The sequence below is a fragment of the Glycine soja genome, chromosome 17 (assembly GCF_004193775.1).
Source record: "Glycine soja cultivar W05 chromosome 17, ASM419377v2, whole genome shotgun sequence".
NCBI classification, from domain to species: Eukaryota; Viridiplantae; Streptophyta; class Magnoliopsida; order Fabales; family Fabaceae; genus Glycine; species Glycine soja.
This window is the reverse complement of record NC_041018.1, coordinates 41,625,534-41,688,186: the sequence shown is the minus strand read 5'-3', so window position 1 is coordinate 41,688,186 and position 62,653 is coordinate 41,625,534. Positions and strand designations below refer to the sequence as shown.

General features: G+C 34.3%; 6 protein-coding genes across 9 annotated transcripts; 3 read left to right on the top strand and 3 right to left on the bottom strand.

The window, feature by feature from the left end:
- Positions 1–2,228: 2,228 nt before the first annotated feature.
- On the bottom strand, positions 2,229–7,758 carry LOC114392225 (ABC transporter B family member 13-like). Its single transcript, XM_028353277.1, has 10 exons — positions 7,354–7,758; positions 7,127–7,181; positions 6,760–6,935; positions 6,454–6,654; positions 6,073–6,332; positions 5,668–5,981; positions 5,221–5,444; positions 4,244–5,030; positions 3,847–4,088; positions 2,229–3,721 (listed from the first exon to the last, which is right to left on the bottom strand). Exons 1-10 carry the CDS (start codon positions 7,621–7,623, stop codon positions 2,498–2,500), a joined length of 3,753 nt encoding a protein of 1,250 aa, XP_028209078.1. The 5' UTR covers positions 7,624–7,758; the 3' UTR covers positions 2,229–2,497.
- A 10,297-nt stretch (positions 7,759–18,055) lies between these two features.
- On the top strand, positions 18,056–24,078 carry LOC114393411 (synaptotagmin-2-like). 2 transcript variants are annotated; one of them, XM_028354754.1, is made up of 13 exons: positions 18,058–18,559; positions 19,508–19,605; positions 19,699–19,797; positions 19,905–19,955; positions 20,065–20,188; positions 20,917–21,035; positions 21,189–21,290; positions 21,446–21,520; positions 21,638–21,714; positions 21,801–22,047; positions 22,207–22,557; positions 23,331–23,462; positions 23,682–24,078. In XM_028354754.1, exons 4-13 carry the CDS (start codon positions 19,935–19,937, stop codon positions 23,808–23,810), a joined length of 1,377 nt encoding a protein of 458 aa, XP_028210555.1. In that variant the 5' UTR covers positions 18,058–18,559; positions 19,508–19,605; positions 19,699–19,797; positions 19,905–19,934; the 3' UTR covers positions 23,811–24,078. The 2 variants fall into 2 exon arrangements, with proteins under 2 accessions (XP_028210554.1, XP_028210555.1); XM_028354753.1 differs by lacking the exon at positions 19,508–19,605 and having other exon boundaries at positions 18,056–18,559.
- Positions 24,079–25,396: 1,318 nt separating this feature from the next.
- On the top strand, positions 25,397–31,601 carry LOC114393187 (dentin sialophosphoprotein-like). The gene is made up of 2 exons (XM_028354451.1): positions 25,397–25,633; positions 27,762–31,601. Exon 2 carries the CDS (start codon positions 27,884–27,886, stop codon positions 31,097–31,099), a length of 3,216 nt encoding a protein of 1,071 aa, XP_028210252.1. The 5' UTR covers positions 25,397–25,633; positions 27,762–27,883; the 3' UTR covers positions 31,100–31,601.
- A 6,792-nt stretch (positions 31,602–38,393) lies between these two features.
- LOC114392979 lies at positions 38,394–39,638 on the bottom strand. Its single transcript, XM_028354239.1, has 2 exons — positions 39,120–39,638; positions 38,394–38,602 (listed from the first exon to the last, which is right to left on the bottom strand). Exons 1-2 carry the CDS (start codon positions 39,426–39,428, stop codon positions 38,582–38,584), a joined length of 330 nt encoding a protein of 109 aa, XP_028210040.1. The 5' UTR covers positions 39,429–39,638; the 3' UTR covers positions 38,394–38,581.
- Positions 39,639–48,402: 8,764 nt separating this feature from the next.
- Positions 48,403–53,151, top strand: LOC114391895 (endoplasmin homolog). 2 transcript variants are annotated; one of them, XM_028352897.1, is made up of 15 exons: positions 48,403–48,564; positions 48,655–48,775; positions 48,858–49,011; positions 49,162–49,242; positions 49,342–49,453; positions 49,538–49,664; positions 49,747–49,885; positions 50,400–50,517; positions 50,659–50,858; positions 50,975–51,190; positions 51,288–51,453; positions 51,657–51,792; positions 51,891–52,041; positions 52,174–52,578; positions 52,664–53,151. In XM_028352897.1, the coding sequence occupies exons 1-15, from the start codon at positions 48,498–48,500 to the stop codon at positions 52,910–52,912; spliced, it is 2,442 nt and encodes an 813-aa protein (XP_028208698.1). In that variant the 5' UTR covers positions 48,403–48,497; the 3' UTR covers positions 52,913–53,151. The 2 variants fall into 2 exon arrangements, with proteins under 2 accessions (XP_028208698.1, XP_028208697.1); XM_028352896.1 differs by having other exon boundaries at positions 51,654–51,792.
- A 2,384-nt stretch (positions 53,152–55,535) lies between these two features.
- LOC114392898 (thaumatin-like protein 1) lies at positions 55,536–57,876 on the bottom strand. Of its 2 annotated transcripts, XM_028354149.1 has the most exons (3): positions 57,660–57,869; positions 56,880–57,552; positions 55,536–56,268 (listed from the first exon to the last, which is right to left on the bottom strand). In XM_028354149.1, exons 1-3 carry the CDS (start codon positions 57,724–57,726, stop codon positions 56,064–56,066), a joined length of 945 nt encoding a protein of 314 aa, XP_028209950.1. In that variant the 5' UTR covers positions 57,727–57,869; the 3' UTR covers positions 55,536–56,063. The 2 variants fall into 2 exon arrangements, with proteins under 2 accessions (XP_028209950.1, XP_028209951.1); XM_028354150.1 differs by lacking the exon at positions 55,536–56,268 and having other exon boundaries at positions 56,876–57,552; positions 57,660–57,876.
- Positions 57,877–62,653: the final 4,777 nt, after the last annotated feature.

Genomic DNA, 62,653 nt, shown 5'->3' with positions numbered 1-62,653 from the left:
CAAATTTTATAGTCTCGTTTTCCTAAAAATGAAAACTCCCCTAATTTAATTTTAGAGAAGCTCGTTTTTTAAGGCTTTTATTCATTAAGCAAAGATACTTTCGTTTTCAAGGAAAACAAAATGGTCTAAATAATGCTGCCTCAAATGTTTCCTTGTCATTGAAGAAAATAGTTAATTATAGTTGATTATTAATATCCTAGTAAGAATAAGCTAGTCATGCACCATCAAAGTACAACCTAGATACTAGTTTGAACTCTGTCATGCACAATCGAGTTTCTGTATGAAAATGAGGAAGACCAATTACTCAGACACCGGTCAAACCATTTCATGCTGAGTTGGCGTATGAATAAAAGAAATTTAAGAATCAAATGTCCTCGGCTTAACGCAAATACCGAGAAGTAAATTGCATTTGATAAAATAATTAAGTAAAGTGAACTTTAAAGCAAAGAAAATCCTTAGGACCTTTAATAGAAGCTAACCAGGAAGTTAAGTAAGATAATCTGTTAGGAACCCAGAATTGAGATGAGGAAAAAATAAAAGATTTTATTGATTAATAAGAAAATAACAGAAAATAAGAGAGAGAAATCTTTTTCAATGATTTTTCCTTTACAAAGAAATTTTTCTTTCATAAAGAGCTAATGCTCAATCTACAAATGATAAGATCTCCCTCTTTCTTATCTTTCTTCCTCTTTTTATATCTAATAAATCCCTCTAACAAACTAACTAACTCATTAGTAGTCTAATTATATTAACTAGCTCTTCCTTCTCCTTATATCCTAACAATATACCCCTCCTAAAAATCAACCTTGTCCTCAAGGTTAAAATTTGAAAGCTGGAATTGCACACTGAAACTTCCTAAAGTTTTGTCTGATTGTTGGAAGACAACTGCACCCCTTGTAGCTTAATTGGGAATGACCCACTGCCCCTGCATGCAAACTGAGGTCCAGTGGCTTCGATGGTGGGAGGGACAAGGGTGGACTCCATATCACTTTAATAAGCTTGACTGGCTCAGTACATTCCTTTTGCCTTACAAAATATAATGTTAGAGGCTCACCCAAAAAGTTGACATTCCAAGATTTCAGCATTGTTGTTCCAACCACCTTCATGAATGATTTTTGTTTCACCATAACAATCTTTTAATGGAAATCTGAGTCTTGAAAACAATGTGGCTTGGTTGAATCACCAGCTTCGACTTCCTTCTTGATCAAATCTGTAATAGGGTTATCAAGAAAATCGTCTTTGCAGTCCACATTCGTCACTCCATTTTCCTTGTGCTTCTCCCTCTTTATTGATGGATCAACTTCTTCCTCCATAACCTTTTCAATCTTTTTTTCTCTTTCTAACTTTGCTTCATCATTTTTGGTTTCTTCTCCACCACAAAGGATGTGGTTCTTAATTACGGAACCTTCTCTACTTCTGTTTTCTGATTTCAAGAACTACAATGGGTCACTATCACACTCAAAACTACTACCCTTCAAATCAGTTCCCCCTTCTATGCTTCTATTAAAGCTAGGTAGTTCCACCTTTCTTGCCCAAGAACCAGCCTTTGCTTCACTGAATTCTGACCCACTTCCCTCCATGCTATTTTTGTCTTATTAAGAGGCATGAGAATCAACTTCTTCATTCAATATCTTGCGCAACATGTGTTTCTGCTTTGAAATGTTGGTCCTCCCTTTCAAGAACTCTATAGGTGCAAAAATGGGTAATGATCACCATCCTAATTAAATTCTTTATATTCAAGGCTTACACCTAAGTAGTAATATTTTCATGGTGGCCTTGCTTTATAAAAGGCAAGTATAAAGACACATGGTTCTGAATTGCTCAAGGGTCTTAATCTATTTTTGTCCTCTTGATTTTTTGTGAGTCAATAAGTCAAACTACCATATACAATGTGCTGAAAATGATAAGCAAATTCTATATGATATAGTTGACTTTAATGGTGGGTGGCAGTAGCAGTATCCCATACCCTCGGGTTAATGGTGCTTCCGAAATGGCAACATCAGCACTGAAATTGTCAAAACGGTTGGCACGTAGTCCTTTTATTGATGATGACAAGCATAAATGAAGAAGGTGAAACCCTGAAAAGCTACCACTTAGTGAAAAGGAGGGATCCATGATATCTTCTTGTACCCTCGAATTTATTTTGGTTAAAAGAACCTTGTTGATCGAAGTTTCATGATATTTGAAATTATTAGCGAGGAGGATGGAGTGAAAATGAGAAAAGAACAAATTTTAATGGTCCAAAGATCTTGTAAAATTCAGAAAGAAATTACAAAAGTTGTAACATTTTACAACAAACAAACAATCATAGGCTTTGAATTTTATCATAGGACTCGTGTATATAAACAGAAAACAACTGTCCTATGAAGAAGGAAAAAAAAACATCTTTCAGGCATGTTCTTGAGAATGAACTAGGCCTTGCCTCAATTCAAGTTGCGAATTGCAAGTACACTTCGAATTTCTACAATTACTTGGGAAATTGCGAATGAATAATTCATCAATGATCTTCTTGGTCGCGTGTTTCATGCTGTAGACTAACCAATTGCTTGTAGATGCTTCCGGATTTGGCCATCAGCCTCTCATGGCTCCCCATTTCAGCAACCCTGCCATTTTGAAGCACTGCAATGCTGTTGGCATCGCGAACAGTTGATAACCTGTGAGCTACCAAAATAGTTGTTCTACCTTCCATAAGTTTATCAAGAGCCTCTTGGACTAGCCTCTCTGATACTGTGTCAAGTGCACTTGTTGCTTCGTCCAACAAAAGAATGGATGGATCTTTCAGGATAGCTCTAGCAATTGCCACTCTTTGTTTTTGTCCTCCTGACAACTGCACCCCTCTCTCACCAACCTCGGTTTTGTACCCTTCTGGCATTCTGCTGATGAATTCATGAGCATTTGCTGCTTTGGCTGCCTTCATTACCTCTATTTCTGATGCCTCCTCTTTTCCATACTTGATGTTTTCATAAACTGTGGTAGAGAACAAAGCAGGTTCTTGCTGAACCAATCCTATTCTCAGCCTTAAGGATCTCAGGTTTAGGTTTTTGATATCACATTCATCTACCAGGACTAACCCCGAATCGGGGTCATAAAATCTCATTACCAAAGAAATCACTGTGCTTTTTCCTGAACCACTTTGCCCCACTACTGCCAGACTCTTGCCTGCTGGGACTCTGAGGTTTAAGTTCTGAAATATGGTGATGTCAGGTCTCATAGGGTACTTGAAGCTAACATTTCTAAACTCTATCTCTCCTTTGACATCAGTTACAATCTTTGAGTTGGTGTCATTTGGGGTGATGGCTGTTCTCCTTTGGATAATGCCAAAAACTGATCCTAGTGCTTGTGATCCCTTCACAATGTCTGGGGTAAGAGCTAGTGTTTCTGCTATTGCCAGAGAAGTGATGATTAAGACCATGAAGGACTTCATAATGTCTCCAAAATTTGACTCATTCTTCTTGATTAAAACTGATGCATACCAAAGGCCAAGTGCATAGGAACAGAAGGCCAATAGCTGTGTTATGCCATAGCCAAAACCTGATATGTGGCCACGTAGAAGTGCTTGTTTGTTGGGTTTGTTCAGTTCAGATGCAAACTGGGTTGAGACTCGATCTTCTGCGCCAAAAGCAGCAACGGTACGAATGTTGGCAATAGCTTCACGAGCCAAAGAAGTTGCTCTAGAGTAAGCATGGCCATAGTCTCCTCCAAACCCCTTGAGAAATAGTTGCTGCATAAATAATTTCAACTTAGCTATTCTGTTGGTTAAACGCTAAAGAATGATGCATGAATCATGCACTAAAGCATGCATCATAAAAGAGAAAATGGTATATGAAGTGGTTTTATGAGATTAACCTCAGTGATAGAAGCTCCTATGAGAAGGGGAAGGCAGGCTACGACCACTGCCGTTAGTTTCCAACTCAATGTGAAACCAATAACAAAAGCTGTTACAGTGAGAGCTACATTTTGAACAATGGTTGAGAGTCTGTCAGCTAGAGCACTTCTTACTAATGTTGCATCCGCAGCTAGCATGGCCGTTAGTGAGCCAGTGTTGTTCTCATCCTTATCAAACCATGCAACTTCATTGTTGAGAATAGCTGAAAGTTAAATTAATTACAATACTTTTAGTTACATGAAAAAAAACATAAAAAGAACATGTCCAAAGATGAAGTTAAAATGACTTGAGTTTCTCAGGCCAGAAAAAAATAATGCATGTGATTCTAATAGCAATGCTTTTGCGGCCATTGAGTACCTGAGAACATTAATAAACGCACACGGGCAGTGAGACGCTCTCCCATCAGTGTATAGAAGTAGTGTAGTAATAGATAAATAGGTATAGTAATAACAGCTACTCCAAGAAATATAAAAGCAACCCGATCAACTTCTTGCTTGATTTTAGAACCCTGAGGAGAATAAAATGCAGTCAAAATGTGAGTGATTCCAAGAGCAAAGAGAGGGGCTTCCATGCCAGCCAATATTGCACCTACTGACCCAAGTATTGCATAGGGCCACTCTGGAGCATTCAGTTTCAGTAAATCCAAAATTGATGGAGTGGAAGTAGTCTTTGATGGCAAGTGTTGATCTCTTGATTGCAGTTCTGCTGCTGCATCCAACTTCAACTGCTCCTCTAAGGTCAGGTTGTCTGAAGGTTCTCTAAAACTAGAATTTCTTGAACTTTCGGAGCGAGATATTGATCTAGAGTTTGTGAGGTTTTGTGATGCCTGCAAACTCACCAGATTCACATACTCCCCGTTGTTGGACATCAATTCCAAATGAGTCCCACTTTCAACCACCTGGCCGTTCTTCAACACAACAATTGTATCTACATCGCGTATGGTGGATAATCTATGAGCAACAACTATTGTTGTTCTGTTTGACATTATTTTTTCCAATGCCTGTTGGACAATGAGCTCCGATTCAGCATCTAGAGCACTTGTTGCCTCATCTAAAAGCAATACTTTTGGGTTTCTTAGCACTGCTCTTGCTATGGCAATTCTTTGCTTTTGGCCCCCTGAAAGTTGGGTGCCACCTTCTCCAACCTTAATGAAAAACAAAATGTCATTTTGCCAATATAACTTTTTTATGTTCAATAACCATTCATTTCTAGTAGAAGAAAGATATTATGAAGCTAATGAAGGTAATTTATTTACACGTTTCTACTGGTAAAAAGTTACGACATTGGAAGTAATTTGATTTGTATTTCCCATCTGTGGGTACTGCAAGACTCACCTGAGTTTGATAACCATCAGGTAATCCTTGAATGAAAGAATGAGCATTTGCAGCCATGGCAGCTTGTATGACTTTATCCATGTCTGCATCTTCTTTTCCAAATAAAATATTTCCAGCTATTGTTGTTGCAAATAGTGCTGGTTCTTGACTAACCAAGCCCATCTGTTCTCTCAACCATTTCAATTGAAGATTCTTTAGGTCATATCCATCCAACAGGATCTTACCTAGTGAAAATTAATGCATTAACCTCTCCTCCTAAACATTGAACTGTAAATTGACAAACAAAAATGGTTGTACTAACTAACTAAATCAAAATTGTGGGGTATGTTTGGCATAGGTGATTTTGGTCCCTACATTTGCATCTCTCTCCTATTTGTTCCCACTTCCCAAAAAGGGACATGGAAATTTCAAATGAATAACCTACTCTTAAATGGTAATATTAATTACCTGAAGTGGGGTCATAGAACCGTTGAATTAGCGAAACAATCGTGCTCTTTCCGGAACCACTTGGACCTACAATTGCTATGGTCTTCCCAGCACTCACTGAGAAGCTCAATTTTTCAAAGATCATATTGGATCTTGAGGGGTAAGCAAAGCAGACCTCACAAAATTCAATTTCCCCTGCTACTTGTGGGACAACATTACCATCATCAAACTTTTTAGAATTTCTTGAAGTGGACGCAATCATGTTCATGATATTGCCTGCAGCGGCACGCCCTTTGGCTATGGAACCAAGGTTTGGAGCAGCTTGACCAAGAGCACTTCAAAGGAGCAAAAGTCAAGTTTGTAATCCAGAACAATATTATTTGAGTTATATTATCACATGATCATAATCAGTTTTGATGGACTTACAATCCACTAAAGATGACATTGATAATTGTTGTGAACGCTTTGCCTCCATTTGTCTTATGATTCCTCACTAGTATGCTAGCATACCATAGAAGCAATGCCCAAGCACAAAATAACAACCCATATGTGAAGCCTACTCCAATTCCTTTTGCTAAACCACCCTTCTTGCCCAACTTCAGAGCATTATCAAGTGATTTTGAGTATGAACCAACTGCTTTCTCTTCTCCTACAAATGAGTAAACAGTACGCACTTGAGAAATTACCTGATCCACCCAAAAATTGAAAAAACAAAGAAGAAAAGGTTATGCAAAGTATGGTTAAGATACCAATTTAACATTTGAAAAATGACCTCTCAATAAAATCTTAATTCAAAAATGGATTTACCTCTTGTGCAACCTTTCCAGCTTCAGCATAAGCTGCTTCGCCCTTTTCTGATAAAGTAGACATAATTATTGTATAAGCTCCCCCAGCTACAGCTATTAATGGAACCACAGCCAAGGTGAGTAGTGTGAGCTGCCACACCGAGGTAAATCCAATGGCAAATCCAACAATGAATTGAGAAAGGTAACGAATGGCATGGCCCGTCTGCATTGAGTTCAATAAACAATATCATTTAATCAACTATAGAACCATCCCCCAAGCTTGCCTTAACAATCTTAAACAACACATCTTCTTTGACTATGTTACTACCTTGTCTCCAATTGCATCTTGTACCAATATTGCGTCACTAGAGATGTGGAAAATAATATTAGCATCCCTGGCTTCATTGTCAAAGAAATTAATATCCTTCTTTAGCACTGCCTGCAAATATTTCAAGCGCAAACGTGCCGTTTGCCTCTCCCCTGTTTGCATCCAGAATGCAACACCTGAAAAAATAGTAGTAATTAAATAGTGATCATGTACTGAGTGTGGTTATATTGGTCATAATATCTCTTGTATATCCTTCATTGAGCCCTTTTGTAGTCAATGTGAGACTAGCTAGTAACTACTCACACTTGATTTCCAACAAGAACATTACTTGGAAAGAAAGAAATGAGGTCCAAGTTATAAGATGTACCCATCCAAGCTGATACCAGAACAACTCCTCCAAGATAGACCAAATACAAAGCATGCTGCAATTAAGAAGAAATCAACATTTACTTCATTACATATACACATAAAAAAAACAAGTTTAACACAAACACGTTAGAGTAGAGTCTCATGGTTTATAATCAAGCACTTAACAAAGTACAATAACAAAATAAAATAGTAGTGATACACATAGGTAGAAGATGGTGATAGCACCTCAGAAACTCGTGAGGACAATTTGTGAGGATCATTAGAAAGATGTCCCAAAGAGTCGATCATGCGACCGAACAAAATGAAGAAAACAGGAAGAGCAGCGCCATGGACACACGAACCAAAGCATCCGAGGAACATCAAGACACAGTCAGTTGCATCAGCTGTAGCAAACAAGCCAAAAAACGAAACACTCTCGGTTTTGGTTTGTTGGTCTATTTTAGATGATACATTTTGTTCTAAACGTGAATCTGGGGCTAGTTCCACTTCTGCCATTGAGTTTGAATAATTTCCTTTGCTAGTGCAATTTGTTGGAGATAGATTAAGCTAAAAAAAAAACAAAAAGTGGTAAGTGTTATAGATAGGTAGCTAAGGACTCAAAATAGAGAGCCCGTGAGGTACGGTTGGTGTTACTGTTGTAGTAGTCTATTCCCGCCAATAAATATAAAGTAGTTAAGTTTAACTATGCCAACGAACTCTTCGGTTCCATAACTAAATTGTTGGAAAAATATTCATAGGGTGATAAATGGTTAATGAGTGGCAATTATGTTAGTTATTAAGCCAACAACTCTCTGTGCCGATTTTGTGGTTCTAAGAGCACCATCTTTGATCATGTGACCTGTCACTCCATGAGCCCATGCTTCTACACAAATGAGGTTCATAATTTCAGTTGATTTATTATTGTTTAGGTCATTGATTGATTATGAGATTGAGATTAAGATGTTGAGAAATGTTCCCATTATGCTCTTTTATACAAATTGAGTTTAAAATGGTTTTTTTTATTTTTATATATCAGTGTTCTCAATTGAATCAAGATACAATTATATTTGAGTCTTGTGAGATCATAGTATTTAATACAAATACAAGACTTGAACTCAAGACTTTTAATTACATTAAAACAACTCTAGGCGCTCAGTCAAATGAATTAATAAGTTAAAATTAATGAAACTTATTTTATACTGTAATTAAAATCAGCTTATCAACTTTATTACTTTTCTCTTTAACATGCTTTTCTAGTCCACGCGGGTTAGTTTCTATCGTGGAAAAACTAGCTGAAACTTCGTTGTGGTCATATAGGATTTGACTTCAAGAGCCCGTTTACTGCATTCATATCTAGTTACGAAACAGTAATGATCCATAACTAAGTGTAGCAATATGTTGAGTTTTTTTTTTCTTCTTTTTCGAACAGCTACCTGTTGAGTTAATCACTTAAATTTTGTGAGATTATTTTTTAATTTTCGACTAGAAGATATCTTGCATTTACATAACAAAAAAAATTATACCCTTATTGAAGATACACAAATACATCAAGTTTTATGGTGTGCTCCTTTACTCATTTTCTATTTTGTTGGTGTTGGCTAATTTATAAAAGACCTCAAACTTCAGAAAGAAGTATTGCCAAACTCTAATGTCACAACTCACAAGCTTCATTTACATTGAGCTAACATGTCATTATCTTGTTTTGATCAACCCGCGTTTAGCGGTTGTTTGGCATTAAACATGTTAATTAAATATTCAGGCGATTAACATGATAATAATTGGTATAATATTTTAGTTAAATGTCTACAATATGTGATGCACTTGTTTATAATAGTCTTGGACAGTTACTTTAAAGCTTTTAATAGTTATATAAAAATTAAGTTGTACTTTTTGTTTTTTTATGTACCTTTCTTTTGTGAGCGTTTTTTTATGTACCTAAAGAGTACAACTTCTTGATTTAATTTATATAACTTAAATAAAAATTATATTCGTTTCGCGTAATATAATTATTATGAATTTTAATAATTTAATGAAATAAACAGAGTACAGTAATTAATTTATAAACAATAATAAAAAATCATTTTATTAATCAAAATTTATTAGGCAGATTTATTTTGATTATATATTTTTTTTGTGAATTAATAAATTAATGGGACAAGAACTTGAATTTTTTTTAAAAAAAATTATTTAATCTTGATTTTCTAATTATCTAATATTTTGATGGATTCTAAAGGATATCACATCACATACATAACACTTCTGAGATTAAAGTCGTTTAAGAAAGTCGTTTAAGATGTGTCCGTAGTCATCTTAACTATACCCGTATTGTAGTTAATATGTACATTTTGCTTATAAATGTATATAAGAGTACTTATGGACACCAAACACATTCATAAAGGTGTGATTAGTAGTTCAATTTGTAAAACTATTTATAATGATGTGCCAGCATAGTTTTCTATCTAAAACAAACATTTTTCTTAAGCAATGTTTAGTAAATTAATGAAATATTTTATTTATTTAAACAAATGAAATATTATTATTTGGCCTTTAAAAAAATGTTTAGTAAATGAAATATTTAATTTATCTAAAAAATGAAAAATTATATTTTCAATTAAATCCCTTGTTGACTTTTTAGGAATAAGATTCGTGGTTGTTTTATAAAACAGACTTGATTATTATTTAACTTTCATACAAATGATATGTTTACAATTAAAAATTATGAAAAAGTATGATAACTGTCAATGTTAGAGGAAAGTTTTGTTCCCACTTGTAAAGATGATGAAAAAATTTATTCCCACTTATAAGGAGACATGTTTGTTTTACATGTAACTTTTTATTTTATTTCCGGTCGTGAGATTGGGAAAATTTATTCCCACTTATCAGGAGACATGTTTGTTTTACAGGTATTTTTTATATTTTATTTCCGGTAATATGAGATTGGGAAAATTTATTCCTCTGTTTGTTATTATGCAATAAAATAATTAGTGTCGAATATATAACATATTTATTTAAATATTTGAAAATAACATTTTCATGTTATATTTGAAAGAAAACTTATTCTTAGGATTACAGAAATAATCTATGAAATAAACGGCCCTAAGTTTATTTATTTTTTTCTAAGAAATTTTAAAAATCTCTAATATATTTTTAATTTTCTGTTATCTTTTGGGTCTGACCCTCTTTTCTTTATTTGGGCCTTCGTCATTTTTTAATCTTCAAATTCTTTTTTAAAGAATTTTAATATCATCTTAAAATTTATTAGGGCCCTTTAACTAAAAATGAAATATTTTTTATGCTTAAAATAATACCTAAAAATGAAATATTAAATTAGTAAATTTCCAGTTAAAGTGACTTTTATATCTAAATTCTAAAAGTGTACTATATGGACGGATAACTCCGGGACAAATAATATTTTGTCGGCGCACTTGAAATGTCCTAACAGCATGGATTAAGAAGAAGAGTTCACTTAGGTGTACTTTAAACATTATCAAAGTAGGATTTTGCTATATCCAATCCCCCCCCCCCCCCCCCCCCCTTTTTTTTACTAACTACGTTTTCATTTGTTTTTATTTTTATTTTTATCATCTTTATAGTTTATACCCATAACTTTCATACATAATCATTCTTCTGATATGGACTTTATGGAACAATGTATTCTATAAATGACTTTTTGGAACATAATTGTTTTTAAGAAATATTATTTTTGCATTTTAGGCAGAACATCAAGACTATTTAAATCCTATATAAAGAAAAAGAATTGTATAATAATGAAATAATTGAAGTGACGAAAATATAGTTAATATCGGTCTTTCAATTTGGATGATTTTAAGAGATACTCCACTACATAAACTTGAATAAATTTAAGATTTAGTCATATGTTATTACATATATAAAACGAGACATTAATGGTGTTATGTGAATGAACAAAAATAAGACAAGAAAAAAAGTAGTTTGGAGTCTAAACATACTAAATTGGAGACTGAAGGATGAAAAAATTTAATATTCAGTAAGAGATCGGGTAAGAGAGAAATAAAAGAAGACCACACCATGAGATTGAAAAGGGTTGAAAAAAGTGAAACAAATGAAAGACTTTGATGAAAGAAAAGATAGTGTACCAAAGAGAGAGAATAAAATTTGTAAGAAATTATTTCTTATTATTTTTTTTATTGGAATAAATTTATGTAGCTAAGAGAATTTCATAAAAATAAAATTTGTATCTTTAAAAAAAATATTTCTTAAAAATAAAAAAATAATATTTATCTAATGCATAACACAACATAATTAAATGATAATTAAGTAAAAATAAAAAATATAAAAATACGAGTTTTTTTAAATTTGTTTATCATTAAAATAAAATTATATATGAGTTTCTTAAAATTAAAAAAATACCGTAAAAATCATAAAAAATAATTTAAAAAAATCAATTAAGAAATTATCATCTCTCATATCGTAAACCTATTTTCCTGTGTTCTCTGGTTACGCCGTTTTGCAAATTCACAGGTCCTGATGACTTGATTCCAAACCTGCATATCATGTTAGCATATGCGCTCCATCTTAAATGGTACAATATTATCCCTTAAGACGATCGATCAATTTATTTTAGCATTGATGGAATATTTTTCTTTGCTTATTGGGACAATTTTTATTCCATCCATACCACTTTTTATTTGCAGACCCAAAAGTTATATATGATATCAAAGGAGCACAAAATTGTACCATCAAAACAGTAACGGATGCTTGTGATAGATATCATAAAGGAGATAGAGAGATTAGGGGTAAATTAGGTAAGCATGTTAAAATGTTTGAAAGGATCATAAGATGACGTGGTTTTTTTAATTGATGTGACTTAATATAAGTGGCTTTATTGGAGAGAGACGACAAGTTTCCAGTCCATACAAAGAGGAAATTACTTGAGTACCTCGTGCTGGTAAAAAAAGATTTTTTTTTTTTTTAATTCATAATCTTCTCATTTTTATATTGTTAAACCTTTTTTTTTACCACCAACACAGGAACTTGTGGAGAAGAAAAAGTGAGAACGATCAAAATGCGTGCACTCAGAGAGAACTGATCCTTTTAGACTAACAAAAATGAAATATTTCTTTTGTTCTTGTAATTGGATTTCACCATTGGAACATAATGAGTTGTCTTTCATGTGAAAGAACGGTTCTTGTATAAGAATTGGTTTTTAACATTTACTAGCATGTAACAATTTTTCTCCTCAACCAAAAAATACAGGTGCTGACATAATGTAATAGACACCTACATTTCCCCTGCCAAACTAACCAAAATACAACTTGTTTGTGGGTAGATTTTTATCAATGGATCTCAAACATATCATAATTTAACATAAAATCATAAAATTTAAGTTTATGATCCTTTCATTAATATTATATATGTCATTATTATTTAATGTGTGAGAATTTATCTCATATTTATATCCCAACACAATTGAATCTAACTTCAATTTATTGTATTATTTGTAGCATGTGTCAAGACCAGCATTGATTATTTTTCTCAATAAAATAGTTATACTGTTAAAAAATGAATTGATCAACATTTATCATATTTTATATATTTAGGGATTTAAATCATCAGTTTTATAAGCGTGTTTCAATTCATATCTCCAATAAAAACATGTCATGCTATTTAAAAGTTTTATAAGTGTGTTTCTCTGTTTTTTTTTTCGCATATTATCCCTTTTCTTCCATCCATCCTTATCTTCCATTACCAATTATTAAATTACATGTCATATTTTTATTGGTAGGATATTAATTGAGACACGTGATTTAAATCCTATATTTAGCAGCCGTCAATTAAAGCCATAGCTAGCCAAAATGGTCATGGACTACAATACATGCAAGACCAAATGCATCACAAGTTGAGATTTATTTTTATCATGTGAGTAGGACAATGATATCTCATGAGGAGAAAATTCACAGAAGGGTCATGGAACTTATCATAATGAATATAACATTACATAAAAGAAATTAATTAACTTCATTTTTGTGCACCCCAAATTCAAAAACATTGGCGGTAAACAAGTCATTGGCATTGGCCTTTCCTCTTGTAAAAAGAGAAGAAGATCGAAGAAAAAAAACAAGAGATGCGTAGATTGGTAGATAGATACTAATAAAGTGTTAATTAATAAAGTGTTAATTAGCTTCTGCATTTGCAACTGAGCTTTGATCTTCTCATACAAAACTTTGGCACCGGCAAACTGCTTGGTGGCGGTGACAGATTGAACACCCAACTTGCAAAATCTACCTTTTCATTACCTGCTATTGCCGTTGACGTGCAAACCACAGGAGTAGTAAGAAACTTCTTCGCTGTTTGTTGGTTGTGTGGGTTTCTTCTTTCCTTCCACCTCTTGCATTTGTTTTGATTTTTTGGTTCTATTTTTTCAATTTCAACCACTGGACCAAGTACCAGTATCTCATGAATCTCAATATTATCCTTATTCCCATTATTTATATACATCAAATGCAACTTATGACATTTTTGTTTTAACCCAACCATAACAAAATTTATTTGAATCCAACGCATATTCTTTTACTCAACTTATTTTCACATCATTTTCCACCAATTTGTTAGACTCACAAACTTTGGTGCTAGTGAAGATCAACCTCACCCATACTAGAGTACGCTTATAGTAGAACCTACCTCATCAATCCAACCAAATGAGCCTAAGTTTACAACAAAGTCTGACTTACCTAACAAAGAACTTAGTTCCTTTGGTGAGGTCAAAGATGAAGTTCTACGCAATTAACCCAAGAAGATCACGAGGAAGAAGCTGACCATGTTTCTCCAATAACAATCGTACCACCATACTACATACCACCACAGTTGTATAATTGTGAAGATTTTGAATACGGTTATACATTGGATCGCATAGAAGTCCAACAACTGGTGAGGACTCTCTTTGAAGGGATGCATCTTCTAACAAAACAAGAAGTATGATATGTTTCCCAATAGTATCATGTGAGCAAAGGAGCTAACTACAAGACACAACTACCAACTCAACAAAGCTAATTGTCATTTGTGATGACGATAGTTGTACTTGGAGGTGCAAGACAACATACATCCCTGCAAATAAGCATTGGGAAATAAGAAAGCTCTGTGAAACCTATACATGTTTAAATCTATCAATCTCACAAAATCATGTAAAGTTATCGTATCTGCTCATAAGTAAAAGCATCTATACGTTGATTGAAAATGATTCATCCACTTCAGTGCTAGCCTTGATAGCACTCGTCAAAGGCATTGAAGGATGCACTACCACGTACCAAAAAACATGGTTGACAAAGCAAAAGGTCATTGAAAACATTTACGACAATTGGGAAAGATCGTTCCACGGTTTACCGAGATTGTTGCAAGCTATGCAACAATTTCTTCTTGGTATGGTCATGGAGAAGGAAACATTGTTAATGTCACCACAAGGAGGTCAAACAGTAGAGGGTTTCGTGAAATTCCATTGTCTTTTTTGGAGTTTCAGACCATGTATCGATGAGTTTCAATATTGAAAGCCTGTGGTTCAGGTCAATGGAACATGGTTGTACGGTAAGTACAAAAGGATATTCCCTGTGGCAATTGCACAAGATGATAACAATTAAATCCTTCCAATAGTCTTTGCTGTTGTCGAGGATAAAGCAATGGAAACATGACTCTTCTTCTTCAAAAAATTAAAAAGACACGTCACCCCATAACATGGTCTATGTTTGATTTCAAACATGTATGAGTCAATAAAAAGTGTTTATTCAAGACGTGATAGTGGGTGGATGACACATAATTTTGTGCATGTATTTTGCGTTTGACACATTGCACAAAATTAAATGAGGAAGTTCAAGAGCAATGACACATTGCCAAACTTCTTTCTCCTCACATTAAATATTATTTAATTTTGCATTATTCACAACATTGTAATTATATGTTTATAACTACTTAGCATATGCAAGGACGGAGCCTACATTCAATCACTACTATAACAATCTAAGGGAGGAAGCAAATGATAAAATAAGTACGCTAGTAAAATCAACATATATAAGGTGTAATGCATTGTTCAACCAAAAAGGGAGAGACGTTGCAACAATGCTTATATTTGACTAAGTTTATTTGCAAGTACTAAACAAGGTCATGGAAGACGCACAGAGAAAGACAAACACTCACATTGTTCTTGAGTTCGATCGATGTGACACACAGTTCTTGGTCTAAGAGACAATTAACCTGAGAAAGGTTTGACCCACTGAAAATTTCACAATTAGGCTGGATGAAAGGTGGTGTGACTGTGACAAATTCCAAAAAAGTGAAAATTTCTTGTTCTCATGTTATTGTTGCTTGTAAGCATGCTCACCATGAGTACAAAAATTACATACATCTTATGTATACGTTGAAAAATGTCTCCAACGTATACAAATGATTTTGTTTGGGGAATTGCACAATGAAGTGTATTGACCACCGTATCATGAGCCAAGAATTTGCTCCGATCCAAAGAAGAAAAGAAATTCTAAGGGCCATCTTATCTTTTCTCACATACACACCAGAATGGATATCCGGGAACCGGATCAACTAAAATGATATTCCATGTGTTGCACCCTATACCATTTAAAGAAAAATTGCTCCGCATTGTATAGGCTCAAGCCAATAACATTAAATTTATGCCATGTTCTTTGCATTTTAAAATTTTTGTTGTATTGTTTCAAATTTATATATATATATATATATATATATATATATATATATATATTATATTGTAATTTAAATATTTTAGTTCAATTCTACTTCTTGGTTAAATATGTTTTTTAATATAAATTATGTATTTTAATAATCAAATAAAATAAAAATATAAAGGATTTCAACTCTATATGATTCCTTATTTATTGATTATGAATTATTTTTGGTTTATTTAGTCTTTTGACTCTACATTTCCTTTTTTTTAGTTTTGGCATCAAAATATTCTATAGTTTTTATATAAGTAATTTTTATGGGTTTTTAGTCATTATTGTTAATTACTTTTATGATTTTGATAAAACTACTACAAAATGAAGATATAAGGAATAAAAACATGTTTATTTTCGTATTCATATTTTTTTAAATCAATGATTTTTGTTTTTTTATTTTTTAATTAAGATATTTCATCAGTCATTATTAAAAATGATTTCAATAATGCAAAGGATTTCAACTCTTTAAAAAAATGATAAAACAAAAATTATGCAAAAAAATGAACAACATATAAAAAATAAAATTATTTTCAGTTTAAACAAAACATAAATATAGATAATTAAAAAATAAAAAAATAAATAAAAGGCATTAAAAATCCAATTTTTTTTTAAACAAATAACAAAATAAAATTAAAAAAATCTCAATTAAGAAAAAAATAATTTCTTAACTGAGTTTTTTTTTAAAACAAATAAACATGTTTAGAAATAGGTTTCCCCAAATAAAAATAAAAACATTAGGAAACCAATTTTTTAACTAACGCCAAAACAATAAAAAAAAAATACTGCAAGGTTGAAAAATTAGTTTACGAAGAATCAATTTCTCAATGTGCACAATATTTTGTATTATTTGTGTAAATAATTTTATATTATTTAGATAAATTTTTATTTCTTTTATATTTGATAGATAAAAGACTCTAATCTCAATCTATATTTAGAATTTCATATTTTTTTCAATGTGAAATTCTAAAATATAGGTTAAGATTATTATGATTAATATAATGTTAGTCTCATCTTTTATAAGCGACATTCTTATTTCTTATTTCTTTTTTTTTTTAGTTTTAGCTATGGATTATCATCTTTTTATTTAATCTTTATAATTATATTTGTTTTTAATTTGCATTTATTTTATTTTTTAAAATTCAGAATATGATAATATTTTAATTAACATAATTAAGATTGGACTAGTTGTATTTGAGTTTCTTAAAAAAAAAAACGTTCACCTAACTCAATCCAATTATATTTTATGAATTGTATCTTATAATAAACCAAACTTAATTCAATCTAATTATCCTCCTTTTTTTATCAAAATCTAATTACCCTCCTAATTCTTTTGTAGAATATTTTAGAAATTAGGCATGGATTTAGATTAGTCCATTTTTTATTATATCAAACAAACCGATCCTAAATAATGAATTAATGATAAAATATTAACATAAATATATATGTACAATATCAATATCAAAACATTGAAAACACCCGTGGACTTATTTTATTTTAAATTTTTTGGAAGAAATCAATGGTTATTTTTCTTATTTTTATAGATTTGTGAGGAAGACCCATTACTGATAAGTTTTGGGTGTACCATAAAATAATAATAATAAAAAGATAAGTTTTGGGTGGGAAAAATATCACGAGACGTTGAGACCCCACTCTTCTTAACATATTCCTCAATTCCAGGGACATAACTTTCAACTGGTACAAAGTTTCGCTATTTTTTTATCCGAATAATTTTTTTATTTGTTTCCTCAAATAGAGTTCTGTTGTTTTTTGTTACGTAAAGAAAAATAAAATAGAAATAATTTATTTGACTTATTTCTAGTAACTGTGCATGCAATACAGTAACGAAAATAAGAATGGTTAAGGTTAATGACGAAACAGAAGCACCAACAGAATCTGTAAATTAATCTATCAGTTTCCTCGAGAATGATTTATATCTTTTTACGACATTTTCTTATAATTTTTCATTATGCGAGGAAAGTAAAAAAAAAAAAAAACTTTTTATGTTTCTAAAATGTTAAATATATCTATTTTTTTTATTGAATAGTTACATTATGAAATATTTAGTGATCAGTAAGAAGATAACGTAAAAGCAGTACTCCTTTCTCCGTTTGTAAAAGCCAAAATAGAAAGCATAGTGGGACCTGACTTTTATTGCGCGACTTTAAGACACACTTTTCTGATGAACATGTTTCACTGTTGGATCATTATCCTCCAAGTTAACATCTAGGATGTTGAAAACTTTGATATTTGCAAAAAAAAATCTGAAAGAATAGACCTTACCGACACTCTCACGCGGTTACAAGTTTCCTTGTCAAGTGTTGTGTGGTTCAAGTGGGAGTTGAACAAGGTCTTTTTATTGGCAACTTGTTTTATTGCCCTCTTTATTGAACTTTTATCATAACATTAAGATATCCCCAGCTTCTTGTCTTTTCCCTGGCACTCAAACTCAATTCACTGATCCACCACATGAGGCACTCAGAGAGCATTTGTTGATTTGGATTTGGAAGGTTTTTCCACTTTGGTTACGGGAGCAACTTAACTTCCTTCCTTCTCTCCTTATTTTCCACATTGTACAAATGAATTTTCAGGGTACTTGGTAGTAGTGGTGCTTGACAAAGATATTGAAGATGGGAATTTTGAGTACTATTGCAAGCTTTTTTGGATTTGGAGTGGGAACTTCAATTGGGCTAGTCATTGGCTACTATTTGTTCATATACTTCCAGCCAACAGATGTTAAGGTTTAGTTTTTCTCTGTCTCTTATTTATTGTTTCTTTTAATTTTTGTATTGCGTATGGGAACAATGAATTATATCGTTTTCACACCCTTCTTTGTTTGTTGAATCATTATTTATGATATAACTTGATATCATTATCATGTTCTTACTTTTTGTGCTAGAGGTTGAATAAGCTAACTTCTAGTATTTAAATTTATTTATAAAGTCTTGTGCAATCACTTTTTCTTCATGCATAAACGGTAGGAGCATAATTTTGGATAAAAACAGATTGTTTTACTTCTTCATGGAATAGGAAATGTGTTTTGATGTTTGTCATAAGATTCACTTCACTCCTTGGTCTTGATTTTTTACTGAGGATGGTTTTAGCCTGCACTGAGATGTTGTGACATTAATTGTAGATAAAATCTGTTGTACCGAAGGCTCTATCCGGGGAAAATGCAATAGTTGTTTTCAATTCAGCTAAATTTGCTTTTTTCCCGGAGAAATTTTGGAAACCTATGTTCTGAACTTCCTGATCTATAGGGAACTTTTAAAATATTGGCAGGAATATCAGGGAATGCTGAAATTCATAGTGGGGAAAGAGTGGCATCTTAGGGTGGACAAAATTGAGATTAGATAAACATAAAGGACCGGATTGTTTTATTTTTCAGGGTAATAAGTAACATTGCCTTGAAATAGGACCTGCAGGGCATTTTCTTCTCATAATTTTACTACAGACTTCTAAATAGATTATACAGGATTAGTTTAGTCAACTCCGGGAAAAATACATAAAATACTTTATATAGGACTCAAATATTATTAACGAACAGAAATATGCAATTTATGTTCTTATACACCCATGAATGTACTTAAGAATACATAAGCAACACATTCAAAGATATGCTTTTGATAGATATTCCGTTTTCTCTTTTCCTTGTATTGAAAGGTAATTTCTCTATTTCTTTCTTTTAGCATTTTGGAACAAGAAAAAGATCGTGTTCTTCTTTCTGGTTTATCATTTTTTGAAGAGCCAAGAGTATTTCAATTGAGTTATATGGTATTTCAACATTGTGAGTGGAAGTTAATTAGCACATTCTGTTATTCTGCAACATTTTATTTTAGTTATTGTCTTACAATTCAAATTATGACATGCATGATTTCAGGATCCAGTAATTCAACCTTTGGTTGAGCAAGATGCTAAAACATTACAACTGTTGCTTCCAGAGATACCCACTTGGATTAAAAACCCAGACTATGACCGTGTATGTTATTCTTTACAATTATAGGACCTTTGTGAAAGTGTTTATCTTGGGAACCAGAAAGGCATTGTAGGTTCAACAGAAAATTACTAATATTTTCTTGTTTGCAGCTCGACTGGCTTAATAAATTTATATTGTATATGTGGCCTTATCTGGACAAGGTATGCACACTTGTTTTTATTGATGTTTGAAATTGCTCCTTTGGCATCTATGAGAACTGTTACGTTGTTTATCAATTTTCAATGAGTACCTACAATTCAATCTTCATAGGCAATTTGCAAGACTGCAAGGAGTATAGCAAAGCCCATTATTGCTGAGCAAATTCCGAAGTACAAAATTGATTCAGTTGAATTTGAAGAACTTAGCTTGGGTTCTCTGCCACCAACTTTTCAAGGTTGATCTCTCTCTCTCTCTCTCTCTCTCTATCTATCTTCCACTTCCACTTCCACACAGACACACACATCACATGAGTATTATGTATGTGAAGCTGCTATTGTGTAAGCACTCATTTTTGTTAATATGACCTCATTGCTTAAACAAGTATATGTTTAGTAGTTGTCTAAGCAATGTTGTTTATATGTTTTTCATTCCCAAATTAATCGTAAAAGAGGAATCACAGAAATAACAATTTGTATTTTTTTCATATTCAATTTTTGAGGCAGGCTTTAATATTGTAATTCTGACTTGATTCACGTGTCTTGTCTTGCTACTTGTGACATGCCATATCAAGCTGACCTTCCAATACATGACATGATTACAGAATTATTTGAGTTATAATCTCCACAAAATTTTATTGTGGGATGGTTTGCTGAATTTGCTCAGATGCAACCAAGGATAAGAATTGTGTCAATGATAAACAATAGTTTTGTTTGCATTTGAGATTATTAAAAGGGAAGGAAAAAGATTATAGTCAATATTTGAGAAATATGTTCTGATAATAGCAGTGTGTCCCTGGAATTAAGTTGATTTGACCATGAATCTGGTTTCTACAGTGTGACAGGTATTTTTTGAACTGAAAAATGAAATCATTGTCACGTCATATTTTTTTACACCTGATCCTTGATGACTCTTCCAGCAAGAAGTTTAGACTGATTAATGTTTATTTTCATCAATATATGGCAGGAATGAAAGTCTATGTGACTGACGAAAAGGAGTTGATTATGGAACCATCAGTGAAGTGGGCTGGGAATCCTAACATTATAGTTGCAATTAAAGCATTTGGGCTTCGAGCCACAGTCCAGGTATATTAGTACCTTCATGACCTTTTGAAGAACAGAAAAAATAGTGTTTGGTTTAATTTATGTTTGCAGCTGTAAAAGGTTGTAAGTAACATGCATACACTTTGTTTTCATCCCATAAAGGGTATTTATTTATTTTTGAACCAACCATAACAGGTTGTTGATCTGCAAGTATTTGCTGCTCCGCGTATAACTCTGAAGCCTTTGGTTCCAAGTTTTCCATGTTTTGCCAATATTTACATGTCTCTCATGGAGAAGGTGTTGATAATGTCAAACTCCTTAATGACTAAATTTCATTGTAGTTCTGAATGAGGACTGAGGACATAGATATCTGACACATTGGTGATTCTATATAACTGACATCTTTCTCCTCTTTTTCTTCGCTTTTGTTGTCTTGAATCTCTTGAATGAAGCCGCATGTTGATTTTGGACTAAAACTGCTTGGAGCTGATGCAATGTCTATTCCTGGCCTTTATAGGATTGTCCAGGTAAGCATATAGCACTTTCATGTCCTCTAAATTTTTCAATAACTGTATATGGCTAGTCATTATAATGCTTGTCAAGTTTTATCATTGATTTCTCTTCCTCATTTTTTTTCCTTTCAGGAAATCATTAAAGACCAAGTCGCAAACATGTATCTGTGGCCAAAGGCCTTAGAGGTGCAAATAATGGATCCAACAAAGTATGTATGAATTATGATTTCTTCCTTTCATCAAGCTTATAACATTAGGTGTTGGACTAGCTAATTTTGCTTGGTTTGTGAAACAGGGCCATGAAAGTTCCAGTTGGAATCCTTCATGTGAAAGTTGTGAGGGCAGAGAAGCTTAAAAAGAAAGATCTACTGGGGGCGTCAGACCCTTATGTGAAACTCAAACTCACAGAAGAGAAACTTCCTTCAAAGAAAACAACTGTGAAATACAAGAATTTGAATCCGGAATGGAATGAGGAATTTAATGTAGTCGTCAAAGATCCAGAATCTCAAGTCTTGGAGCTTACAGTTTATGACTGGGAGCAGGTAAGTATCATCTTCAGATGCAATTCTAGATTAACAAAATTGGATGTGAGATTTCCTTTAGGACACTTTTAGAAAACTGTCAGGACTCTAGAATATTTTCATTGCATAAAAGATTCCTCTTAGATATTTTCAAGCATGATTTTTCTTTCTTTTGACTAGATTGGCAAGCATGACAAGATGGGTATGAATGTCATTCCACTGAAAGAGATTACACCTGATGAACCTAAAGTGGTGACTCTTAATTTACTCAAGACCATGGACCCTAATGATCCTGAGAATGAGAAGTTGCGCGGGCAGCTAACTGTTGAAGTTCTGTACAAACCTTTTAAGGAGGATGAGTTACCTCAGAGTACAGAAGATTCCAATGCAATAGAAAAGGCTCCTGAAGGAACACCTGCTAGTGGTGGTTTACTTGTAATTATCGTCCATGAAGCTGAAGATGTGGAAGGAAAACACCACACAAATCCATATGTGCGACTGCTATTTAAGGGAGAAGAGAGAAAAACCAAGGTATTATACACTGATTATGATATAGTCAACTTTGATTTTTTGCTATCAGGCTTGTCATCATTTTCTTCTTTTTGATCAATAAGGTGTGTTACGCTTCTTCATCCGGAAGAGGATAAATTTGACATTAGACAGTGAAGTGCTAGCAAGAGCAAAGAATAAGGGTAGCAGAAACGAAAATGTTGAGGTAGATGAGTGGATATTAAAGAAAAGATAAGATTAGGAACATACATAAACGAAAGAAAATTGTAGTAGTGTCTATCAGGAGAAGTGATAGAAGAAGACTAATAGAGGCTCTAGTTAGATTAGTGGATCAAATGATATATAGTTCCATTAAGTAAGGTAGTGTAAAATCTAAAAAAATTTTAGGAGTAACCATAAAGGGATCTTTCTCAAGAGGTGTCACATTTAGTCTCCAACAGCGTTTCAGACAGAATTGTCTCGGAAAAAAAATATTTGTAGGGAACGAAAAAAAAGAAGGGATTTTTCTCTAAATAATTTTGATCCAATGAGATAAGACTTTGTTAATGTTGTTATTGAAGTCATAAACCTTCAAGTAATGGTTGAGTCCAAATCCCCACCAGTTCAATCATTTACTAATATTTATGATGTGTCTTTGCCTTGTATATAACGAGCACCATGTGTATTTTCTTACTAAAGAATTCTACTATAAACAAACCTGTCCAAGGACAGCAGCTATGCATCTGTTGTTTTTAGAATTTGAAAATAGCTTATATTTCTGTGAAATTTGACTATTGCTCACGGCAACTATACAGCATGTCAAGAAAAATAGAGATCCAAGATGGGGTGAGTCGTTTCAATTTATGCTTGAGGAACCGCCAACCAATGAGAGACTATATGTTGAAGTGCAAAGTGCCTCCTCAAAGCTAGGCCTGCTGCATCCTAAGGTAAATTTACTATCGTCTCAAAGTGATGCATCTCTCACTCAACTCATGACATTAGGTTGACTTTCTACAATATGAAACTAGATTAACGGTTTTAGCTATATCATATCATCCTGATGAATCAAATTGTTCCACTTTTCATATATATATATATATATTTGTCTTCACATAATTTAAGATGATAATACTAATACTTGGTTGTCTTTCAACCTTATTTATCAGGAAAGTCTGGGTTACGTGGATATAAAATTGTCTGACGTTGTTACCAACAAAAGAATCAACGAGAAATATCATCTCATTGACTCAAGAAATGGACGAATTCAAATTGAGCTTCAGTGGAGAACTCCTTGATGATGGCTGGTATCAGTTGCATTGCACACACAAATTCCCAGCGTACATAATTCTTTAAAGCACTTTTTCTTCTGATAAGGTTTGGATGAAAGCCTTGAAACTTGATTCTCTATGAGACAGAGAAAATTAGGAGTATTGTTATTCTATTGTTAATAAACAGAATAACACGTCAGTGACTCAATACTGTCCTACGAGTTACGCTCACATAGAATGTTGTCCATAACTCCATTGATAATTTGATCGATATTCAAGTTTCTGTTTGTCTGTTTATGTTTTCCATAAGATAAGAGATTGGAAGTAAATATTATTTTCACCAAAAAAATAATAATTAATATTATTATTATTGTTAGGAACTTAGGTTGCGAACTACTCATGAAAAGAAGGGAAACTTAAAAAAAAAAAAATATCAGTAGGGAAACTATCAAATTAAATACAGAACACGTGTATGTTCTCATTGTTCTAAACTTACCCTCTCTATTTCGATAAGAGGTAAAATTCAAAAGAAAAAATAAAAATGAATTTTATTGAGAATTTATAATATTTTTGTTCTTACTGAGTTCTTCACTCGTCCGATCTTCTGCGTGCTATCTTCTCCTTAAGTTGAGCTCCTTCTCCAATATGGGGGTGAGAAACTTGAAAAGAAACTCTGATGACAAAAGTCAGTGTATGACTAAGGTGTTTTCTTGTTAGGAGGAAGTGACCCCTCAATCTTCCTTCCATGTTGCCCATTAAGGTCGTTTGATGAAAGACGTGTGATTGAGGAGGTGATCGGTTGATCAATTATATGTGGATCATGCACAGTATAATTTTGATTGGTAAAAATAAAGAGAGAATCTTTTTATTTGTTTGATTGGATGAAAAGATTAGATAAGGAACAAAATATAATAATTATAAAAGATTTTTTTTTACTTTTTTTAATGTTTCATAACAATCCTCAAGTTTTGAAACTTATTGATGTCTAGGAGGTATTTATGCAACCCATTATCATCCAAATAAAAAAAAAATCCTTAATGCCTAATCCATGTCTTCATCCTTGTGCTCTAATTAGGAATTGACTCATTTTTAAAATAAATGTCATTTTTCATGTTCATTAATGTCTTTTGTTATGTTATCTCATGGTTCTTACATTGATATTGTAAACTGATGAAGTGTTTTTCTTTAATTTTGTTGTTATTACTTGATTAGTGTTGAGTGTCTACACCTATTGACCCTTAACAAAGTTTTACCTCTTAAATCAATAAAAAAATCAAAATTATATCCAAAAATTCAAAATAATAAGTTATTTTGAAAGAATTAACATGCCGTTAATTAAATAAAAAAGATTTAAATTTTTAAAAATTAAGAAGTCAATTTAGAAACCAAAAATAAGTCAAGGTACATCAATATATTTTAGCCAAAAACTTATCCAAACATATAGCGTAACCTTAGAAGTGTTTTTTTTTCCCACCGAATTGTTAAGAAAAATAAAAATCTTAAACAATGGGCTTCTACAATCGTTATCCTGGTCCCATTAAGTCCTAACAACTTCTGGCGTGGCACGTGTTAATGTCCAACCTACGAACCAAGAGAACAAATTCACAAAAATAAAAAACAAAAACAAATATTTCGAAGAAGAAGTAAAACGTTGCTTCCTCATATTCTCTTCCGCCTTGAACATTCGCACAAGTCACAGAGAGAGAGACAGTCTCTCTCGAGCGCCAATTCAGACTCTGCGCGCAGAACATTCTACGATTCTCGCGAACCCTCGCGAGCCGGTGGAGCTCCTCCTTTTCAAACCTCAACCGGAGCTAGCTAGGGTTTCGATTTCATTCGCCAACGCAAACGTATACCCCTCTCTTTTCCTTTCTCTCTTTTATCGCTTAATTCCCTTCTCTCGCACTTATTCTTTCTTCCTTTCTTAGGTATTTACGTTTTCCGTAACGCATCTCACCGTTTTCATTATGACAACTTGCCTATTAACTTATCCCTCTTTACATTTTGATACGCCTGCGATTTGTTTTGTTTATTTATTTATTAGGGTTTTCCGTATCTTCCATCAAACGCCGAATTTAGGGTTTTGCAATAGCCGCGTCTATGCCACCCCCTCCTTGACAATTTCTATGCCACTCTTGGTTGAAATTAAGGATTCTTGTTCTGTTTTTTTTTTTTTTTGTTGCAAGTTTTATGCCTAATGATTTCAGAGTGCATTTGTTCTTAATCTGAATTTGTTAATTTAATTGCATTTACTGTTGGGGATTGTGATTTTACTTCTGAATTGGCCGTTGCAATGATGAAATAATATTGATTCAGTGATCGTGATTGGAAAGTTACAGCTTATTATTATTATTATTATTATTATTATTGTGAGTGTGTGACTTTGTACCAGTCCTTGAAGTGACTGGTAATCTTATTGTTGATGGATTTAAGTTTAGTTATTTTATCACTCTTTTAAGATACGACCTGATTTATCCAACGTTGTTTAGAGTAGGTAGTTTGTAAAGTGATAGCTCATAGGCTTGCTTAATCTTTTAAAATATTTCTCTGAATTGCGCATCCTATGTTATTCATCTATAGTTCTGTTCTGTAGCACAAATTATTTTTATTGTGTGAATTTTTTAAATATTACTGGTGAACTATCTTAAGTGACTAAAATAATGTTTTGTTATTGCTTAATGTGGGGGTTATAGATATTTTCCTTTAGTTAACTTTATTATACCATGATCTATTTATCCCGAGATTTCAAACTGTTTGTTAAATTTCTGGAATCTTTCACCCTTAATAATCAAGTAAGTAGTATTTATGACGGTGAACATATGATTTTTCTGGTAGAGAAAAGATACATATAATACCCATTGAATTAAAATTATGTACTTGGTCTTAAATGTTACATGAACAGAACTTTAAGGCCTTCCAAATTCATGTGGATTACTTCCACTTAATAAAATAGAAATAGAAAATCAAAACACAGAACCTTGGTTCTCACTTGATGCGCTCCCTATATATACATGCTTCCGCTATATGCCACAATGTCATCTGCCATTTTATTGATAACATTGTTTTTGACCCTGCTTTGTGAGGTTCATTATTCAGAGAAAAAAAACCTAGTTAATTTAAGAAGGTGAATAGACCTTTCTTAAAAGATATAAATTCATTTTTTTTTTAATTTTTGGATTAAGCTCTGTTTCAAAATAATGTCTTATATTCTTTTGGGGGCCATTATCATAAGAAAAAGGTGTTATACAAGAATGCAAAGATTGATTTTGGTGGTATATGAATTAGGTCCAAAGAATTGGAATTTGTTTGATTTGTACAGTGGAGTGCTCTTTTCTTACCTATTTCTGTGGCCATTACTCTTTATTTTGTGTGTTTCTTTTTCCTATATCTTCTTCTTATTATATTTTAACTGTTCCTATTTCATGCTTTGTTTCTAATGTTTTTACATAGCCAGTTCCAAGCCTGTATGAAAGAGGAGGGTTGTATTAGGCAGTCAGTATCCAATGTAAAACTTCGTTGATTTTATGTCCATACTACACAATATAGGATTAAGAATGAATGCATTAGAGAGAAAGTCAGGGTAGCAACTAATCTAGAAAAAATGGTAGAATCTCATCTTAGATGGTTTGGGCATGTGTGAAGTCGTGTAGAAAGCCCATTAAAGAGAGTATATTAGATGGAGGGTAGTGTATCACTAGAGGTAGAGGGAAGGAAACCCTAAACTGAGAAAACTGTATTTATTATTATTAATGATGGTCCAAGACTGCCAGGATTGATATCCATATTTGGTCACTTGCGAATAAGACTGAAAATTATGTGCATTTATTTTTCAGTGATATTTTACCTTATTGTTGCTGTAAACTTAGAATTCTATTTTTGTGTGCTCTGATTTTTTGTTATAAATCTGTGATTTTAAACTTTTCAGATTATTGTTTCCATTCCCAACATGCATATTTACTTTGTTATCATATTTTGCAGTGCATGTTTGTGAAGCTTTATTCCTGAAATCCCAATAAGCCTCTTAATGGGAGAAAAAGTTCTTGCGACTTGCATACCAAAAGGACAGCCTTGATGCTTTGAGAAAGGTTATGTGAAGCAGTATGACTCTTGAAGATTTCTTTACGTTGACTGAAATGAAAGATGGCCTCATGGCCCCTTCTCGAGTGCAAGAGTTGGTCTCTGTAATGAAGAAGGAGCAAGATTGTGTTGCTAAGAATGCTGGTGATACAACAAGGCAGTGGGCTGCTGTTGCAAGCACTATTGCTGCTACAGAGAATAAAGATTGTCTTGATTTTTTTATTAAATTAGATGGACTTGGGTTCATCAACAAATGGTTAAAGGATACCCTGAATTTGGGTGCTGATAATACTAATGATGGCTTCATTGAAGAGTCAATTACTGCAATGTTACGTGCAATTGAAAAACTGTATCTAGACAGCGAGAAATCAATTTCATCAGGAATTTCTGTGACTGTAAGTAACCTTCTTGGTCATCGTAGCTCTAAGGTGCAGGATAGAGCAAGAGTATTATTTGACCGCTGGAAAGGAGGTGGAGATGGAGATGCTGAACCAACTGATAATTCGGATCTTGGTAGAATCAACAATGTGAGTGATGAAATTGTCAGTGAGAAAGGCCAACCATCTTCTGTGAATGAAGCTGGCAATGAAGATGATCATGTATCTCAACCTGCTGGAGGTGAGAAGTCTCTACTGGGAGGCTCAGATAGTCAGCTACAAGAAAAAGTTTCTAGCATACAGATACAGAGTGCTGACAATGCACTCCAGTCCTCTGTAAGGTTGGATTGTGAAGATGCCAAAGAGAGATCAAACCATGTTGATAGTGTTTTGGCTTCTGTTCAAGAAGTTGCTAACATAAATGAAGGCGGCACCACATCGGCTGGGACCTGTAACTTACCTGTTAATAAACAAGACAGTTTCAAAGGTCAACAAGATGATTTAGAGTTAAATGACTTGTCCAAAAAGGAGATGCAAGATGAAAATGTTAATGATCCTCCAGAAGAATTAAGAGCATCAGATATCTCTTTGGCATCTGCAAAGCCAGAACCTGAACCTGTCTCCATTGGTGATAGTGAAGCAAAAGCACTGGAATCTGTGAAAGAAGAACCTGCTTTAGAACATAACGCTGAAAGCAATGAAAATATCATTTGTCCTAAAATAAATGTTTCTGGTAGCATGAGAACACCTGCGTCAGATGGGATAAGTGTGGGAGATGATGTCAGAGCTATAAATTCCAGCAATCCACAACTTCCCAAAGCATCAGAAAATGATGACTGTTGTTCTCAAGCATTGCAGGACTTATCAGTCACTAGCAGTCACTTGGAAAAGCCTGAGATGTCTTTCCTCAAAACACAATATGTAGGAGCAGTTAAGGAAAGCAAGGGCCAAGAGTCTGATCAAGATGATGATACCTCAGATGGTTCTGACTCTTCTAACCAGGGTAAAGGTCCCACAAGCCCTAACATTATTGACAAGAATTCTGACATGGAACTTGAGTATGGTATTGTTGATGCTTTAGAAGTTGCTCGACTAGTTGCCCAGGAAGTTGAGAGGGAATGTGTCAGCCCTATAAAGCAAGGGCATGGCCAAGTTTCTTATAAAGTCAACAGTACCACAAATGGTTCTGATTCTTTTAAATGGGGAAATGGCCCCAAAAGCCCTAATGTTATTGACAAGAGTTCTGATATTGAACTTGAGTATGGTATTGTTGATGCTTTAGAAGTTGCCCGACAAGTTGCTCAGGAGGTTGAGAGAGAAGTTTGCAGCTCTTCTTCAGAGAAAATCTCAGAAGGTGGAATCAGGCAGGCAGCCAGCCCTGATTTTGTAGGGAGAAAGGATGAAGTCACTCGTGTCCTACATGAGGAGGTATCATCCAGGCAAAGCAACTCTGATGAGGTGTGTTCTGAAGAGGCAGGACATATGAGTGTTTCCGATAATATTGAGGCTGGGCAAGATGACTTGGAGTCCTCGCAGGTGACTGAAGCAGCTCGAGACCCAGGAGGTAACTCAGAGAAAAGTCTCTGTACCTTTGATCTCAATGAAGAAGTTGGTTCTGATGATATGGATGTTTCTGTGAATGCCATGTCTACTATGCCAATACCAGTTGTTTCTGCTTCAAAACCTGCACTGACTTCTTGGTTGCCAATGGCCCCTTTGCAGTTTGAGGGGACCCTTGGATGGAAAGGATCAGCTGCCACCAGCGCCTTTCGTCCTGCATCTCCTCGTAAAAATTCTGATAATGAGAAGAATGTTTCTGTTGGTGGAAACTCCTCAGAGATTTCCAAGCAGAGGCAGGATTGCCTTGATTTTGATCTGAATGTGGCTGAGGGTGAAGAAGGACTGCTAAAACAAATTGGTGAATCTTCAGGCCTTCCTTCTGGCCAATCATCAGTGGAACTTAGTCCTAAAAGATCAAGCAGGTTCAAATTGGATTTAAATAGTATCGGTGATGATGGTGATGCCCAACCTTCAGATCAGAGGATGGAGGGGCCACTTTTTCCCAGAAGAAATGGTTATTGGAGCCCATCACCTGCTTCATCGTCATCATCAATGCAACCTTTAGTACGAAACATTGATCTGAATGACAGACCATTCTTTCAAACCGATTTAGTGGACCAAGGGCTTAGTAAGTCATCTTCGATTATTGAAGCATATAAACAATCCAAGTCGGATGCTCCTGTGATCTCTATTTTGGGTGCCAAGGTGGAAGTTGGTACAAGAGAATATATTCCTCAAACTTTGTCTTTTCCAAATGGCAAGGCTATTGAGCCTGCAATGGATCTTCCATTGTCAGGAGCAGGTAGCGTTTTAGGAATGGGCCCCACACTATCCTACAATCATTCAACTGCTTTTGGGTACAACGGACTGACATCAGTGCCTGCTTTATCTTTTTCACCAGCCATGTATGGATCACCTGGTGGCCCAATTCCATACATGGTAGACTCAAGAGGAAGTCCAGTCGTGCCTCAGGTTGGGGGATCTTCCTCAACTGCCCTGTCATCTTATTCTCAACCTCCATTTATCGTGAGCATTACCGGTACACAGCTTGGTTTAAATGGGGTTGGATCTTCACGCCCCAACTTTGATCTGAACTCTGGCTTCACGATTGATGGAGGGAACAGAGACATGTTGACTGCAAGGCAATTTTTCTTTCCTGCTCAAGGCAGAGCTATGGAGGATCATGTGAGGACCCTTCCACAATCCTCAAGTTCTGGAGTTAGTGTGAAAAGAAAGGAACCAGATGGTGGCTGGGATACCTATCCTCTTAGCTACAAACATCAGCAACCTCCATGGAAGTAGCTCTAATTTTATTCGTGGTTTGCCTCTCCTCTGTCTGATCTGTTTATAATTCTGCTCCGCTCCCAATTGATGCTTTATATTATTACTTTAGTTGATCCTGAAGAATAGGCCAGTCCATTGGAATCCTTTAGCAAGAGAAGAACCAGCCCAATAAAAGGCGGAGGAAGATGGATGTAATATGATTTATGAGATTGATTGGAAAAGGGGGAAATTAGTTTTTCTTTTCTTTCTTTGGTTTTTTTTTTTTTTTTTTGCGTGCAGTTTTTCGTACAAGCCCATATGGCTTGGTACATGTAGCTGTAGCTTTTTTCATATGTCAAAGAAATTATAGGCATAGTATCGTGTTTCCCACTGAGTGGTAGCTTGAGTACACATGGTCACATTTAGTTGATTTTAGTGGGTTTTTATTATCAAGGAATAACCTGTATAGAGAAAGTTGTGTCCAGAACTTCTCCGCTTACATAAAATAGTCTAACTAGATACAAATCTTGGTTATGGTTAACTCGTGCTCTTAATTGTTATGTCTTAGGTTTCATTATCTATTTGTGCATTACTGAACAATCAAATCTGCAGCCCCATCCTGTGCTATAATCATCAGCGATTATTTTCAGAAACATTGAGCATATTACCCATGACGTGATTGTCTTTGGATTGATGGTTGCGTTTGATATATTTTAGAGCCATCCTGATTTTGCTGCATGCTTATTGACGCCCGGTTTCATGGGTTAAACTCACTGTCATCCCCTGTATAAAGTCACACAGTAACTTGCATCACATGCATTTTGCCATTATTTGTAGTTAAGTATATGCCATTATTTGAAGTTAAGTATATATTTGGTATGAGTAATTATAAAAATATCGATATTATTTTTACTTTTCCTTTTTTTATATGAAAAAATACATGTAAATAATAAAATAATACAACTTTTTACTACTTTATTACAGATTTTTTAAAGAAAGATAATAATATTTTATTAAAAGTAAAAAAAAAAAACGAGAAAACATGTCCACTGGCCGTAATTTTCATTTCAAACCATCTTCATTGTCTCTCCCACCATTATCATGCATATTTTTTTTATAAGTAAATGTTAGTTGTTAGAATGTAAATTTTATTAATAGAGAAAATTGAATGTGATCTTTTTTTTTTCTTTTAATCATTCAATTAACCTTATGTCTCCATTAACATCCATGTTCCTTTAACAACTGCTAACTCAAATCATGCATGCAATGAAACATCTCGTCTGTGTTGAGGCTTTGAGAAATAGAGTTCCCAAAATATACGTGAACCTATTCTATTCTTTTTGGAACATATTTATAGGTAGTCTTACGATTACAACTTTCAAGCTACTCCATTAAGAAGATGTATAGTTTTTTTTTTTTTTTTAAATGATCACACTGAAGTTCAAATTTATAATCTTATGCATTCTACTCTAACCTTCACCACTAATGGCCGACCTTATTGGTACATTAAATGTATAGGCTTAATTTTGGTATAGGTTAATGTGAGAAAAAAAAACATTTTTATTTTAGTCATTTGTCGCATTTCATTTAATAAAATTAACTATGCTTAATGTTACAAGAAGTGTTATATTTATTAAATAATATAAGAGCATCGGTAATGCATCGTTGTTTAAATGAGTTATTTATCTAAATTTTGTGAGTCTTACAATGTCACATAAATTAAAAACTTTATATAAAAAATTACTTCGATGCTTAAGTTGATAGAGTGTATGCTTAACTTGAGTTACATTAACTTTTGCAATTAAAAAATGATTCTTTAATTGATAAGAATGAATTAAGCGTCAATTATTTATATAAACAATTCAATTAAGTAATTTAGTGTCAAGTCATTTACTCCAATGATAAAAATTTATTAAGCAGCGTTGCTTAATTTTAAACAATTCATTAAACATTCCTATTAAAGATATAAATGTAGTGTATTTGGATGATGGATTTTGAAAATTTAGAGAATTTAAAATTCAGGAAAATTGAAATGTGGCCATTAAATTCCTTGAATTTTTAAAAATACTTGTTTGGATGAAGAAATTGACATTCCTCAAACTTCAATTTTTTTTTGTTTGGATGAAACTAATTGAATTCTTTGTTTGAATTAAATCATTTCAAATTCTTATATTTTATTTTTTTTATTCTTTTCTACAATTATATTTTAAAAATATAAATAGTAATATAATTAAAGAAATGTTTTAATATAATAATTGCTTAATAATCTACATGTTATGTATGTATTCTTCAATTATATTTTTTAAAAATATAAATAGTCATATATTATGTATGTTTCTTCAATTATATTTTTATAGACCTCTAATTAATTTTTAAAATATACATTTAGAACTACAGGATAATTTTTTTTATATAACTCAATTGATAAAAAAAAAATATTTCAAACAACTCACACGTATTGTTGCCAATATTTTGTTCCAAAAGTAAAAGAACTCCCGACCAACAAAACATTACTAGAGAAATTAACAAGTTACACGATTAGTGCTTAAAGACTCTTATGAGACAATTTCTATCATTTTACAAGCTGCTATAAAGTCAAAATAGTTCCTAACATCCATAAGCTACTGCAAAGTTTAATTGATGCCTATTCTGATCTCTCCAACCAAAGCAAAACCTGCCCACAAGTGAAACACAAAAAACATGGATTTTAGCCAAAGCTAACCAAAAAAAAAGAGAAATACAAATTAGTCTTCGCAAGATTTATAGCATCATATATGAGGAGTGCTACCAAAATTAGTCACTCAAAAGCCCATATCAGTCTCTCCTTAAAGGATCATAGTAAAGTCCAGCAACTATCACAATCTCTGAACTGAACCCATTCAGGCCATTTTAATTAGTCCCTTTTAAGGTTTAAAATATGTTACATAATAGGAAAGCAAAGAAAATTGAGATGCTAAGACGATACCTAGAGAAAAACAAAGAAAATTGCTGGTTCTCCATCACTCATTAGTGATTGAGCTAACTATCAGGCCCAGACAGCCAAAGCTAAATATGTCGCTATTTCAAGGGAACATGCAAAATAGCTGCAAGTTCAGACAAAATTTTTAATGACTAAATTGGAGAAATTTCAAACCAGCTTATCCAAATAACAGTGAGGAACTAACTCTAATAACATACCAAAATCATTTTTGTCATAATTCATATGTCAGCCCAAGGACCTGCTAATACCACACATACTACTGATTTTGAGTCTCTTTTATTTGACACATTGTCTACCTCTCTCATTGAAGATATAAGGTGAGTATGGTGTTGAAGATATAAGGTGAGTATGGTGGTTAAGGGAGAAGAAAAGGAGGGGAAGGTAGCGGGTTCGATCCCTCATGCTAATAAGACTAATATTCTAATAACTAACATTTGTCAATAAAAAAAAGAAAAAAAAACTCTCCCATTAAGACTGAACATGGTAATCAACATGATAATTGTTCCTGCACGGCATACCCAGAATCTTTGATACATAAAATCTCTTACAACAGAAACAGATTCATTTGTTAGGAAACATTTTCTAACATCCAGTAGCTAGGGAAAATCTTTTTGAACCAAAATCCTAGGTCATGGGAGATCTTGTATGTGAACATCATCATCTAGCAAGTTAAATTAGGCCACAATGGATGATAGCATACAAATATTTTTCTATATTTCATGTGATTTTGGGACCACAGTTTTAGCTTGTAATACCAACCCCTAACTCTAAAATGACAGATGGAGGAGGATAGGAGAGTCACAGTGTATACCACTGAACTCAAGGCACATTATATCTCCAACGAGGGAAGGTTCACTCTAAGACCAAAATTTATAATTGAGGGTTGAAAACCCACCCCAAAAGCCATATCCCTCTTATTCATGCTCACTCGTATAGCTTTAACAACAATAAAATTTTGTGTATTTGCATTCTACATTTTGCTGCAGAAAATGATTTGTATATGTAATTCCTTGATTTCCTTCTTACATGAAGCCAGATTAACGTTTGAACTTCAATTGTTAAGTCTACTATGCGGTTAGTTGCAGGGAAAACACATGAATGAAGAAAAATCTCATGAAAGGAGAACAAAAGGCAAAGGTATATGGAAAAGTCAATTGATATTCACATGGTCTGTATCCTTCCCATATAAGGTTCAGGCAAGTGTGTGTGTAATCGTTTGGAAAACATGATATAAAGGGAATTACTATGGTCCTTGTTTCAAATTTTGACAAAAACAAAAAAGACTATATATGTGAATCATTAGTTTTGAGGCTTTGCTAATGTTTCATGCATTTATATACATGAGGTATATGGTATTGGTGATCATTCCTGTCTCAAGGGAATATCAGAGCCTACCTTGAAAGCGGTCCAGAGCTCACAGAAGATCGGTTCGGATCACTGAATTTCAAGACAGTTTTACTTGGAACCTCCCGTTTGGTATAATCCATATTTCCATGATCCATGTAATGGAAATATTATTTATTACTTTAATAGATAAAGAATTATATTATAATTGTTAATTAAAAGCTAAAAATTAGAATCATACTAAAATATTTAAATATATGTAATAAAATATAAAAATATTAAATTTTTAATTAATTATAAAAAAACTATACTCTTTATTCACTTTAGATAAATAGCTTTCATTTATTTTAAAATTAAATAAAATAGGTTTAATTTATTAGCCTGAGTTAAATATGTAAAATTAATTTTTTTTAAAATTCAATGTCTTTACAATTTCAAGGGTCAGAGTAATAGTTAACTCACAAATGATTCTTAAAAATACCCTTCTTTAAGAGTAACTCATCAAAACACATTCCCATTCCCATTCAAAAATGATTATTCAAATTTATATTGTAAGAATATATTTTATTGAAATAGAAACCAATTTCTTAGTGGTTAAAAAATTAGGAACTAAGTTCAAATTTATTAACAACTAAAAATAATAAGACATTAGTTAATCAATTAAAATAAAAGCAAAATGTTATTGAAAAATAATTTTTTATATATTTCAATCACATTAAAATATATAAAAAAAAGTAATTTCAATGACATTTAAATATAAATAACATGAGAGAGAGAAAGAATTATGCATTAAACATAGTAATAATCACATTAATAATAGAATTAAGAACAAAATAAATATCTAAATTCGACTGATCATTGAAGCCGAGATTATCTAACTCATTTATAACCTTAGATCAATTAGACAAACCCAATATATTAACTAAATCAACAAATTTTAAGTATACAATAATTTCTTTTTACATAACCCATGATCCAAACTAATTCAAGTGGACTTAAAAAACAAAAATGTCATAATTAATTATTAAATTGTGTAGGTTTATTTAACAGTATTTTAAAATAAATATTAATATAATAACTAATTTGAAAATTTTAATACTAATTAATTTGAGTATCTTATTCTCAATTAACTAAGTAAATCATTTAAATTGATATTTTTTAAATTTAATTAATTAAATAAAAACAGGTTAACAAACAAGATCAAATAATACGTAGCCAGTAAAACACCCTAGTCGAGTAAATAATTGAGTTATGTTATTCAAAGTACAAACTTCAACAAAAATTGACATGTTAAAGTTTCTTAAAAAAATTCCATAATTATTTTTCAACTTTATCAACACTTGATTTGTTATAGTCCAACCTGTATCAGAATTACCCGAATGGCCTGGATTCCTAGATTCTTGTAACCTTATTCACAAATATAAAATGTCACTTTGCCTATGTCCAGTAGCAATTCACCAGGTGAGTGAGTAGTCATCAAACTCATCTCTTAACAGAGAGAAATTATTACATATTTCAAGGTTACCATAATCCTAATGAATTTTCCCGTAATAAATAAGTAAGTTTTATTAATTTTTTCATAAATTAAAACTTTTAGTCATATGCAACGTAATTAGTCTGAACCGATAAATTCAGCAAAAAAAAAAAAAAATCAGAAAAAAAAGTCTGAACCGCTTTCATTCTGCCAGCTACCACCACCACTGACTTGGTTAGGATATGAATTTTCATAAAAATAATATTTCATGACAGTTATATTAATATTTAATAATGATATTTAAATTTAAAAATTATCAAAATTATATAATTTTAAAGAAACAACAAAGAAAAAGCGAGATCCGTTGGGATATATGTCAAACAAAGAAATTTTTTGGAATGGACATAATATATCTCTGGTCGAGACTAATTCAACACCTAACAAGCTAAAACCAAAAGCAACATTAGACCTCTGTGCTAGCTGACGCGTCCAAATCCAATACGTTGAGTTTAATAGAGACAACTCGCAGGTACATAATGTGGGCTGTTGGCAACTTTTGTTTCTGTGTCTGTATTTTTTTTATTTTTTCATAAACCCTTCAAGCATTAGTCCTTAGGTTTAATTAAGTTCTTAATACTTTAAATTTTTCTGTTTTTTAATTTTTATTCTCTCAATATATTTTTTTTTAATAAATTTTGATTTTTTACTGCTTTTGATCGTTCTATTTTTCTTTTTCATTTTTAATCTCTTATTCATAGCAATATGAAATCTGTTCAACCTTTAGTTTATTATCCATGTGTTGCTACTAGGTTTGTTTGTCATCTCTTGTATAGGTGTGTCCTTCACTCTTTTTTTTTTTTTTTTTTCACTTTCTTTGTCTTTTCTCTTTAGTGTATTCTCTCTTTGCCTTAAAAGTTAAAACCTTTGTTATTTTTTAATTTTATTTTCTCTCTGTATTTTTATTCAAACCATGCAAATACATGATTTTTCTCTGTAATTTGTTTTTATTGTTCAAAATTAGTCTTAAATATAAAATAAATAATAGACCTAAAAATCAACTTAAATTTAATTTGAACCTTTCCTTTTAGTACAAACTTGATTTAATTCAAGTTTAGTTTAACTCATTTAAAATTATAATTATCTTTTTTATTATTTATCTATTCCCTGCAAAATAAAATTAATTAAAAACTAATGATAAAAATTTAATAATATGAAATATATCATTTAATATATATTAAACTCATTTTCTGGAGTTCATCTCGTTTATTTGTCGAATTAATTTTTTTAACTCAAGTTTAACTTATTTGACTTATGAAATAAGTTTAATGAATTGAGTTTTGAATTATACTATTTTTAAATTGATTTGTTTCATTGTTACTTGTACCTAGTGTTTAAAAAAGAGAAATATCATGGTGTAACTTTATTCAAACTCAGGACTAGAAGTGTATTTTTTATTGAATCTCAAGTAATGCAATAGGAAAAAAAAAGATTGTGATAGATACACAATGTTATATTATTATAGTAATTAAGAGAGATTTTTTAAAAAAATGAAATCTTTGTTAAATTTATAATTTTTCCAAAAATTAGTACCGCAGAAAATACCACACATATAAGTCCACCTTCACCAACCATCCTTTTATTTTTTTCCTCTAACAACCTATAATAGTTCATATCATGTCAGCAAAAGAAACCGCTGCTTTGCTCACTCCATTATGATCAGTCATCAGTGTCTCCAACTCCAAACCTGGAAATTGATATTCAAACACCAAGCACAAACCAATGTACATTTTCCTCCCATTATATATATATTTTTCTTAAAAAAAAATACATTACTTATTCACACAAATCCGGCCTCTAACCAGATATATATCAACATATATTACAAGCTATACACATACATATAACTAACTGCATATACCACCACTCTCAAGTTTCAATTCTCGTCCCCTTCTCAAAAAAGTTGTTGGTAAAATTTAATGCATCATATGTATACCATATATAAAATAACGGAAACCGACAACCCAAAAGAAAAAGAAATTAAGAAATTAATTAACCCCACCCATACCTTTGCATAGCGAAGAGTCATTCCCATATCTTTGCATAGCGAAGAGTCTTGGACAATGAGTGCCAAGTTTTTTTAACTAACCCCACCCCCCCCTGTTTTTTGTGTGTCGCACGCATATTGTATTGATCCAGTAATCAAGAGAAGTTGTTAATTACAAAGTTGTGTAAGGAAGATTCTGGGGTAGTCTGAAGCGAACCTGCGACGCCGGCGATCGCACCGCCACGCCGTGCCAGCAGATGCCACCTTTGCACGTTTCGTGGGTGTGGTGCGGCGGCGGCGGAGGAGGAGGAGGAGGCTGAACGGCGGCAAATGCATACGTGGCCTTGCGAGACACGTCCCACGTCAGCGTGGCAACGAGAATGAGCGCCACCGCGGCGGTGGACGCAACGAGCACAAAGCAGCCGCTGAAGCTGCGTCCGCACAGGAAGCCGTAGGCCTTAATAGAGAGGATCAGCGCCACATAGAGCAGCGTTAGGTTACTCACCACAGCATCAGACACAGCCATAGAAGAGGAAGAGAGAAACAAAAGTGTGTGGATTTGGGTTTTGGATGTGGCTTTAATGCGTCGTCGTCTCGGGAATGTTTCAGGGGTTTTAATAATGAGTCAGGGAAATTACGGAAATGGGTCCCTGTTGTCTGAAATCTCTCTCTGCAAAATCACTTTCTTTCTTCACTACCACATCGAGCTTATCTACTACTACCTTTCATTTCACAACAAAGAGGAATCCCAACAAATCCTACCCCTTATTATCGTACTCACCCGCCGATTTTTCCAACTCCAACCACATCACGCCACCTATTTCTTCTGTCTCTTTGCTTCTCACGTGCCTCCTATTGTTCATTCCCTTTGATTTTGAATAAATATAATTTATGTTTGAATGTTTTCTTAAAAATAAAATTCATTATAAATTTTTAGATTCAGTATAAAAATTAATTAAATTATTTCAATTCTGAATCAATTTTAAATTATTTTTCAACTAAAATCAAACGTGTAAAACATTAAAAATATCTAAAATCAATTTTGAACATGAAATCAAACATCCACTTTGTGTTCTATTGTTTTGTTATGTTTATACTTATCGCAAGACGAGTTTTAAGTGGACAGAAAACTAGAAGAACTATCAAGACTAGTAGACAACGTATCCTTTTTAACGTATTTGTACGATCATACTGACAGAATTTCTTACGGTACCGACTAAAAACATAAAAATAAAAATTATATCTATAGGAACATTATTTATACGATAAATAATCTTATCACAGAAATCAATTTAATAATTAGATAAAAGTGTAAAAAATCTTTGCATTATTAAGTTCTCTTTGCATGGTCCAAAAACAAATTTGAGGTTTTGTCCTGTTACATTGGAAAGAGAATAAATCATGCACACAGTAACAATATAAAAGTCTTTTATCTTGTTATTCAAACACAAATTAGCACGTAGTTAAGTTTGTCACTTATTTACTAATTATTTCACAATATAATTTTAACTATTTTTTACATGATATATATTTAAATTTTATTATTTTTTAAAAAATAAAAAATTTAACTACACATTGCATAAATATCAGTAGTTTATAAACTTATGATAGTCGAAATTATCTGATAATTTCTTCAATATTAGACACGGAGAGGTAGGGCATGATACTTGATACCGTGAAGGCGTGAATGGATCTGCATTAATTCACAGTTCTCTGTTCCCCTTGTTAGGGTGATTGGGAGAACACCGTGACCGTCACTCACCGATATCGTGAATCATCTTCCTTCTTAATTATCGTGATTCATGGCGTCTCATTTATGAGTTCTCACATTCAACTTGTCTCACAAGTCCACAACTTTATTGTTCAGTCAAAACCATAACAAAACCCCCTTCATTTTTTTTTTTTATATTTATTAATTCACTGTCTGCTTTGATCAACATTAAGTGCTTATTTGATTTTCTGTCGGGAGATGAATAATTGCATGTGTTTCAATTATTAATGACTTTACGAGATACTGTATATATTGTCGTGTAATTTTACTACGAGATTCAATAAAATCTAATGTGTATACATCTGCTTATTTTATGTGCTAGTTGCCCCTTCTGACTGCAAATTTCTGTGCCATAATTTGTCTTTGAAGATGAATTCCAGCGGTATAAGGCACAAGATCACGTAGAAGAACAGATACAAGATTGATGGAACGTGTTGAGTAACTAAACTTTTTCAAAAAAATAAAGCACATTATTTTACTTAACAGTTGACATGCTGATATGGCTAATTAGTAGAACTTTATTTGCATTCAATAATCTTGGGGAGCCATATGTGACACAAACATATTGACACTCCTATGCCCTTGTGCGTTCAACAGTACCATCATTTCGGGTAAAATGTTATTAATTTTATAATGGACATAACAATATTTGCGGGTCTATGAAGAATCACTGTGCCTTCTCTTTTCTTGAACGATCGAATTGGTCGCATGGCATCATTAGTCTGTTTGGCTGTCTAGTCCTACAATAAATTTCATGAATGTTATAGGCCTAAACAAGGGATTATATTAACTTTGGATTACGATGCTCCAACTTCATTTTGTTATATTCTAAAAGAATATGATGAGGCAGAATTTTGTATGTTGTATTGATGCACAAAGACTGATTTATATACACAAAGCACACCGCTTGCTCTTCCTAGGGTAATTACACTAAATCCTTGAAAAATGGAAAATAGAATTGAAAGCAAATAACTACACCTTAATAATGACAGCAAATAAGTATCAGACCCATTTTGATTTTCTATCTTAAGTTTCCAATATTATCCTAATACCCCCCCTCAAGTTGGAGCGTGGAGATGAAGAACGCCCAACTTGGACAGCAAAGAGTCAAATTGACGTTTTCCTAGAGCCTTTGTTAAGATATCAGCTAGTTGTTTAGAAGTGTGAACATACAAAGGTTGGATGCTACCCTTGACAATTTCATCTCGCACAAAATGGCAATCAACTTCAATGTGTTTCGTACGCTCATGGAGGACCGGATTATTAGCAATATGAAGGGCAGATTGGCTGTCACAATAAAGTTGCATAGGATCAGTATGCTCAACACCAAGAGAGCTCAACAATCCTTTCAACCACTTGAGTTCGCAAGTAGCTGCAGCCATGGAGCGGTACTCAGCTTCGGCCGAAGATCGAGACACTGTAGTTTGCTTCTTAGTCTTCCAAGAGATGGGGGAACTACCTAACATCACAAAATAAGCTGTCAAAGATCGTCTAGTGAGGGGACAGCCTGCCCAGTCTGCGTCGCAGTAGCCATACAAGCGCAAATCACAATCAGTTCTTAGAAGAATCCCTTGACCAGGATTGCCTTTTAGGTACCGAACAACCCGAAGAGCTGCATTCCAATGCTCAATCTTTGGAGCCTGCATAAATTGAGCGAGGATATGAACACAATACGACAACTCAGGGTGAGTAATAGTCAAATAGATAAGTCGTCCAATGAGACTCCTATATCCAGTTGGATCTTTGATGCCCTCCCCTTCAACAAGGGCCAATTGATGATTTTGTTCAAGAGGAATGGTCGCAGGCTTTGCTCCCAGTAGTCCGCAATCAGATATCAAATCCAATGCATATTTTCTTTGCGAGAGAAAAATACCTGTAGCATTCCGAGCAACCTCAATGCCAAGGAAATATTTCAACTTTCCAAGGTCTTTCATGTGGAAACAGTGGCCCAAATAATCCCTGAATTTATGTATAGCATCACTTTGATTTCCTGATATAACTATATCATCAACATACACCAAGACATACAGCTCGGTGTTACGGCGGCGCAACATGAAAAGAGAATAATCAGAGTAGGACTGTTCGAAGCCATAAGTTTTCAAGGCATCCGACAATTTAGCAAACCAACATCTAGGGGCCTGTTTCAAACCATACAAAGATTTTCGAAGGCGACACACCTTACCGGGAGATTTCTTTTCAAAGCCAGGAGGCAATTTCATATACACTTCTTCCTCCAAGTCTCCGTGCAAGAACGCATTGCGAACATCCATTTGATGTAGTTGGAAGTTCTTGGCTGCCGCAATGGCTAAAAATGTTCGAACTGTCACCATCTTTGCCGTGGGAGCAAATGTCTCATTATAGTCAACGCCTTCAACTTGTCTGTTGCCATGAATAACCAATCTTGCTTTGTGACGCTCAATAGACCCATCTGAATTATATTTGATCTTATAGATCCATTTGCATCCTATAGCTTTCTTTCCCAGTGGTAAATCTTCGGTTGTCCATGTACCATTGTCCTCCAAAGCTTGAATTTCTTCCTTCATGGCATTTCGCCATTTCTCATCCTTAACAGCCTCGGCAAAAGAATTTGGCTCATACCCTGCAGTAATTGCTGCCAAGAAAGCACGGTGTTGTACAGAAAATTTGTCACAATTAATAAAATGTGCAATGGGATAACGCGTACCTGAGGATTTTGAATGAAGTGGTGAACTGGTCGAGAGGCTTACAGTCGCAGTGTGTGTGACATGATCCTTCAGACGTGTAGAGAGATTCTTGATTCTATGTCCCCGACCAAGAAGTTCATCACTTCGAATACTCTGTTGAGAATCCAATCTCTCACCTTGGTCTACATCTTCAATTGTCTCAGTTTGCTGCTCCATAACATGTACTTCCTCATGGTTTTCAATGTCCTGAACATCATTTCCCACAACTACAGCCCCCAAGTCGTTAGTAGTCACTACATTTCTTGTCTCATTCCTTTCCTCACATTCATCAATTGGATCAAGCGGCCATCCCCATTCATCTACGTGTGTTTCACTCACCTTGTCATTGCTAGAGAAGGGGAATATGTCTTCCACAAATTTCACATTTCGAGATACAAAGTACTCTTCAGTTTCAATATCATACATTTCCCACCCCTTTTTTCCATAAGGGTAGCCTACAAAAATGCACTTCCGACTCCTACTATCAAATTTATCTCGCCCCCTATTTTCATTAAGAGCATAACACAAACATCCGAATGTTCGGATTTGTGTATATGCAGGCTTAGCATCAAACAACACTTCATAAGGAGTTTTCCCATCAAGTAGTGCAGAAGGAGTTCGGTTAATCAAATACGCAGCAGTAAGAATACACTCTCCCCAAAATTTCAAAGGCAAATTGGCTTGAAACCTCAATGCCCTTGCCACATTCAATATATGTCGATGTTTTCTTTCCACCCTTCCATTTTGTTGCGGTGTATAACGAATTGAAGTTTGATGAAGGACACCTTTTTCTTGAAAATAACTTTTCAGTCCTCTAAACTCCGTTCCATTATCACTTCTCAAAACTTTAATTTGTTTGTTATGCTGCCTATGTATCATAGCAAAAAAATGTTTAATGATATGTGGAACTTCATCTTTTGTTTTCAATAAGTATACCCATAATGCACGCGAACAATCATCGACTATAGTTAAAAAGTAAGCAGCACCACAAGAGGCATGTGTTCTATAAGGTCCCCACAAATCACAGTGAATCAAATCAAAACAATTCTTTGCATTATTCTCACTCAATGAAAATGATTCTTTTATTTGCTTGGCTCTAAAACAAACATCACAAGTCTTTAGTCTACTATCAATATTTTTTCCAATTACATCAGGTAACATACTAGTTATCTTAGATGATGGGTGTCCCATTCTTCTATGCCACAACTCACAAAATCTAATGCCATTTGCTTGGTATGCACGGACTGGTGTCACCACACTAAGCACATAAAGCCCCTCTGATTGTTCACCCGCTCCAATCATCATCCTCGAAGTACGGTCCTGTATAACACACATTGTTTTAGTAAAGTGAACAATATAATCAGCATCATGTAAGAGCTGAGAGATTGAGATGAGATTGCAATTTAAATTAGGGACAAAAAGGACATGCTTCAACATTAGCTTGTCACCAACAGTGACCATTCCTTCTTTAGTTGCATATGTCCGTGTCCCATTGGGCATTCCAACCGGACAAGGCTCTATATCTCGAACATCATTCATGCACGCAAGAGTGCTAGTCATATGATGAGAGGCACCTGTGTCAATAATCCATGAATTCTCACCTGTTAGTCTTGTACTCGTCCCACCTTTTTGTGTGTTAATCGCATTAAGAAGAGCATTCCACTGCTTTGAACTCAACCCCGGCAGCACCTGATCATCTTCATACTTCATTACTTCAGTGTCATCAACAACTTGTGTCATATTCACTTTTGCATTATTGCCTCTTCCTTTTACCGCGCCACTCATTGGTCGATGCACATGCTTTCCACGTCCAAGCGCACGACCTACAGATCGAGGTCTATCTCCCCACCAATCTGGGTAACCCACCAGCTGAAAACATGAGTCGATATCATGCCCATCACGTTTGCAATGTGAGCATGGTTTCTCCGACCCTGTGTTAGGTTTCTTTTCCCAACTCGATGTCCTACCAGACTTGACAGCAAATGCGATTGGATCTCCACGTTCTTCCTTGCCTCGAGTCATTACTCCGACTCTTTCCTCTTGCACCACCATCTGGTATGCTCTGTTCAGATTCGGCAGCGGGTCTAGACTCAGGACATTAGACCGCACGGTCCTGAACTGAGTATCATCAAGGCCCATCAGAAATTGGTGAAGCTTTTCCTCTTCTCTCTTCTTATTTAGCGCCGCAGATATGCCGCACTTACACCCATTACATGTGCACATGGGTATCTGGTCGAAATCGTTCAATTCATCCCACAGCTTCTTAAGCCGTCCAAAATATGAGACAATCGAGTCTCCATTCTGTTTGCAATTCGCCAATTCAGATTTCAATTGTTGGATGCGAGGTCCATTTGAAATAGAAAACCTCTGATTGATATCATCCCACAATTCTTGTGCATTTTCTCTGTATGTGATGGTCGATCGAAGTTTCGGTTCAATCGTATTGAAAATCCACGAAACAATCATGGAATTGACAGTCCACCAATCATCGATTTCAGGGGCAGCATCATCAGGTTTTTTAATCGATCCGTCTACGAATCGAAACTTTCGTCGTGCTCTCAACGAGCCTCGGACTGCACGAGCCCATTCATCATAATTTTCACCCTTCAATTGTACCTGGGTTATGATATTTCCTGGGTTATCACTTGAATACAGATCGTAGGGAGAGATCTGTTTCTTCAAATGAGACCCACTTTCATCTTTGTTGGATTCGTCACTTATCTTGTTGCCATCATCCTTTTTCTCTGCCATATTGGTCATCTACAGGTTCTCAAGACCATGCTCTGATACCATAAAAGAATATGATGAGGCAGAATATGATGAGGCAGAATTTTGTATGTTGTATTGATGCACAAAGACTGATTTATATACACAAAGCACACCGCTTGCTCTTCCTAGGGTAATTACACTAAATCCTTGAAAAATGGAAAATAGAATTGAAAGCAAATAACTACACCTTAATAATGACAGCAAATAAGTATCAGACCCATTTTGATTTTCTATCTTAAGTTTCCAATATTATCCTAATATATTCTTCTCTAATTTTATGACGTGGGTCTACGTGGGGGACAATTGTTTAAGTTCGTCAAATATAAAAAAAAAATATCCAATGTAGGTAATCGTGAATAGCTAAGTTTTATTTTCTTAATAAAAAATTCAATAACAATTTATCATTTTATGTAAGATCAACTCTTTCTGCTGAGTTCATTTTTTTTATCTGTCAGAAAAATAACAGAAAAGCTAATTCTTAAAAAAAGCTACTTCCATGGCATCTTTCAATAATAGAGAATTAATCTCAGTAGGACAAGATTCCAACATAACTAAAGAATTGATAGAAGAAGCACCACATTTAGCTAACTAATTTGCACACTGATTTTCCCCTCTCAAAATATGTTGGAATGAGAGATCCCATGGTCTATGCATAAAAGATCGAATGAGGCTATTAACTGAAGCATAAGGATGTCAAGAAGAATAGGCTTCCATCAAAAGCCTTAAAGCCGCGCTAACCAATCTGTTTCACATATAACTTTTTTTGCTGAGTTCAATTTCGCATAATAGTGTCTTCTAAAAAAAATGTTTAATAGTGTATTTCACTCTTGTTATAACGTATGAATTGTTATGAAAAATATTTATTTCTCACGTAATTATTGTGATACTCAATAACTGCAGCATCTACATTAACTTTAATCCATCCTACAGCCGGAGGGACCCACGTAGTTCTTGAGTAAAACATTATTTTTACAATGGTGGCTCTAATGTTAATATTTATCATTTCATGCATATTATCTAAACTCCACTACTAGAATGATCCTTAGTGATTTTTTAGGCACATACTTAACATCAATTTAATCTCTTATTTTATAATAATCACAATAAAGTAGTAATTGTGACGTGGAAGTTTTTTTCTTGTCATAATTAGAAAAACTATCTTAGCAAAGATTTCAGTTTGTGAAATTCTGAAAGTTTTGTACTTTGAGATTTTTTTTTTTTAAGTTGACCATGTAAAAGATTCTAATTCAAAAAAGGAAATAATTAAGGAATATTTAGCTATTTTATTTGATGTATTTCAACTTATTATGGTAATTATGATATTTCATGATTTAGATAATAATTCAAGCAATAAATTATTTCATTATTAATTTCATAGACATGATCTCTATTCTCTACCATTTTCCTTCCTCTGTTCACTACATACGCAACCCATTTTGCTTGTTTCTATTGGTTTATTTAATTTTTGTTTCGGCCCATGAAAACGTCTCTTTGTCACTAGCTACTTGAGCCCATTTATGTGTGCTTGGTATAGTCGTATAGGTATAGATAAGGTCCAGTCATCTAATTTAGGGGCCAGGGTATTTCCACTACCCCCTTTCGGCACTTGCTATTACACCTTCCATTTTTATTAAAAGAGTACACCCCTTGGAACCAAGCCTTTTCAGAGATGTCTTTCACAAATAACATATATTTATTCTGAAAAAATATTTTTGATAGTAATAAAATATCACTTAACATTATTAACATCGTTACAAACATTTATCTTACACTTCATCATGTTTGTTAATTTTACTTTCATCCTTTATGATTACTGTTTCTATTGTTGTTTAAATCCTAATTTTAAAATCATCTTCATCTGTATATTATCAAAGACAAAGAAACAAATGTAGATTTATAATCTAAAAGTTGAATAAGAAAATAAACACTAAAAAAAAACAAATAGAAAGTGATTGGATTTTTCCACGTAAAAAAGAAAAAATAGAACCAATAAGAAACTGCCGTATTAGAGGCGCAGAAGATAACACTTGAAATGAGCAAAATGGTAGACTTGGGCTTTGGAGTCGTTTGGTGGGACCACCCACCACACTCGCAATCTCCACGTCGAATGAAAGACAAGACGCCAATAAAACCAAGCCACGTGTCATAAACTAGATCTGTAGCCGTTGGATGATCCACGGTGGCAAAACGGAGGTCTTCATAGGAATGAAGCTCCCCCCGTAACAAACACGGGCAAACCTATAGCTGAGGCATATATAAATCAAATGAACTAAAAGAGAATCAAAATCCAAACTAAACGGATCTCTTCTTCAGTGGTGGAAGCTACTAGAACACTAGTTTGTTGAGCACTGCGATGAGGAAGTGGACGGTTGCTTCCGCTCTCCTTCTTCTCTCTCTCCTCTTTCTCTTTGCAGATCAAGGTATGCCACTTCACAATTCACTCTTCTACGTATTACGCATGTTGTTCTAGTTGTTCGAATTCGTTTATGGATCTACGTTTCGTTTTGTAGGTCGAAAGTTTCAGGCGAATGCCGAGGGAGATTCCGACGAGCTTGTAGATCCTCCGAAGGTGGAGGACAAGATCGGTGCTGTGCCTCATGGCCTTTCCACCGATTCAGATGTCGTCAAGAGGTGTGCGTTGTTTGATTTCTCTTTTTTCTATTGTTCTCTTGTTTCTGGTGTCTAAACGCACGCGTGTTGTTGTGATTGCAAGGGAGTCGGAGTCGATCTCGAAGAGATCTCTCCGGAGCAATGCGGAGAAGTTTGAGTTCCAAGCGGAAGTGTCACGGCTTATGGATATTATCATCAATTCTCTCTACAGTAACAAGGATATCTTCCTCAGAGAGTTGATTTCCAATGCTTCTGATGTAAGCGTTTTTTTTTTATTGTTATTTATTTGAGTTAAAACCTACATCTATTCATATGCTTGTTTACATTTTGAAAATCCATGCATTTAAATTTTCATCCAAACTCCAACGATGTGTTATTGTTAATGACAAATGATGCTTGCATTCTAGGCTTTGGACAAGATTAGGTTCCTTTCCCTCACGGATAAGGACGTTTTGGGAGAAGGTGATAACACCAAGCTTGATATTCAGGTTAGTATTGCTAAATTCTGGTTATTATGAAGACAGTCTAAACAATGCCGGCGGTGCTTTATTGTTTTGCAACTAAACTAAAACATGCTGGTGCTACAGATTAAGTTGGACAAGGAAAAGAAAATTCTCTCAATTCGAGACAGAGGTATTGGTATGACGAAGGAGGATTTGATAAAGAATTTGGGGACAATAGCAAAATCTGGAACTTCTGGTATGTATGTTGTGGCACATTGCTGAAGTAGTTTTTGCTTGTAATGTGGTTGGGAAGATGTTAATTGGAGCTGTGTTAATTCAGCATTTGTTGAGAAGATGCAAACAAGTGGAGATCTCAATCTGATTGGGCAGTTTGGAGTCGGCTTCTACTCTGTTTATCTCGTGGCTGACTATGTCGAAGTCATTAGCAAGAATAATGATGATAAACAGTAAGTCTTTTTGGACCTGATATCGTTTTTGTTTGTTGACTTGTAACCCAGCTATCTGACTTGAAAATTATTCGGTTTTCAGGTATGTATGGGAATCAAAAGCTGATGGAGCATTTGCAATTTCAGAAGATACATGGAATGAACCTCTAGGGCGTGGAACTGAGATTAGATTACACCTCAAGGAAGAGGCTGGGGAGTACTTGCAGGAGTCTAAACTGAAAGTATGCACCAAATTATTTACCTTAATTATTATAAGTTTTTCTAGTTTAAAATTTCATGTCTTCTAGTTTCCTTCACATAAGTATACACTTAGGGGTCGTTTACTTTAAAGTTTAATATATGCTCATGCTTGTAAGTATAGGTGCTCTCTACGGGGAAAATTTGTTTTATCTTGTAGGTGCCTGTTACTTTATTTTGACAAGTGCTGACACATGCTATGCTATTGATTTCCGATGGATAAACATGCAATATTAAGTAGGGTTTCTATTGAGTGTTACACTTGTGAGAAAGTTGAGTTCTCATTAGTTAAATTAACTTTTCATAGTTACTAGTAATTGGATTATGATTTTGCAGCACTAACACAAATCTCAATATGCATTTTATAGCAATGAAAAGGATATGAAAAAGAGAGAGGATAAAACTCATTTAATATACGTTTTTTTGTCAATATCTACTCTCAATATGAAAGACGTCAATCTCTTGCTAAATATGATTTAACAACTATTTTTTTCACAGGAATTGGTGAAGAGATACTCTGAATTTATTAACTTCCCTATCTATATTTGGGCAAGCAAAGAGGTTGATGTGGAGGTTCCCGCTGATGAAGATGATTCCAGTGATGAAGAGGATTCATGTATGTATGTTTTTAAGAGTTCAGTTGGATCTCTCCATTTATATCCTGTTTCAACATGTTGTTTTGGTGTTTGTTCATTCTTGTTTATTTAGTTATGGTAATTTGAACTGTCATCCTTACCTTATTTTATTCCTTTAACAGCTGAAAGCAGCTCCAAGGAGGAAAGCGAAGATGAAGATGCTGATAAAAGTGAAGACGAAGAAAAAAAGCCCAAGACAAAGACGGTGAAGGAAACAACTTATGAATGGGAACTTTTAAATGATGTGAAAGCTATATGGCTGAGGAATCCAAAGGAGGTTACAGAAGAAGAATACACCAAATTCTACCACTCTCTTGCCAAGGTAGCATTGCCAATTTGCCATGCTTGTTCCTTATATATCAAGGGAATTTATTGTGAAATTCACTTCACTCTGAGTTTGTTAATATTCATAAAGTTGTGGATTTATGTTTTGTGCAGGATTTCAGTGATGAGAAACCTTTAGCATGGAGTCATTTCACTGCTGAGGGCGATGTCGAGTTCAAGGCAGTCCTGTTTGTACCACCTAAGGCACCTCAAGATTTATACGAGAGCTATTATAACGCAAACAAATCCAACCTGAAGTTGTATGTTAGACGTGTGTTCATTTCAGATGAATTTAATGAACTGTTGCCTAAGTACCTAAACTTTTTGCTGGTAGGAATTGTTGTGCTTTGTTATTGCAGATAAAATATATTTTATGATGATCAGAATAATTTTTGCTAATAAATGTTACTTTTGACGTTGGGAACAGGGTCTTGTTGATTCTGACACATTGCCACTTAATGTATCGCGAGAAATGCTTCAGCAACATAGTAGTCTAAAGACAATCAAGAAGAAACTTATTAGGAAAGCCCTTGATATGATCCGTAGGATTGCTGATGAGGATCCTGATGAGTCCACTGACAAAGAAAAGAAAGGTATGGTGTAATAATTATGAGTTTCATCTGTTGGAATCCCTATTTTTTTATGGGCTAAGGTTTACCAGAACTCGTGTATCAGTCTAGAATACTTGTCTTGTTGTGTTTGCTTTGTCATACCTTTTCATAATGTAAGAGGCGTTTCTTAAATTCTGTTCATTGACTTTGTACTTCCATCAATATTAAATATTGATGCACAGAAGATACGTCATCTGACAATAATGAGAAGAAAGGTCAATATTCCAAGTTCTGGAATGAGTTTGGTAAATCCATTAAACTTGGTATCATCGAGGATGCCACCAACAGAAATCGTTTGGCAAAACTGCTCAGATTTGAGAGGTATATTACTTCTTCATGTAATTATTAAACTCTTGTGGTAGTGTTATTTCCTCACTTCCATTAGTTAACAATTTAGCTGATACTTGGAACTCTTGCAGCACCAAGTCTGAGGGTAAATTGACATCTCTGGATCAGTACATATCTAGAATGAAAGCTGGGCAGAAGGATATCTTTTACATAACTGGAACCAGCAAAGAACAACTGGAAAACTCTCCATTCCTTGAGCGGCTTAAGAAGAAAAATTTTGAGGTGCAATTTAAATTGTTTGATTTTTATTATTTGCTCTATTATTTTGTTCTCTAAAAACATTAGCCTTTCTATTCTGCTGAGGGGTGATGATTTAATGTCTTCTAAGCGTATTTTCTTTTCAATTTCCTACAGGTTATTTTCTTCACGGATCCAGTTGATGAATACTTGATGCAATACCTGATGGATTATGAAGACAAGAAGTTCCAAAATGTGTCCAAGGAGGGTTTGAAACTCGGGAAAGATTCAAAAGACAAGGAACTGAAGGAATCCTTCAAGGACCTTACCAAGTGGTGGAAAACTGCTCTTTCCAAAGACAATGTTGATGATGTGAAGATTTCCAACCGATTGGACAACACTCCTTGTGTAGTGGTAACATCAAAATTTGGTTGGAGTGCTAACATGGAGAGAATCATGCAGTCTCAAACTTTGTCTGATGCTAGCAAGCAAGCATACATGCGCGGCAAGAGGGTTCTTGAGGTCAATCCTAGGCACCCTATTATCAAGGAGCTCCGAGAGAGAGTAGTAAAGAACCCTGAGGTACATTCTAATTTTCTCTGTGGCCTCTCTTTCCTCAACTCAATTGGGGTTTATCTGTTAACTCACAATCGGCTTTACTTTTCAGGATGAGGGTGTGAAACATACAGCACAGTTGATGTACCAGACCGCACTCTTCGAAAGTGGCTTCCTGCTTGATGATCCCAAGGATTTTGCTTCCCGTATTTATGATTCAGTTAAGACCAGCTTGGACATCAGTCCTGAAGCAACAGTTGAGGAGGAAGATGACACCGAAGTAGAGGCTGAAAGTGATTCAAAGCCTGAAGCTGATGCGGTTCATGATGGTGATGTTGATGATGCCAAGGACGAGTTGTAGATTTGCATGACATCCACTATTTAATGACGGTGCTGTCGGTTCCCTTTGTTTTTCATGGTTTCAGCTTTAAGATAGACCGTAAAAGCCTTCTCTAGCATGAGTTTTTTATTTCACAAGTTGTTAAAGGAGAACATTAGTCTTACTGTAATCATACTATCCCTTGGAATTTTGCCGTACCATATCAGTCTTAACACAATGTTCAAGTTCCTAGAAAATATGCTTGTCTTTTTTATATTTTATTTTTAGCAGCAGTGCAGCGCCCCTTAATTGAAATCATGAATGTCCTCCTGGTAATGGGTTTATAAATAATTGCCCACTCCTAGAATGAGTAAAGGCCGAAATAAACTCTTGAATTTCAACAGGATAGCTTTTACAAGTTGCAGCGTTGTTTTCATAAGATTTGAATTGGCAGTGTTACCCTATTTTTCTTCGAGGAAGAAGGGCTATATTATAGTTAGTGTTCACCCTTCGCAGTTGTCGTTCAAGTTGAACCTGAGGCAGGAGAGGGCAATTACAGATAGATGAATTAATTAAATTTGTCTTGATGCTTATGCGTGTTAGGTTACTCAACAACAGAACAGTATGATAAAATATTACTCGTATATTTAATGACCAATTATAGCATACCCCGATTGATTTTGATTACGATGGCTATCATCTAGCATTTTACGGATAAAGGGAATGGTTGGCATTTTTCTTATTAATGTTCATAATACTATACTATTGACGTGCCACATGTGGTCTTGCACAGGGCAACATTATTAATAACCGTCGGATTTATCTAATATGCATAGTTATATCGTATACCTACCATGTCGGATTCAACGCCCACCGCCATCACGCACCACGTGGAACCCGAGGGTGAATCGTCGGAACTAATGTAAAACACTATTGTGGTGATTTCTGTTTACCATATGCGGCGTCGTTCCTCTCCCGTCTCTTTGTCCATTTCCTTCTTCTTGTTTGATCCTAACAGCGGGCACGATTCCGGCGCCGAGGTGGGCGCGGAGTGACGGTGGTGCATTGGGTTGTGGGAAAGAAGACCCGACGATGACCACCTGTAAATCAGAAATTAGACCCAACATGTAAAAGAGAAAAAGAAAATACCATGGCCACCGAAAATCGTCTCCGGTGGCGTTGCTCGATGGAAGCGGCACCGAAAAGGAAAGACTGAGAAAGGAGCCTTGATCAGATGCACAGATTCCATGACAAAAAGATGCACTATAAATTAATCTAATTGGTTAGGCCTAGTGCAAACCAACTTTTCAGCATAGTTTTTCTTGTTTTCAATTTGATTTGGGCCAAACGAATTACTCAAAGCAATTTTTTTTTATTTATTAAAAACGTAGCGTTTTAATTGAAATCAACTTCAAAACGTTAAAAACAGAGAATATTTTGTTACATAATTTTTGTAGAGAAAAAACTGCAGACTAGAATATGAGTATTGATATATAAAAAAGAGCTGGAAATTGTACCCTTTATTTTACTTTAATTTCTATTGTTTTTTCTCCTCAATTAAGACTAATGATTGATGACGGAAAATATTATCACAATTTCTTAACCTTTCTCTTGTACTGGATCTTTTTGTTGGTCATCGTACTCTTTAAATCATCTTAAAATTTAGAATAAAAGTCTAACCCAATGGTAAAAAATCATCTTATTGCTTATAAGATAATAAGTGTTCAAACTTTATAAGTTCTATTTAAATTATATTTTTAAGTGATGTGAGATTAAACACATTCCTAATTAAAACATCTCCAAATAATTTACAATAAAGTCAAATTAAAAGTGATTACAATTATAAGAGGACTTTCTAACAAATAAAAAATGTGTAATATGTAAAACAAACAATAACTATCATCAATACTAACATAAAAGTACTAAAGTTGATACATTTAAAAATAATGAAATTTAGGAGTTTAACCAATGAGAAAAACTACAATTAGTTAAAGGATGAAAGTACAAGACAATGTGTAGTTTATCATAGTTTGTTTTTTTCCTCGTACTACAGTAATGTAGGTGGAAAGATATAAAATAAGTATTCTCACAACCTCATTAATTATTTTTAGTTAATTTTTTTTTCATTCTGAAATTTAATGAATAGTTTCGTAGTTTTCTTCTTCACTCATGCTTATATGCAATAACCGCATTGAAATATAGTATGCATTTTACATAAACGTTTGTAAACTTGATTTTAGATTATTTAATTTTGTAAAATAATTTTCCAATTAAAGTAAGTTTATAGTAAGGTAATTTACGTTTAAAAAAAAATATTTTATAATTAGACTTACAGTAAAACTTAATATAACTTTTTCCTCATCATAAAAGTTACTCAAAACATTTTTTACTTGGAATTAATGTTAATGTTAAAATCACATTTGAAACAGAAGGCTAATGTAAAATCAAACATGTTAAAAAAATGATTGAACCCATGTTTGCACAGTTTCTCTGTACATCCAACTAGATGCATGATTATATTAAAATTGTGTTGATTGAGACATCGCAATATTTATCTTTTTAAAAATTAAGAAACCAAAACGGCTGATCTGATAACAATTCACAAAGCCTAACTTAACGTGGGAAGCAAAAATTAAAGCACAGCAAATCTCAATGAGACTAAAACTTGAAACGCACAACACTTAAATAATCCATATTAGAGCATAAAGGTTTCAAAGAACGTACTCTACTGCTTCAAAAAATGAGAAGCAGCACAACAATATCATTGAGTTGTTTAATCATAGTTGCGTGCCTTTGAACATAACCGAGTGTGTTTAATTAAAATCAGCAAGAGCAAGAAGTGGTAGTGTCTCTTAGCCAGACATTATAATTGCAAATCCCATTATTTTGCCAACCCAAATGACATGGTACCAAGCTTCAAATACCCGCAAAGCTGGCTAGCCAGTAGAGTACCAACCTATATTACTCTGATTCTAAGTCAAGCAAAGCATAGAAAACACTACTTTTCATATTGCGCTACATCACCTCTCTATTTGAATAATGCCAATCCATGCCTCAAAAAGTCCCTTTTGCTGGTGGGTTCACGAGATTCTGATTGCAATTGCTTTCCAAGTTAACATGCTGAGGTTTTGTACCTTGAGATTTAATAATCTAAAAAATGTCACCTACAACCTTTAATAGTATTAATAATGCACTATGAGTATTGCAAAGAAAAGAATACTAGCATAGTCACAGTAGCAATCAATGACAAGGAGCAAGGGTGAGACTTTGATGATAGTCCAGTGAAAAAGTTGGGAAACCATGGACTGTTAACTATCAATGGCATCTCCCCTGTCCCTGTTTCTGACCCAATTCCAGAAGGAGGAGGAGGAGCCGGTGAATCTCTTGCCGATTTTTGGCTGCACATAACACAATTAAAGAAGTCAAATTCAATGCAAAAAAGATTGTTAGAATAAAATGGGATATTATTTCTTTTGATTTTTCTATCGAGAAAAGTTAAGTTTTGTTAACAGAAAGAATCCAATTGGTGATTTTTTTCTCTTTTTCTTTTTTCTTAATCATCCAACCAACCTTATATATTTTTCTTTATGTTATTTCTTTTGGTATGTTTATCTCAACAACAAAATGATCCAATTAAAATATCTTGTAATAGATTCCAATTGTGATTGAGGTATTACTATGCTTCTTATTTTCCATGAAACCTAGCGCAATCTCAACCCTCTTTCCTTTTTGTGTACCACAAGCAAAATATAGTTTAGGCTTTAACTTGTGCCACACTAAAAGTACACTATAACTGGAAGAAAGAAAAAAAAGTTAGTTAGCAAGCACCATGTCATTCCAAATTTAATAAAACGGTTGTACTATATTATAACATGAACAACCGAAAGTGTCAATCAACGATTGGAATCGTTATTTTGAGCAAAAATTAAAATAAAGTAGAAAGAAAGGAAACAAATAACAAATTAAATTAATAGTGAGATGCATGTACTGAACAAAGAACAATGGTTACCTTGTGGTTGAAGGGCAGAATGTAATTGTATAATCAGCTCCCGTACACGTAAACGTACTCGTAGCGTCGTCGTATGCGTAGCTATACGATTTGGGACACGCGGATTTGAATATCTGCGAGTATACCGAAGGCTTGCATGTGGCGGGTGAGGCATACGCGCCGCTGCAACAATACTCCGGACTCTGAAAAGCCTCACACGCGCTCCTACACGCGCTGCGGTCCGCGACCCGTAACTCATTCGGGCACCCTTGGTTCAGGTCCGCAAGGCACCCGGTGGATCCGCACGTACCCGAACCGCCATTGGGGTCCACAATTAAAGGCAGATTGTAACCGTCAACGAGACTCACATCGTAAAAATCCTGGGTACCCGACCCGATTGTGAACTCCACCAATGTGGCGGGTGGGCTTGCCCCGCCGCCGTTGCATTGGATTTGGTTGGAGCCACAATCCCCTGTGGTGCAGCTACCCTGTTGGGTGTTCGGGTCAAAATTGCATCCGGTTCGGCCCCAGAATCTTCCGGACCAACTGGGTGGGGCATGGAAGCTCTGTGACCCACCGGGTCGAAGCTCAAACCCGGTTGAGTCCAATCCGGAGCTGCCTGCATTGGCCAAAATCCCGGGCCACACAGTGTAATCACACTTGTTGATTAGAGTAAACGTGGCTCCTAATGCACCTATTAATTATCCGGTGGATAATATCAAGTTTGTAACCAGTTGAGAATATTAAGTTATGCAAGAAAATTTGAAGAATGAAGAATGAATTGATGAATTAATTAATTACCTTGGCAAAGGAGAACCCAGATGAGAGCAATGTGTATGGAGAAGCAATGGGGAGCCATGGAATCCATTTGGATTTTGGAATGTGGTTGATTAATGAAAGTGATTGGGTTGAAGAAACAATGCTGGAAGAGAAGAGTATTGTGCTCCACTGCCCATGCATGAGAAGAGATGTCCAAGATGGATTGTAAAGAATATATATACTATAGGTTAATTTATAACGGAATATTAGGTGGAGTAAAACCCACTATAAGTTGTCGAGTGATACGTAAAAGGTTAAGCTAAAGGGTATATATATTAGATCTTCGAATATAAATATCTGTATCTAGTTTTTGACTGCGGAGTGGGGATAGTTAGAAGAGTATGCCAATCGTTGCATAATTATATTCTTAATGGATTGGGTTTTAATTGGACCAACGTATAAAAGGGGCAAAGTATATGGATGCTAAAACTAACTGTGCAATTAATTAAAGGGAGTTGTATAATTAGTTAATTACTGTTAATCTCACCATTTGGGGGCTCTTGAAATCGGGGGACCAACTTTTGATAGTGGCTATAACGGATTCGATTCTTCTATCTCTTTTTTCAATCTTTCATTCTTTCAGGCAAGAAACTCAGATCAGATTTTTGCTACGTGTGTTCATTTGCTGTTATTTGCATTGCACGCAACGCTTTGAGTTCCTAAATTTCAACGTGGCCAACTAGCTGCATGTATTTGATTACACATGTTTAACTTGTAACAAAATAAACACAGTACTTTGTTCTAGATATATAGTGGAAGCAGTACTGTATAAAGATGCTTTCTTTTGCCTCTATATTGTCAATTGTATCAAACTTATGCCCATGATTTCCAATGATGGAAACAACACTGCGCAGACATGCGATGAGTTCACTTCATAGTTCAGTGGTTTTTTTTTTCTTTTGTTTTTTTTTAATCAGAGTAATATCGAAATAAGTAGCATATATAGTACAAAAATAATTAAAGTACTAAAGATATATATGTTAGAACTGTCAGTAATATTTGTTTAATATAATTATTATTAAAGTCAACAGAGTTATTATATATAACAATTTATAAGATAATACAACAACAACAACAACGCCTTATCCCACTAGGTGGGGTCGGCTACATGAATCAACTTCCGCCATAATGTTCTATCAAGTACCATACTTCTATCTAAACCATTAATTTCGAGATCCTTTTTGATAACCTCTCTTATAGTCTTTTTGGGTCTTCCTCTGCCTCGAATTGTTTGTCTTCTCTCCATCTGGTCTACTCTCCTCACTACAGAGTCTACCGGTCTTCTCTCTACATGCCCAAACCACCTAAGTCTATTTTCCACCATCTTCTCTACAATAGGCGCTACTCCAACCCTCTCTCTAATAGCTTCGTTTCTAATTTTATCCTGTCGAGTCTTACCACACATCCACCGCAACATCCTCATCTCCGCTACACCTACTTTATTCTCATGTTGGCTCTTGACTGCCCAACATTCTGTTCCGTACAAAATCGCCGGTCTTACCGCAGTCCGATAAAACTTTCCCTTTAGCTTGATTGGTACCTTTGCATCACATAACACCCCCGATGCTTTTCTCCATTTCATCCATCCTGCTTGAATGCGATGATTCACATCCCCTTCAATTTCCCCATCATCCTGTATTACAGACCCAAGATATTTAAACCGTGTGACTTGAGGGATAGTATGGTCTCCTATTTTCACCTCTGAGTTAGAAACCCTCCTTCTTTTGTTGAACTTACATTCCATATACTCCGATTTGCTTCTGCTTAGGCGAAAGCCATGTGTTTCTAGAGCTCGTCTCCAAGTTTCCAACCTCTCATTCAACTCCTCCCTCGACTCTCCAAGGAGGACTATGTCATCTGTAAAAAGCATGCATCTCGGCGCTATCTCTTGGATTTGTTCCGTGAGGACATCCAGAATTAAGGTAAAAAGGTAGGGGCTAAGGGTTGACCCTTGATGTAAACCAATTGTGATGGGAAAATCGTCTGACTCTCCACCCTGTGTCCTAACACTAGTCGATACCCTATCATACATATCTTGGATAGCTCGAATATATGCAACCCTAACCCCTTTCTTCTCTAGAGCTTTCCACAAAATCTCTCTAGGCACTCTATCATACGCTTTCTCCAAGTCAATAAAAATCAAGTGCAAGTCTTGTTGGGCCATGCGATATTGCTCCATCACCCGCCGTAATAAATAAATCGCTTCCATGGTCGACCTTCCCGGCATGAAACCAAATTGATTCTCAGTAACTTGAGTCTCCTTTCTTAATCTCCGTTCGATCACTCTTTCCCATAATTTCATGGTATGACTCATGAGCTTGATTCCCCTATAATTTGCACAATTTTGTATATCCCCCTTGTTCTTATAGATTGGCACTAACGTGCTTCTCCTCCATTCCTCCGGCATGCGTTTTGACCTCATAATTTCGTTAAAGAGTTCGGTGAGCCACTCAAGACCTCTATCTCCAAGAGTTTTCCACACTTCAATAGGTATGTTGTCTGGCCCCACCGCCTTACCATTACTCATTCTTTTCAACGCTTCCTTTACTTCCTGTTTTTGAATCCGACGATAGTACTTATAGTTCCGGTCCTCTTCTCTTGTGTCTAGACTGCTAGAATCATATCCATATCCATCATTAAATAAGTTGTGGAAATACACCTTCCACCTTTCCTTGATATCTTTTTCATGCACTAAGACTTTGCCTTCTTCATCCTTAACACAATTTATAAGATAATAATGTAAAAAAAAAAAAAAAAAAAAGTGGGCAGGGTATTTTCTGTTGGAAAAAATGAAATAAAATAAATATGAAGAAGATGCACAGTCTTGAATTAAATAACAAAATAGCAGTAGCAAATTAAATTTAATTGACAGCACATGAATAATGCATTATAACATACAATAAGCACAAAAAAATAAATTAATGGAAGAAAGATATAGCCTGGGTTGAAGCGCGTAAACGCTATCCTTAGAGAGAAAACGCCCCCACTGCACGGGTAAGAAATTCTTATTGCGCTCCTCTCCCAAGATACGACAACCCGTTGGTTCCGATCGTGTGCAGCGAAAGGATCCCCGAACCTTATGAACACCAATGCTCTTGCTCTCACAAAAATTAAGTTTTGTATAAGAAAAGAAAGAGATAAATTTTAGGCAGAAAGAAACCAGAGCTCTCAGTCTGTCATTTCTAGAAAGGAGGAGATAGATATATATAGGCATTTTGCAACAACAAAATATGACCGTTGGAAATATGACCGTTGGAAAACTAACATACAATTGTCACAACAAATATAACAAACTAGTTTGACTCATTAAAATAAAATCTTAAGAGAATCTAAAATAAATATTATTTTATAAAATAGAATTAATATATATTTATAAATTTTAAATTAAAACACAAATATTTACCAACATTCCCCCACATAATTTAAAATTTTAAAGTATATTTTCTAAAAGATAATTTGTATAAAAACATAAGAGAAAGAGCATGTGATATTGTATTTCGGTATAAGGAACCTTCCGGGTTTGAGCCTTATACCTAGTGTTTATGAACTTCCATCCGAGAAAAATGTAGTGACTTGATTGTCTTGAACTACATATTCTTTAACCGGACTTTAGTACACAACCCCTACAATATTGGCGTTCAATTAGGTTCTAATCAGTGGTAGCGCGTTACACGGCCTTGCACTTGTATCTTGTTTCGTGAGTGTCCTTTAGAGATTAGCCCATATCTCACAGTGGCGGCCCCACCACCACATTCACTAGGTGAATCCTCAAAGAGTGAGTTGTGACCCTCACCCCTACAATAATTGTCATCGGATTCATTAAGAGGTATTTTGTTTTTTTTTTTTTACCAAAAATACACATATATAAATACCTCAACCTTAATATTGCCACAATTTATAATACACATCGTCATAGGAATGAGAAACGGAACAGCTCCGTCAACTTTCATTTTGGTGTACTTTAGTCAACAAACAATTTCGTTGTTACCCGTTGAACTCCATTCATGGGATCACCAATCACACGGAGACGGGTGTCCATTGTTGTAACTAAATAATGGGCTTTAATCCCATTCTCCTCGACGACTCAAGTACTTGTTGACATGTCAACCTTTTTGTAAGCGGATCCACAATATTATTTTCTGACCTGACAAAGTCAAGAGAAATGACACCATGAGAAATCAAATTTCTTATAGACTTATGTCTCACTCTTAAGTGTCTTCTTTTTTTCATTAAAATTTTGCTAGTCCCTTTAGATATAACAATTTGATTATCACAATGCATTGGAATTGGAAGTATAGACTTATTCAACAATGACAAATCACATAATATATTTTAAGAAATTCGGTCTCACTAGTAGCAGTATTTAAAGCAATAATTTTTGCTTTCATGTGAAATAATAATTTGTCTAGTAGATTATCATGATACTACACAACTAGCTAAAGCAAAGACATCACCACTTGTCATTTTTATTTCATCAAAATCAGAACTTCAATTTTGTATCACTAAATCCCTCAATTACTTTTCAATCTACCAACTGCATGTGCAATATCAACAGGTCTAGAGAAGTTTGTCAAATGCAACAAAGAACCGATACTTTGAGAATATTTATGTGAAGAAATTTCTTTACTCTTTTTTTTTTTTAACTTGATGGATGAGTCATAAGGAGTAAAAACATGTTTCGCATCAAAATAATTAAACTTCTTCAATAGCTTTTCAACATACTAAGATTGGGTAAAAGTCATGTCATCATTTTTCTTTATAAGCTTAATACCCAAAATCACATCTACACAACCAAGGTCTTTCATACCAAAATTTCTAAACAAGAAAAACTTCACATCATTTATGAAATTCATTTACTATCAAATATCAATATGTCATCCAGATACATAAAATGACGCATCCATTATCATCAAATTGTTTCACATACACACATTTATCACTAACATTAATTTGAAAATCATACAAAAGAATAACTT

Excerpts from the sequence above, each read along its gene's own strand:
- LOC114392225 (XM_028353277.1), bottom strand. The coding sequence starts at position 7,623 with ATGGCAGAAGTGGAACTAGCCCCAGATTCACGTTTAGAACAAAATGTA. Across the intron at positions 5,982-6,072 it reads AATGTCATCTTTAGTGGATT|TGCTCTTGGTCAAGCTGCTC; the intron begins GTAAGTCCATCA and ends GCTCCTTTGAAG. Across the intron at positions 5,445-5,667 it reads GTTCTATGACCCCACTTCAG|GTAAGATCCTGTTGGATGGA; the intron begins GTAATTAATATT and ends AATTTTCACTAG.
- LOC114393411 (XM_028354753.1), top strand. The coding sequence starts at position 18,449 with ATGGGAATTTTGAGTACTATTGCAAGCTTTTTTGGATTTGGAGTGGGA. Across the intron at positions 20,189-20,916 it reads TCTGCCACCAACTTTTCAAG|GAATGAAAGTCTATGTGACT; the intron begins GTTGATCTCTCT and ends AATATATGGCAG. Across the intron at positions 21,291-21,445 it reads ACATGTCTCTCATGGAGAAG|CCGCATGTTGATTTTGGACT; the intron begins GTGTTGATAATG and ends TCTTGAATGAAG.
- LOC114393187 (XM_028354451.1), top strand. The coding sequence starts at position 27,884 with ATGACTCTTGAAGATTTCTTTACGTTGACTGAAATGAAAGATGGCCTC.
- LOC114392979 (XM_028354239.1), bottom strand. The coding sequence starts at position 39,428 with ATGGCTGTGTCTGATGCTGTGGTGAGTAACCTAACGCTGCTCTATGTG. Across the intron at positions 38,603-39,119 it reads TGCGATCGCCGGCGTCGCAG|GTTTGGAGTTGGAGACACTG; the intron begins GTTCGCTTCAGA and ends ATCAATTTCCAG.
- LOC114391895 (XM_028352896.1), top strand. The coding sequence starts at position 48,498 with ATGAGGAAGTGGACGGTTGCTTCCGCTCTCCTTCTTCTCTCTCTCCTC. Across the intron at positions 49,454-49,537 it reads AGCAAAATCTGGAACTTCTG|CATTTGTTGAGAAGATGCAA; the intron begins GTATGTATGTTG and ends GTGTTAATTCAG. Across the intron at positions 51,793-51,890 it reads AAACTGCTCAGATTTGAGAG|CACCAAGTCTGAGGGTAAAT; the intron begins GTATATTACTTC and ends GAACTCTTGCAG.
- LOC114392898 (XM_028354149.1), bottom strand. The coding sequence starts at position 57,726 with ATGGATTCCATGGCTCCCCATTGCTTCTCCATACACATTGCTCTCATC. Across the intron at positions 57,553-57,659 it reads CTGGGTTCTCCTTTGCCAAG|GTGCATTAGGAGCCACGTTT; the intron begins GTAATTAATTAA and ends GATAATTAATAG. Across the intron at positions 56,269-56,879 it reads TTCTGCCCTTCAACCACAAG|CCAAAAATCGGCAAGAGATT; the intron begins GTAACCATTGTT and ends TGTTATGTGCAG.